This window comes from Manis pentadactyla, chromosome 11 (genome assembly GCF_030020395.1).
Source record: "Manis pentadactyla isolate mManPen7 chromosome 11, mManPen7.hap1, whole genome shotgun sequence".
NCBI classification, from domain to species: Eukaryota; Metazoa; Chordata; class Mammalia; order Pholidota; family Manidae; genus Manis; species Manis pentadactyla.
In genome coordinates this window covers 1,632,719-1,702,671 of record NC_080029.1, presented here as the reverse complement: position 1 = coordinate 1,702,671, position 69,953 = coordinate 1,632,719, and the positions used below count along the sequence as shown (strand labels likewise).

The 69,953-nt window shown below is 57.7% G+C and overlaps 1 long non-coding RNA gene across 2 annotated transcripts; it reads left to right on the top strand.

Moving 5' to 3' along the window:
* Nucleotides 1-20,330: 20,330 nt before the first annotated feature.
* LOC118910901 (uncharacterized) lies at nucleotides 20,331-53,924 on the top strand. 2 transcript variants are annotated; one of them, XR_005024233.2, is made up of 3 exons: nucleotides 20,331-20,416; nucleotides 20,928-21,110; nucleotides 53,781-53,924. It is a non-coding gene; the product is annotated as an uncharacterized LOC118910901 (long non-coding RNA). The 2 variants fall into 2 exon arrangements; XR_005024234.2 differs by having other exon boundaries at nucleotides 20,928-21,183.
* The last annotated feature ends 16,029 nt before the right edge of the window (nucleotides 53,925-69,953 follow it).

The following is a 69,953-nucleotide window of genomic DNA, read 5'->3' as shown; positions in this document are numbered from 1 at the left end:
CATGCCACCGTGTCGCCCAGGGCACTGAGTTGATAACAACATATTCCCCACATGTGTGCAGTGAGCCCACCAACCAGGGCTGGGTGAGAATCCCAGCCACAGGAACCCTCATTTCATCCACACTTATCAGGCTCGGAGGGCCAGGGAAATCCTTTTCTTCTTGCTCCTGGCAAGAGAGCGCCCTGGGGGGGGGGGGGGAGGACGCTGCCAGCCTGGCCTCTGCCCAGGTGAGCCGGCGTCTGCGTGGCTGTCTGAGCCAGGTCGTCCCCAGGTCCGCCCTGTGTCTCAGTCAAGAGCTGGGCAAGGCCACAGTGAGGAGGGAGGGGGCGCCACATCACGGTGATGGATCCGCGGGGATGCTGGGGTTGGGGGAGCACGCGTGTGTCCCCCTCCTAAGGGCCTAATGTGCCCCTTCCCACAGCAGGGCAATAGGGACACTGCACTGCACCTCGAATGCTGTAAGTTGGCCATGATCCTGGAGTGGGGTGCTGGCCTGGGCCCTTGCAGGGTGCTGGGGAGCCCGGGGTGCCCCACAGCAGCAAGGGCTGAGGGTGTTGCCTGGCAGGGACCGGGTACAAGTGGCTGGGGCTTGAGGCTTCTCTCTGCAGGCCACCAGGGAGGAAGGCCTGAGCCCCCTCCTAAGGGCCCCCCTCCCTGCAGGGGAGGGTGCGGGTGGTGCCCACTGAGTGTGGGGCTCTTAACAGGCTGGGGCAGCCGGGGCAGGCCTGGGGAGGCGTCAGCACCCACGTGGCCACCTGTGCTGGCTGGTCCCGGCTCACTGAGGAGTGTCTGCAGGATTAGCCTGGCACTGGAGCAGCTCTCGGCTCCCTGGGGCAGGGCCTTCCGTCCCGCCTTGTGTTGTTCTGCCTGGCTTCCCTCAGCCCTGAGGGCCTGTCTGATCCCAGCAGGTGCCCTGACTCCTGGGGGAATGGGACAGACCCTGTCCAGGGCTGTGGGAAGAAAGAAAGGGTCAGGACGCCTCTCGGGAGAGCCCGGCAAGTCCTGGACACCCTGGCCTTAGTGTCCACACTTGTTAAGATCACCATGGGGGTCAGGCTGAGGACACGCGACAGGCGCCTCCCCGGCTGGCCATGGTGTGGATGGCGCTGGGCTAGAAAACAGATTTTGGGATAGCCAAGCCTAAGAAACCACTTTGCTTTGGAAGGGAACCGTTTACATGAAAATCTCTCTAGAATGAAGCACGGACCCGCTGGTTTCTTAAGCAGGAGGCACAGAGCCTTGTTGGGGGCCCCTGTGGGGATCCTGGGATCCAGAAGACCTGGGTCTGCAAACTGGCCCGGCCTCAGCCCACCAAGGGAAAGGGCTGGGTAGGCTGGCACAGGCTGTGAGTGTTTGTGGATTGAACTGGATGAGCATGCAGGGCGCCCAGTGCCATCCTCGGGGCAATGCAGCTGGACCGTCAGAATGTCCTGGAAATGTGCCCTTTCCTTAGAGAGGGTGGGCGATCTCTTAGATGCCTCCAGCCTCACCTGCTCCTTCCTCTCCTGTCACTGTGCTCGCTGTGAATGGTTTTGGTCTCGCTGTCTGAAGCTCCACCGCAGTGCTGGGGGCACAGCCTGCAGCGCACAGGGAGACATTTCTATTCCTTCTTGAGAACTTAAGCATTACTGTTCTTTAAAGCAGACGTATAATTCAGTTCTCTGAGTTTTTTAATAAAGGGGATGACTACACATGTCACCACTAATTTTTGGACATTTACTATGCACGTTGTTTTAAGGTAAAAAGTGAAATGCTTCCATTAAAAAAAAAAAAAAACCAAACAAAAATTGTGCAAGCAGCAGAGCTGGAACTCAGATCCCTCAGATCCAGGTGTGCGGGACTGTGTCACACTGGGGTGGCCTGGGGAGGCGGTGCCTCCTCTCGTGGCCCTCCCTGAGCTGCCCTGGGGCTTTGGTGCTGGGGCCCCAGGGCTTAACCTCTGCAGGCCAGCACTGAGGGTGGCCCCCATTATCTCAGCCCTTCCCCGGGAAGATCAATACATAATTTGCATTACGCTGTCCCATCTCGCCTTTTATCAATATTTAATGACAGGCCACGGGGGCTATCCATGGCACGTCCTCCTACGGCCCCTTCTACTGTGACGGCGACAGGGATCTGGGCAGGTGCCCGAGCTCACGGCTCAGCCCCTGGACGGGTTTCTGGTGGCTGGTGATTGGCCGGGCAGGCGGGGGGCCTGGAGCTGGAGCGTGGTGATGAATTTTAACGAAGCCTCTGGCTGCTGTGCAATTAGGGGCCTGAGGATGTCTGGGTGGGCTCCAGATGGGAGGCAGGGCTGGGCGGGGAGGCTGGGCCATAGAGGGGAGAGGTGCGCTCACCAGGGAGAACGAGGCGGGGCTGGTGGGGGACGTGGCCGGAAGGAGCCCTGCGTTTGGTTCAGCAGCTGCCCAGATCCCGCTCACACCAGGGTCATGCACGGTGCAGGGGACACCGAGCAGGGACCACCCTGCTCCCCACCCCCCATAACAATAACACAGGTCACTTGCTGACCGCGCCCCATTCCCTTCGGAATCCAAGCTTCTCTGGGAGGGCGCATCCTGGCTGCAGCCACAAAGCCGCAGCGTTGAGCTGTGCTGGCCAGAGACCTGGGGCAGGGCTGTGGGTGAACGAGGCAGCAGGAGACAGTGCAGCCATGTGGGGGACCTGAAGACGGGCATGCGGGGCTGGGGGCAGCTTCCCACTGCATCCGCATAAATGGGGGGAAAGGGGAGTGGGCAGGGGGTGTCAATTTGCAGCTGCCAAGTGTCTCTGGGTCTAGATTCCGCGTCTATAAATAGCTCGACCTCTTGGCAGGCTGGTGGCAGGGAGTCCTGTGTCCAGGGACTGGAGCTGGCCGGGAGGAAGGCACTGCTGTGCTGATGGCTGCTTGTTGCTCTGAGATAGGGAGGCTCCGGCTGGGTGTCACTCCAGCTGCGGATCACAGCCCTTCAGGAAAGCAGTGGACAGTCCTGCTGACTCGGCCCCCAGTGGCGTGGCTCTGGGGTGCAGAGGACTGGGGTGGCCTGGGCCTGCTCTTCGGGAGGCTGGGCTGGAGCAGCTCCTGTGCCAGGCACATGCCCCCACAGGCGGGGCAGCCCCGGGGCCCGGGGGCCTTCTCTGGGCCAGCTGCCTGCACCTTTAAGGACAGAGGAGACACGGGGGAACTGCCCCGGGCTGGGACACAAAGTCCACTGCCAGCTCATTGGCCCAGGCTGGCGGGAGCCTTCTCATGGGGTGGGATGCTGCTGCTGCCCTTCGGTCCGTCCACTGCTGGGGCAGCCAACCAGGAAGGCAGGGCGGATGGTGTTCCTAGGGCAAGAAACCAGCTCTGCGCGGGTCCTCCGGAGGGAGAAGGGGAAACGGTGTCAGCAGGGGAGTCGGCCACAGATCCGAGAGCTGATGAGCAGGGCGCTCCCCTTGCTGGCCTCTGGACAGCAGCCAGGGGTCCTAGTGCTCTGTGCCTCGGTGTCCCATCTGTACCTGGGACCACGGCAGCTGCTCCTGGAGGTCTTGGGACAGTCGGGAACGCCTGGCAACCGGGCCCTGGAAGCGTCCCGCACCCCTCGGCCCCAGTACCCAGAGCCCCCTCTTTCGCCCTCTGCATGCAGCACACAGCCTCCCTGGGCGGGCACTGGTGGCTTGCTTGTGGGGAACGCAGTCTCGTGGGTGGGGTGTCCTTCCCCAAGGCCTCTCTGCCCCTCTGCTGAGCGGAGGTCATTCCCTGAGCACCTACTGTGCATTAGGCCCAAGCTGGGTGCCGGGTGCCTGAAACCGGCTGGGCTGGGGTTGGCTCATCCTGAACTCACCCAGCCAGGGGCCTGGATGGGGACCAAGGGGGACGGCAGCAGAGGCTTCCCCACGTGGGGCCTCATGGCTCGCTTCCAGGGAGGGAAAAGCAGGGGGGCTTCTCGGTGTGGGGGGTCCCTTGGTGCAGCATGGGGGGCCCCCGGTGCAGGGCAGGGGCACCTTGTGACACACCTACAGACAACAGCATGGTGGCCAGGGCCCCAGGCAGGTGGACACCGAGGGGCCAGATGCCAGCTAGGGAGGTGGGACCCCATCCTGCAGGTGGGAAGGGTGGCCTGGAGGCTCCAGAGTGAGGGTGGCCATTGCAGGTCTGGATGTGGAAAGAGCTCTCTGGGGCAGTGGTGGGCCTGGCACTCAAGAGGCCCTCTGCCCGCAAATTGTGGGTGCTTGGGTCTCGGCTCTGCTGGGAACCAGCCCCAGCAGGTGGTGAGGCTCCTTGGAGACCCCCACTGTGTCCACCTGCCACACGCTGCCGCCACCTGATTGGCTAGGAGGCAGGCTCCTGAGGGCCAGCTGGGTGGCCCTGAGCCTGGCTGCCTGCTATGCAGAGCCTCCTCCTAGTGTAGTGAAGTGGACTGTAGTGAAGTGGCCTCTCTGGCCCCGACAGAAAAGATAAAAATGATGAAATGTGTGTTTTCTGACACAGAAACCCAGACTCCCATGTTTCGGGTAATGGAAAAAGATTCTTCCCACTTTCCTCACGTGTAGTCACAGACCCACTCTCCCCCTCACCCCGGGGCCAGCTCCTGCCCGCACACGGCTCTGCCTGGGTGCAGCCCCCACACGAGGGCGGGGCATCTGCCGGGCGCTGGGGAGCTTTGGGCGCCCCATGCCTGAGACTGCTCGCCCGTGAGCCTGGCCCTGGAGTTCTGCGTCTGGAGCCCCCCCACCAAGGTTTGCTGAAGCGCACTGGCCCAGGAGAGGGGCGCGCAGGGTGTGGGATCCCCGCTGTGCCCCTGATGGTCGGAGGGAGTCCCAGGCTGGTTCACCAAAACAAATCCCCGTAACACTGCCTGGGGCACGTGCAGTGTGAGGCGAGCCCTCTCTCCAGGAGACACTGTGGGCAGGACTTGCCAGTTTCCGAGGTGTGAACACCCCACCACAGCCAATTTCAAGCTACCCAGCTTCCCAGCTGTTGAGCGGGGCCTCGGGAGGCCTGTGAGGATGGCGCTCATCCCGGGATTTGAAGGCTGGAACGTGGCATGCGAGTGGCATGCAGAGAGCCCCTGGCTGGCACACCGGACTCAGCATGGTTGGAGACCCGCAGGCGGAGCTGGCTGAGGCCGGCCCTTCTGTGGCATCTGGGGATGGGGTGCCCTGAGGGCCTGTCCCAAGCCAAGCCCTGCTTCTGCCCTAGAGCCATCTTGGACCCAAGTGGGAGGCCCTCAGCGGCTGGAGGAGCCTGGCGTCTTCTCCCCACTCCTCCCTGTGTCCCAGCTCCAACCCCCACCCCTGCTTCCTGGTTTGAGTCGCTGCTGTGCTTGGGGGCAGCTGTGCCTGGCTGTAAGCGGGGTGCAAGTCTCCTTGATCCCTGCTCCCCTGCCTTCTCTGGCCACCTCAGGCCTGGTGTCCGGGATTGTTGCCGTGGAGACCTGCTGACCTGGCGCGTGTGGGTGAGGGGGTGCCCGGCCCAATCAGCTCCTTGGTGATTTGCAGAGAATCCGGCAGGGGTTGGGGGGACCCTGACCAGCCTGACTGCCCTGGGGGCCTGGGGCCCTCCCTTCTATGGCTACCTCCCCTTCCCGGGAAGCCTGACGTCCTCAGGGTGGTCAGCCCTGGGCGCAGAGAGGCAATCAGGTGAAATTGAGGTTAACGTTTCCATTAGAGCCAGATGGATCTTCATTGACTGGAGGGAGCAGTCCAGGCGCAGAGGCAGGAGGGCGGTGGGCCTCCTGCAGCCGCCCCCGCCACGGGCCCGCCCCTGCCCACCCCCTGCTCTGAGGGCCCCAGGATGGGAGGCCACCTTCTGGGTGAGCTGCAGGTAAAGCAAAGACGCCCCGGGGGCCCTGCAGCGGCACCTGGCCTGACACTGTGGTGCGGAGGCCGGCCTCCCGTCGGGTCTGGTTTCAGCCCTGCTGCTGCGCGCATTCCCACTTCCTCCCCACGCCTCGAGCCTGCTAATGAGGCTTTGCTGCCTGATATCTGGGGAATGTGTCCACGAGATCTGTCGCTTCCCCTCCCCCTCGCAGGAAGCTTGAGGGGTCAGATTTGATTTGGTCCAGGCCGCGAGCGGAAACCTGCCGGAAGGGAGGCCTGGGCAGGGGGCTGTGGCCCGGAGGCCGGTTGCCAGCTGTGGACGGGCCAGACATTGCTGGCTAACCGGGCGTGTGGCCTGAGGTGGCCTGGGAACAGGTCCTTGGCTGGCACACGTAGCCCTCTGGACTGGCACGGCGGGCTTCTTAAGCCTGGGAGGCACGTCCTGTTTCAGACCCTCCTGGTCACAGCGGGACAAGTGACAGTCAGCCTTGGGCCTGGGGACACCAGGCTCTGTCCAGTGCCTCAGACGGTCCTGCCTGCACGGGTCAGCCCTGTGACCTGTCCAAGCCTGCCCTGCCCACACCTGTCCCTGGCCTGGAGGAGGAGGTGGGAGGAGGGGCTGAGGGGGGCAGCGGCCCCCCAGGTGGGCCTGGGGCCTGGGCCAGGGTCAGGGAGAACCAGTGGTCAGGAACCCTGGCCCCACATGCTGGTGGCAGAGGGCTGGGCGACTGCGGGCACATGCACCCTAGGCTATGGAAGGACCTGCCCCTGAAGGTCGTGAGTCCTTGGGGTGAGGCCGGAGAACCTTTACAGACGCCAACGGGGCCAGACCTCACTTACCCTCCACAAGTGCCACCTTGTAGGTGGGTCCACCTTCCTTTCCCAGGGGAAGGCACAGTGGCTCAGTGGCTCAAGGCCCCCACAAGGGCCTTGCTTAGGGTCAAAGGTCAAAGCTGGGTATGAAGTCAGCCCTGCTTGCCTGAGCTCAGAGACCATTTTGGTGGGTGGGAGTGGTGGGCACAGAAGCACCACTGTGGTGGCCAGTGTGGCCATTTAGTGACCCGGACCTGCCCTGCCAGGTGTGGGTTTACCTGGAGACACTGAGGATGCCAGCCAGGCAGGTGGGAGGAGCAGGTCTAGGCAGGCAGCTTGGGTCCAGGGGTCCTGCCCATCCCTTTCCCATGGGGACTGCTGGGTAAAACATGAAGGGTGCCTGAGCCCTGCAGAGTGGGGGACACCGTGGTGGCTCTGGGAAGCTGGAGGACTCTGAATGGCAGAGGGACCTTGTATGAAATCACCCTTCCTCAGACCCCCACCGATCCCCGCCTGGGGTTGAGGAGAAGGCACCAGGCTTGAGGGCAGGGTTGGCCTGACCTGCTATGCGACCAAGGGTGAGGTGTCCAAACTTCTTCAACAAAGTGGAGCTAAGAGGGGTGTTACCTGACCATTGCTGATGGATGGTAGCACCCTGGCTCCTGGTGCCCCTCTGCCCGCCATCACCTCGCTGTGCTTCCCCCTGGGACCAGGGCTCTGCGGCCCTCAGGCAGGCTTGCTTCAGATCCACCTCTCGCACCCACTCTGGGCAAGGGGTGTACACTCTCTGGAGCCTCCGTTTTCTCACGTGCAAATTGGGCTGATAATGCTCATGACACAGGGAGGCGGTGGGGATCAGACATGATGAAGCTCCGCGTGTCTCCTCCACGCACCTCAGATGACCACACGTGTCTTGAGTAATGCCGGGCGGTCTGTCTGCCTCTGGCTCCAGGACCCTGGCTTTGCAGAAATTGGGTTTGCAGAAATGGTGAGTAAGCCTCCTTGAGGATGCTTCCGGACCAGCCCAACCTGTTCCCAGTGCTACTGTGGACATTTCCCCACAGCTGCCGACTCTGCAGAGAATCCTTGTGATGTGGGGTGTCTCACCAGCTGCAAGGCATCCAGTTCACTTCCCATTTCATGAAGGCTGTGTCGCCCACCAGCTGAGGAAGAGGTTTTCCCCAGGAATGGGGGAGGGGCTGCTGTGCCTTTAAGACAACACAGGTTAAAATTAAGGATGCCAACATCTCCCTGGTGTGTGCCTGGCCTGCCTCAGCAAATACACAATAAATTACCATTTCCCAGGCTGCCTGCGCCTGGGCTTCCAGACGGCCATTGTCTTATTAACATTTATGTTTCATTTTGTATGGCTAATATTGTCTTAGAGAAATTAGGGAGAGCTTATTAGTGTTTGATTTAGTGGCAGGAACCCTGGTGAGCACGTTTTCAATTCCAATCTGGTTGTGCTGGGAACAGAAGGCTGGGGTCCCCCACTCCGTCAAGGGCCAGGGGACAGGGTACTCATGGACTCCTCAGGGCAGACCTAGGTAGGTCTCCCTGGCTGCTGGGGACAGTGGTCTGAGGAGCTGACCCCCTGGGGGACGTGGGGCAGGGCCTGGGGCAGACACATTCTTGCCGGACACACGGGCTGGTCCAGGGACTGCGGTCTCTGCTCCTTGCTGAGAACCAGGCCTTAGAAACAGCCTGCAGATCCACCAGCTGCCATCTTTCGCCTGGCATGTGTGCCTGTGTTATTAATGGGGCCAGGCCAGGAAGTGCAAAATTGGTTACAGCCCTCAGGGCCCTGGGGACTTGGGTGGGGTTGTGTCTACACTTCCCATGCGCTCTCCATGCACTAGGCACCCGGCACACAAACTGGGGTCCTTGGTCCCCGGGGACTCCCAGAATGCAGGAGCCAGGGTGGGTCCCGTGGGGCTGGTGATCATGCAGTTGTGTGGGGGAGAGGGTGTCTTCTTTAAGAAAGAAAATATAAAAAGAAAAATAACCACATTAGTTCCAGGGCCTTGGAGAGCTCATGTGAGTAAGGGGCCGGCATGAGCCCTCCTTAGGCGCTTGGCCGATTGCCCTGCATGGGGCTGTCATCCAGGCAGGGACCCTCCCCACCCCCAAGGAGGAGGACTCGAGCTGGCAGGACAGAATCAGTCACAGCGGCTGGGGCTAAAGGGTTTCCTGGACCAGACCTGGACATTGTGTTGGAATCTCAGGATGGTTGGACCCCTGGATTGGAAGGGTGGGAGGCAGCCAGCCTTCACAGGCCCCTGGGACCTGGGCCCAAAAGGCTGCAGGAAACTGTCGGCCTCTTGCCTCCACGCTGGGCCTCAGGTCTCTCATTGGTTTGCTCCACATCGTGGCAATCACATGGCTGGAGGCCCCTGAATTTTGCCCCTTACAACTGCCCTTGCAACAGCCATGGGGGTGGGGAGCTGGGAGAAGGACCTAGAAAGAAGTACAGGGCTGAGATCAATACCGGCTTCTTCTCTGACTAAGCCCAGGCTACTGTGGGAGTTCAGAGGAAGGTGTGCTTAGCTTATCTGTGCAAATAATGGGGAGTTTCATAGATGAGGGGACATCTGGACTGGGTCTTGCAGTGTCAATAGAAGTTCAGTAGGCAGAGCTGGAGAGTGAGGTAACTTGAGGGAGAGGCGTGGAGACCTTAAATGGCTTGAGAAGAACAAACTTCAAAAGGTCAGGGCATGGTCCCCAGGCCATGGGGATGGCAGGAAGGCCGGAGAGCCTGGGAGGAAGCCAGGCCCTGGACTGAGCAGCCCTGGACTGCGGGACACTCCCAAAGCCCTGGCCTGGCTTCCTACCTGCTGGTCACTGGCAGGTGCCCGGACCAGAGGTCCGGCCAGCTAATGGCAACTGCCACTGGTGCTTACTATGCGCTGGCCCTGTGCCAGGTGCCGTAGCTCCCCTGAACCCTCCGGCACCCTGGGGGCAGGTAATGTTTGCCCCTTTCCAGATTCAGATGCAGAGGCAGCCGGGGGGCTGCTCCTCACTCGAGGCACTCAGCTCAGCAGGCGGAGCCGCGACTTGAACCAGGCCTGTCTGGCTCTTGAGCCTGTGTGCTGGCCCGGATCCGCCCGTCACCGTGTCCTGAAGCCCGCTGGGGGCCACACTGCCTGGTTCTCATTGCACAGATTTGACCGTGAGGCCCACTGAGAAAGGCAGGGAGCAGTGTGGGCCATGTGGTGCTGAGGATGGCAATGAACACAGCCATGGGAGCAGGGCCACGGGAGCAGCAGCCACAGGGCCTCCCCCATGGGGCTTAGCCGTGGGGCTGGAGCCACAGGTGGAGCAGCTGGGGGGCTGTGGGGTCTGGGCAGGCAGCAGAGTGCTAGGGAGCTGGGCAGATGCCCCTCCTGGCTGCCCACCCCACGCCTGCTCTGTGCCTGGCCCTCTGACGCCCTGGCCTGCCTCCCACAGACCTCACGACAGTGGCCCCGTGGTTGGGGCTCTGGCTGCCCTTGCCCTCATCCTGGGCTAGAACTGGCACTGCCCTGGCCCTATGCTCTCTCCTGCCTGTTGGTGCCCCTGCCTGAGCTGGAATGTGCACACGGGCGCGGATGGCAGCCAGTGGCTCCTGCTGGACCCACATCCACATTTAGATTGAACTGTGCAGAGCGGCCCGTCCTGTCCTGTCACTTGGAGGGGGACCCAGGGTGCCCCTAGGGCATCAGGCCTCGCTGGGAGCAGCCTCCAGGGTGGGCCTCCCTGCCGCACGCTGCGGGGGGTCAGGGCCATCCCGTCTGGGGGGGCCATGTGCACGGGAGGCCCCCACCCTGCTGCTGAGAGCCCCACTCCCTTGCCCCGTCTTCTCCCTACACCCGACCTGCCAGCCCAGAGCAGCACCTAGTGGGGATAGTGCTGAGTTTCACGGGGGCGGCCAGCATGAATTCTGGGCTGCGCAGCTCCCGGGGGCCTGCTGTTCGCCGACCTCGCGGTGATGGAGTCGCACCACGGGCTGTGCCATGCTTATGGGGTTTGCCTGGCGTCCCGCCTGCTGCGGCGGCCCACCTGCCTAGGAGTGTCTGTGAGATGTCCCATGGGGCCGCCGTGGACTCTCCGTGCAGGTGGGCATCAATTCGCCTGGAGGCCCCCTTGCATAGGACACTTGCACTGGTTTGCAGGGACATCTCTGGGTGTGGTGGACAGGCTGCTCATGCGTCAGTGTGACATCTACAGTGGCACTGAATGTAGCATCTGCACGTGGACAATCACACTGGTAAGGCAGCGGTACCAGCTGCCATTTGTTGAGCAGTTAGTATATGCCGGGCCCGTTACGGACCTTTTGCATCATTCTCTCCTCGAGGGCTCACGCGGCCTGTGAGCGAGGGGTCTCTCCTGGGGGACCGAGGCTCCGGACGGTAACTGGTGCAGGGGGCCTGGCCTGGGGGCCCACTGCATCTTCCTCCGTCTCCTATGACAAAGGACAGTGGCGCTGAGTCTCTGGGCCCCGCCCTCCTCCCTTCCCGCCCCGGTACATCTGCAGTGACGGGGACCTTTGTTAGGGGCCTAATGCAGTTTTTGTTGCCAGCCCGGAGAGATCTGATCACGGTGATCCCACATCCGCTTGCCTCTGGTTATCCCCCAAGCCTGGCCTCCCCCAAGCCTGGCCGGCAACGGCAGAAGCAGATCATCAGCGCCGGTCTTGATGAATCGGACACAGGGCTGGAATGGAAGGGAAGTCCTGCGTTTATTATCGAGACAAAGCCGGCGGGCGGGCAGCGTATGTTGTTAGCAGCCCCTCACTGGCGGAGGTCCAGGGCCTCAGAGCAATCAGGGCTCTTCAGGAGCGCCCCCACCTACGTGGGGGGCAGGGACCCCGGTAGCCTGGCCGGCTCGGGGGAGGGAGACAAAGTATCAGCAGACGAAGGGGAGAAGAGATGATCGATGACGCCCATTGATTTGCATCTTTCCCCTCAATTTGATTCAGAGCAATATGGAGATGAGGCCTGGGGCGGGGGCAGCGCTGGCTGACAGAGGCTTCCGGGTCTTGTACCTTGTGGGGGGGGCAGGGAGGGGGCAGAGAGCTGCTGGCTTTGCCAGATGCCTGGTGAGTATCGATTGGTATTAGAAATGATAATGAGCCAATTCTGTGGGCCTGGGCGGCCTTAACCATTTCACAGCTTTCTGGGCTGTCCCGGGTGGGCACTGGGGGAGGCCCAGCCTCAGGTGCCCCTGCCTGGTTCCTCCCTCCCAGACCTGTGGCTGAAACTCCAGCCTGGGCTGGGCCACGTCCTGGGCCCATCGTAGTAGTCCTGGAGGTCTGGTGGAAGGGCGGGGGCACTGGCCCCGGGCTGGGGCCCCACAGGCCCGACTGAGCATCCCGTGGGCACCTGGCACTGTTTATCTCCCCAGCCACCTGTAGGCATGGGAGGATGACTCGGAGCGTTATTCGGGGGTCCCCACTGTTGAGGGGCTGGGCCTCTGCCTGCTTCTCTTCCCTAGCATGACGCGGCCTCTCACATCTGCCCATCGGTGATGGAGCGCTTACTTTGTGGGTCACCTGGACCTCCAGGGGCCTGCTTTCCTATCTGTAGAATGGGAGCCGTGGCAGACTGACACAATCAGAGAGTGGTGACAGGTGTTTTGGACGCCCCAGCTCCACGTCAGCTCTCCTGTAGGTCCAGCCCAAGTCCCGAGCTTGGCTCCGGCTCTGTGTCTGTCCACTTTGGTGGGCATTTAATGTGGAGAAGCCTGTTTGTCCATGGAGGGAGGAAAGGCCATTCGCCTTTATGAACGGCTGTGGGAATCAAATGCATCCATGCCTGGCCCAATGCCTAGCATGCAGTTGGCGCCTAATAAACAATGACTGTCATTACTGTCACCACCAGCATTGTCACTGTCGATATCACCTGCAGCACCAGTGTCACTGTGACCACCGCAGGGGCAGCCCTGCGAGGGAGGCAGGCGTGAGGGGCGTGAGGAGGATGGGGTGAGGGGCTGGGGCAGCGGGCCCTGGGCTGTGTGGAGTGGTGCCCCAGTGCCTGTGGCCCCCGCGGAGGCTCCGCACCGGAGCACAGGGCAGCAAGGACCATGCCCACCGGCAGGCCACTGCCCTCCCCTGTAGCAGGAGGAGAATGCATTTCCACGGGGAGGCAGGAGAAAGACGATGTCCAGCGCCGTCACCACCACCGTCAGTGTCCTTGCTGTGGCCACTGCCCTTGTTGTTGCCGTCATCACTGTTATCATCTTGGAAGGTGATCCCGTTGCAGGAAGGAGAGGGGAGAAATGGGGGCAACACGAATGAGATGCAGACAGAAGAAAGATAAGATTAAGAAATAATTGTTGGTCGGTAGAATGAGCGAGTGGGGGAACTTAGTGGTGTCAGCGGGGGGTGGCTGGCTGCAGGAGCAGTACACTTGTCTTTCTGCTTTCTTCTCAAGATTTTCTCATTGTTATTGGTTTTCAGTGGTTCAACTATGACGTGCTTAGATGTGTGTGTGTGTTCATACTGTTTGGGGTCTGTTCACATTTCAGATCTGTAATTGACATTTAATACTTTTGAAAAGTATTTGGCTATCACATATATTCAAATGTTTTTCCTGCCCTTTTTCATTCTCCTTCTATTCTTGATTCCTGTTATATATACCTTAGGCCACTGCAGACCATGAAATGTAGGTTTTACTATTATTCTGGTATGGTGAGGCCACCAGATCAGGAGAAGGCACCACTGAAGGGGCAGTTCGTTGTTCACAGTTCCCCAGAGAAGCAGGCGTGCCACGCCGTGCAGGGCTGCACAGGGAATCACCAGGATTGGTCAGGAGGCCGTGGACGAGAAGCTTCACTGTGGTCTCCGTGGGCAAGGCGGTGTCAGCAGGCCTGGGACTTGCTAGCACGAGTGACTCCAGTGGGCTCTGGGGCATGAGGAAGGGCCCTAGTTGATAGATGGCCTTGGGGACATTTGGGGCAGAGGAATAATGGCCCTGGGTGTGAGAGCTCAGAAAAAGTGGTGGTCAGGTATGGGCTTGGGTGGGTGGTGTGCACATGACAGGTGCACTTGGCCATTCACTCTCTAGGGGTGCCCTGGCCCGGGGGGAGGGCGCCTCCCAAGGGTCGGTGAGGCCCCAGACATCAAAGCATCTGAGGGAGGACACGTGCTTAACACAGATACTGTTCATGCTCTAAAAGTCTTCAATCTCTTTGTTCTTCAGATCACATCCTTCTATTGACCCACCTTCAAACTCACCGAGTCTTCTACAATTCTTCAATCTCCAGTGAAACTACCCAGGGATTAAAAAATTCTCAGATACATTTTTCAGTTCTGGAATTACCATCTTGTTTTTGTTTATAGTTTCCATTTCTCTACTGAGACTGCATAACTAATCACTTAATATTTTTATTTGAACCCTGGACATAGTTACATCTGTTCTTAGAGTAATTTTTCTGTCTTTCTGGTTGCCTAGCAATTTTTTATTACAAACTGGACAGTGTAAGTGATACACTGCAGAAACTCTAGATTCTGTTATCTTCGTCTGCAAGGTGTTGGTTTTGTCCTGGCAGGCGGTCTCGCAGGCTGGACTTGTGTAGTCTGGCTTCAGGGCTTCGTTAAGACAAGTCCTGGGAAGCCCTTGGGTTCCCCCAGCCTCTAAATTAGTCAAACAGCTCCCCGCCGCCTCCCTTGTGGCCCTGTGGGGTGTGGCGTCGGCTCTGGGGCTCGTGGAGGTGGGGTCTCCTGTGCTGTGGCCACCATGGTGTGTCAGCTGCTTGCTCAGGGGGCTGACCAAGCCCCTGCCCTTGGGCTGGTCTGGACTCTGCCATCTTCCAGCTCCACTCAGCCTCTAAGATCCCCATTTGGCGTCGGCCCTGGACAAGGGCGCTGTGTCCAACCTCTGCGTGCAAAGCCCAGCCTTTGGCCAAGAATGTTCTGGAAACCCTGCACTGACTTCTGGGCCCTTCTGTTTGAGTCCTGGCTCCCACGCTCCCGCCAGTAGGCAGCCCAAACTCTGGCCTCTGCCACTCAGATCAGCAGGCCTGCCATGTCCTACTTGGGCTCCACTGGCCCAAGCTGAGGGGTGGCAGGCGTGGAGCTCACCCCAGTCCCTGCTCCCAGCATCACTGTGTTGGGGGCTCAGCGGTCAGCTCCTGAGAACAACTGCCTCAGGTGTCTTGCTGCGTGTTACGGTGGTTATGGCATAAAGATAAGGGGTCTTTTCAGGAGAACTAGAGGGAGCAGTCATCCTGGTGGCCGCGGGCTCCAGGGTGGGTGACGAGCAGAGGGCCAGCGGGGGGAGGAGGACGAGTAAGATGGTGAGGGCGCAGTGCCCCCCACGTCCCGCTGGGGCAGGAGGTTAGCTGTCGGGGCCGCGGCCACCGGAGGGCGGGTGCAGAGGGCCCGGGCCAGCGCGGCAGGTGTGCCGGTGACAGCAGGGTCCAGCCTGCAGCCTGGGGGGACGCCGGTCATGGGAGCAGAGGGGTCAGGACACAGACGGACAGGCCATTGCGTGGATGCTGACCCTGCAGACTGGGTGGGTGCATTAATGACAGAAATTAATTTTCTCCTGATTTGGGAGGCTGAGAGTCCCAGAGTGGGGTGCCGGGGGGCTGACTCCCGAGGTGCCTTCCTCTGCGTGGCCGGCCCTCTCCTCCCTGTGTCCCTGCGTGGCCGTCCCTCTGTGTGGGTGTGTGTGTCTTCATATCTCCTTATAAAGACACAGCCACAGCGGATCAGGCCCCCCTGATGACTCCATTTTACCTCTTTGAAGAGCCTGTCGCAAGTACAGTCCCCTTCTGAGGTCCTGGGGTGAGGATTTCCACATGTGAGTCTGTGGGGACACAGTGTAGCCCACAGCAGTGAGTGACCCCAGTGCTAAAGCCCTCAGCAAGTGACGGGGGTGGCGGGGAGGGGGTCTGTGCCATGTTTTCCGTGGGGGCTGCAGTGTTTGGGGGACATGGGAGGAGACATGCCGGCAGCAGGGGACAGCGAGGACCGTCACCCCATAGCTGGGGGAGCAGTGCAGGGGAGAAGCGGCGGGCAACTGGGAGGGAAGCCAGGTCAGTGGGACACAGAGGTGCCCTGTCTGCAGATCGTGCTCCGGGAGGCTGCACACACACGGGCTGGCCTCTGAGCTGGTCCTTGCAGGCTGTGGGGGGAGGTGTGGCCAGTCACTGGTTGGGGCTTGGGCAGGCCGGGGGCGGCCCTCCGAGGGAGGCAGGCGTGAGGGGCGTGAGGAGGATGGGGTGAGGGGCTGGGGCGGCGGGCCCTGGGCTGTGTGGAGTGGTGCCCCAGTGCCTATGGCTCCCACGGAGGCTCCGCACCAGAGCTCAGGGCAGCAAGGACCATGCCCACCGGCAGGCCACTGCCCTCCCTGTAGCGGGAGGAGAATGCATTTCCACGGGGAGGCAGGAGAAAGACGATGCCCAGCACAGCCACTTTAGCAGTCAGCTCCTCTCCAGCCAAAGGCGATGCTCTTTAATGTTCAGATGAATTATTGATCAGCCAAGCACGTGCCTGACTATCGGCTGCGGCGGTTCCCGCTGTGGGCATGGGTGGAGTGAGAGGCAGGACCCCGGGGGTGCTGGTGACACCTAGTCACCTTCTCTCTGCCTGTGTGGGAGGGAAGCCCAGACACACTGTGAGGGCCTGACGAGTGGCTTGTTTCTGTGCTGTGGGTGGCAGGTTCCTGGGGGCCCCTGGCGCTACCCTCACACAGACTCTGACACTGGCTGGCCTGGGAGGTGCTTGATGGCCAGAGGCCGAGGCCCAACCCAGGCCTGTGGTGTTGGGTGACGGCCTCACATGGGCACCAGAGGCTGCGGCCGGCCAGCCCACTGGCCCAGGAACGCCTGTGAGTGCCGAGGCTGGCGCCTGGACTGTGAGAGGGGCTGGTGGTCTGTGCCTTGAGTCAAGCAGGATCAGCCAAATAGCAGAGCGGAGCACATTCTTCTCGGCTTTCCTATCTTATTTTATTATGAAGTATAACGTGCATGCAGAGGAGTACACGAGTCGTCGGTGCACGCGTCTCTGCAAGCACCATCCCAGACCTGAGATACCGAGTCGCTGGCCCCCCGCACCCCACTCCCCTCCCCCGCCCTCCAGCAGGCGCTGCTCCAGGTCGGCCTCGTCCCCACCTACGTCGGCAGCCCTCAGCAGGCTCGCTTAGCTGTCCCTGGTGGCGAGTTTTATATAAATGGAACGAAACACAATCATCCCTTTGTTTCTTGTTCTTTCCCCTGCTGCGCCGTCTGACACCCAGCCGGTCTTTGTAACACCGCATCTTCCAAAAGGGTGACGCGGAGTCTCCCGCTTGTCGGGTGTTCTTTGATTTCTAGCTGGAATCCAGTGGAGGTGCACGGCTCTGTGGTGGTCATCACACGAATACACCAGTCTATTCATTTTTCCTCTTGCTGATGAAAAATCGGGTTGCTTCCAAATCTGGCTGCCCTTTGCTGCTTGTGGAGATTCTCGAATGTGTCTGCTGGGGCCCACATTTCTAGAGAGAGGAACCACCGGGTTGCAGGCTAAGCCTGTCTCCAGCTCTCCTAGGCAATGCCAATCTGGGTTTAAAAGAATTAATGGAGTCTATTTTTTTGAGATGTTTTAGAAAGTTTACAGAAAAATTGAGCCAGAGGCACAGAGCCCCCTCCTAGACCTCCCTCCCCAGCGCTTCCCCATCAGGGTCAGCGTGCGCCGCTGCGGCGCGTTTGTTACAGCCGATGAACCAGTATCAGTACATTGTCACGAACCCAAATCCACAGTTTACATTAGCTCACTGTACATGCTATGGGTTTGGACAAATCTATCATGAATCCAGCACTGCAGTGTCGTCCACATTGTCTCATTGCCCTCAAAATGCCTGGTGCTCCACCTGATCTGCTCGGCAAAGCGGCTGTGCTGCGGCTTCTGGCAGCATCGCACATGGTGCCATCAGTTTATGACTTCTGCCCACTTGGTGGGTCTCAGTATTGCAGATTTATGGTGTGTTTTCTTGAGTTGCATTGAGGCTGGACACTGTTTATTTGTTCGTTTGCTGCATGGATTTTCTCCCCTGTCAAGTGCCCAGTGGGGTCGTTTGGCCGCTTGCAAACTTCTGGGTTGTCTCTCTTGTCCGTGCCGGTGGTCCTCATCCGTCCTCGATGGAGGCTCTGTGGGCCGTGTCTTCCCCGAGCACAGGTGCCTCGCTCTCCCTATAGGGACTTCCCAGGAACAGAATTTCTGAGGGTGAACATGGTCAAATTTATTAATCTTTCCTGTTGGCTGGAACTTTTAGCATCTTATTTAAAAATCCTCTCCCTGCTCAGGAGTGGTGATGCCATTATGCTAGGTCAGCTTCCAAAAGTTTGGTATCTTTTTGCCTCTTCCACGTGGGCCTATAAATCTGCTTGAAGTTGGTTTTGGGCACAGTGTGCATAGAGCTCCAAATTCATTTTTCCCCTACCTGGATAGCCAGTTGATAGAGCGTCAGTTATTGCAAGGATCCTGTTTCCCCTGGCCCTGGGGCCGACTTCGGTCGCAAAGGCAGTGGCCATCACCTCCCAGTCTGTGGATTCCCTGGACCATCCATGGGCCCATCTGTCTGTTGCAGCATCGACTTCCCAGGTCTCGATACTGTAGGATAGGTCTGGATATCTGCTAGACTCTCTTCTTCCTAAAGGGGGTCTGTGCTGTTCCTGGCTCTTTAAGATTCCATACACCTTTTAGAGTCAGCTTGTCAAGCTCCCCACAGACACAGAAACAAGCTCTGGGGGTTTGGTTAGAATTTTATAGAAGCAAAGCAATTTGGGAAGAACTGGCAACTTTGCAGCACTGTGTTTTCTGACACACGAGCATTGTTTATTTCCATTTGTGTGGTGTTCCTTAACACCTGGTCATACCCTTGTTAGTCTTCCTTTCTGAAACCTTGTACACCTTTTTTTAGCTGTCCAGCATTCTTTAAGTTGCACATCTACTTGCTTGTTGACGTGGGAATACAACTGGAGCGTGTGCCGTTCCCGTTAAGGTGGTGCGGTCTCAACGATGTCTTCAGGGCGGTTCTCTGGTTTACTCATTCTCTCTTCAGCTGTGTCAACCTGTCAAATATGTCCATCTGGTTCTAATTTTTGGTTGCTTTTCAGATTTAGACATTTTTCTTCTCTTTTTTTTTTTTGGTTGTGTGGATATTCTCTTTTGTGAATCTGCTCTGACACATTGCACCATTTGAGTCTCTTGCAGGTATCTTTTTATTGCTTTTTGCCTTTCAAATGCCACCATTTCATACCTTGCGCTTATGATTCCAGAACCCGGAGTGTCTGGGCATCTGTTGCTCTGTCTTGGTTTAGCTGCCTTCTGACCCCAGGGTTTGGCTGGTAGCATGTACGGCTGGGTTGATTGCTAGACAGTGCATTTGAAAAAGTGCTGGTGGGAATAATTTGTGTCCATGAAGGAAGTACCTTCCATCAGAGCTGGTTTTGGTTTGTTTTTTCCAGATTCCTGATGGGGTACTCCACCTGGAACTACTTTAGGCAAAGCTCAAGGCCTGAGATTTCCTGGGTCAGGACCACTAGGCCACTGTCACAAAGTGTGAGCTCACATGGGGCTAACTTGCTTCTGGTCTGCCCTGAGATGTCCCTTTGGGCTTAAAGAACTGGAGCACTGTCAGACCCTGCCTCTGACCAGCTCTGTGTTAGCTCTGTTGTCCCCAGTGCTGTGCTGGTAAATACTTAAATACTGGCTCTCCAGAAACCCAAGTCCTGATTTGTAGCATCTGCTGACTACTGTGGTATAAATACTCCCACCATGGCTGATTTCAGGCCACCAACATGTTGCACTGAATGCCCATGGGTACGGTCCACGCCCATGAGCCCTGGAGCCAGCCCCAGCCACCGCTGGCCTCCCTTGTCGGCTGCCTCCAGGGGGCCGATCAGCATGGCTGCCGAGCCCTTCAGAGCAAAGTGAATTTGACTCCTGGGCTTCTCGTGCCGGCTCCTGCCTGCTCGAGCCTGGGCTTGGGAATTCATTCCTCAGTATCTGATTTGCTCTTTTGTGCTTTAAAGAAGATTAAAACCATTTGTATCCAGCTTTTCTAATTGTGTTCCTGGTCACCTGGCCTGTGCTTACTGGAAGTGGGTATCTCCTGTTTTCCGAATAATGTATGGTCATTGTGGGGAAACAGAAATATGCAAGAAGGGAAAAGGTGCCCACAGTGTTCCCATCCAATGAGAAGGCTGTGGACATCGTGGGGAATTTTTCTCCAATCTTATTATATTTTGTGCATACCAGAGGCAGCCCAGGGCCTGTGCTGTGCATGGAGAGGGGCAGCCTTGTACAGCGCAGAGCAAGGCAAGTGGTGACCTCTGGCTCCTGGCCTTGGCCAAGGCTCTCAGCCTTCCTGAGCCTCCGTCCCCTCAGCCTCCAAGGGGACTGTCCCCTGCCTCCCTTGGGCTGCGGAGCTGAGCTGACTCATGGTCTGCAGTCTGGACACCGTAGCTGCTCGGGGAACGTTTGATGACCAGGATGCGGGGCTTCCCCTGAGCAAAGCAAAAGCAAACACGGCCGCTGCAAATGGCCACAGGGACAGGGCCATGCAACCCGGATCCTGAGAAGCAGGCCAGCTGTTGGAATCCTCGGTTTATGGGGAGCCTGAGGCTTATAAATGTCAAAGAATGCATTCTTGCTGGCCCAGGAATCGGAAAATGTGTCTCTGGGGGCAGCATTCCTTCCGTGGTGCCAGCTGCCTGGCTCATGTCTTTATCCTTGAGCCATAAATAGTCCTTGCCCCCGGCCCTGAATTCCTGCCCAGGCCAGAAATATGCTGTGGCCGCCAGCACTGTGGCTCCTCACGGTGCCGTGTCCCTTCTGCACTCCTAGGGGCTGTGTCAGGTAGGAGAGGGGCCCAGAAGGCATAAGGGAGGGTTTGGGTAGGGGCCCTGCAGCGGCAGACCCCCTGTGGATCTGGGGCTGCCTGGCTGGGGCTGGGGCTGTGCTCCGGGCTCCTGCCTCACGGGGCCTCTGTGCCGACAGGGAGCCTGTGACCCTCCCTGGGGGTGTGACCTGCGCCTCCCTCCTGCCCCAGGCGTGGAGGCCGGGTCAGATGCCCTGGTCCTCCTGTGCAGGACAGCTGCTCAGGCCCAGACGGCAGAGGCCACTGGGAACGCAGTCCCTGCCCGCAGGCGGTCCTTCCCCGGACTTGGCCTGGGACGGTTGTCTTCCTTGTCACCCAAGGCAAACAGGACAGAGTGGGAGGCCTGGGGTGCCGGGGGCAAGGGCGAGGGCCACCACCCTCTCCCAGCGCAGGCAGGCGGGGCTTCTCCTGGGCGGCATCCCCCCCATGCTGAAGGGGGTTCTGAAGGCTTCCAGCTATACCCGCTTGCCCTCCTAACTGCCCTTGCAGACAGAGCCAGAGGATGGAGAGGGCGCCCCTTCCGCCGTGAGACTGTGGCCGTGGCAACAAGAGCAGCTGAGCCGCCCAAGCTCCCGCCTGCGGGCCCAGCTGGCCCAGCCCGCAGGGCACCCCACCTGCTGTCCTGAAGCCTGCAGCAGCTGCCACCGTGGTGCCCAAGCTTGGGAAGAGGAGGTGAGGCCTCGAGGTGTAAGTACCCTGCCCATGGTTACGGGCCTTTGCCAAGGTCAGGGCAAGTGACGCCCAAGTGAGCGCCCTCCTGCATCCGTGGCCGGCGGGCACATAGCTTCGGGGACAGGCCTGAGCTCTTTCCCCTGGGCCCTGGCACGCTCATGTTTAATGTATAGCAGTGCAAGCGTGCTGAGGTCCAGGAGTTGGGTCTTGGGCTCCTGGTGGGCTCTCAGCCTGGAGCCCCTGTGGTCACATGTCACCAGAGCAACAGAATGTGCACAGGGCACAGAGCGACGCCTGGTTAGAGCCCCTTCCCTCCGTCTCAGCCTGGCTGTCGAGGGGTGAGGGCGGCACCCCCTCCCCACTGGCAGGACCACCTGCCCCACTGGATAAGGGTGGCCGGGGAGGAGGCTGATCATCAGCACATCACACTCACCAAACCTTTCAGGGGGATTCATGGTCCCGGGTGGGATGCGACAAGAGCTTTTCTAATGTGTCAACATGAAGTGTCCACACACATGGCAGGATCATGGCAGTGCGACCCAGAGGCCCTGCCTCTGCCATCCCAGGCTGACCTGGCCTGTCCTGGTGTCAGGACCCCAACCAGTGCCAAACCCACGTCCTAGTGCAGAGATAATGCTGGTCATAGGCCCGTGGGGACTCAGGGGCCACTGAATCCTGCAGAGAAAGCAGGCAGAAAAGTGAGCATGGGAGAAGGCATGATTTCTGTCCCCTCCATCAGGGGGGCCCAGGCAAAGGTTGCCTCCCCGGGCCTGCTCAGCATTCTGCAGTGTACGGGGGTCGTCAGGGCTGGGAGCCAGATGGGTCAGCCTCTCAGCTGGAGCCCTGAATCAGGAGACTGGCACCCTCCAGGCCCTGCCGGCCCTGCCAGTGCCCTGCTGGGTGTGGGGCTCCCAGGAGGGGACAGGTGTCTGAGGGTCCGTTCCCCGCTGGGACCTTGCAGGACGTGGCTTGTGAGTGGGGCCTCCTGGAACTGTGGGTGCAGGGGTGTGCCGCCTGGCACAGACTCAAGGCCTGTTGGAGGGGCCTCCTCATCAAGAGGGGCCCTCGCCATGGCTACTACCTGCTTCTCTCTCTGCAGAGATGGGACTGGGCCCTGGGGCTTCATGCTCCCCGGGGTCCCCAGCTCCACGTGCTGGGTTCTGTGCCTGCAATGGGCTGGGTGGCAGGGAGCTGTCTGGAGAGGCTGTGAGCAGCCTGGTGGATGACTGGCATGTTGAGGCTGTGGGCCGCGGGCCGGGCCCCATCAGGAAGCAGCTGCCACAGGCTTGGGGCTCCCAGGGGAAGGCGGCGGGGGGCCGCACTGGCCCGTGAAGTCTTCCAGAGGGAGAAACAGGCCCCAGGACATGGAGCTCAGGCCAGAGGACGGAATGGCTGGTGGGCAACCAACTCGGGATGGCCAGTTTGGAGGGGGCAGCGGCCTCGGTGTGGCTGGGGTTGACAGGCAGACAGGCCCCTCTGGGAGGCTGCCAGACGGGCACTGGCACTGCCCAGCACTCGCCCTCACGGCCTGCTGCCTCCTCCTGGCAGCCAGGGGTGGGCGGTGAACGGCCTGCAGGCCCTGCTCCGGCCCTGGAGGGGCAGCTTTTCCTGGGCTCCCAGCTGTGGCACTGGGACGCTTGGGAGCTGCTGCACAGCCCCCTAACAAGGGCTGGAAGAGAGGATAAATTGCAGCAGCCTGATTTGCACGTAATTTGCTCTTTTGTGGAAGTGCTGAGGCTCTTAAAAGCCGTGGTAAATGCCTTTAAGGGAATATGACAGCTCAAGCCGCGGAAAATCAATAGCCTCAGCTCCCTGTCAGGCTTGCATTAAGGGACCCTCTTTGCTGCGCTGGGCGATTTAATGTCATCCAAATCTGCTCAGAGGGTGGCCAGACCCAGCTCGGCTGTGGCCGTGGGCTGTCCACGGAGCAGGCCTGATGAAGAGGGCAGGGCGTTGTGGGGGGGCAGCAGGCCCCCTCCCAAGGCCTGAACCCAGCCTGGAGTGGAGGAGGCCTGGGGGCTCCCGCCCATCCACCCACGGCTGTGGGGCCCCAGGCACCCCTGGTCTCCCCAGCGCGAGGAGGAGACGGGTCCTGCGGCCCAGACACAGGGACCAGGACGGCCCGCTCACGGCAGGCATACGGGCTTGGCTCGCTGAGGACGGCTTCCCGTGGCCGTCTGGGCTTGGGGCTCGGGACAAGCCAGGTCCTCCCAGTGAGTGGCCTGTTTCCCTCTCTGGGTGGGTGCGTACCCCGGAGGGGAGCCAGGAACCTCTGGGGGTCAGCTGGTGGCCAGGGCCTCCAGAAGCCCGGGTGTCTGGCTCGAAGTCACCTGGCATTCAGGGAAGAATGGTGGGGCGTGACTGAGGGCTGCTGCGACAAAACGCCGCTGCCGGGCGGCCCAGACAGCAGAGTCACCGGCTCAGAACTCTGGAGTCTGGGGGACCGAGATCAACCCTGAGGCCCTCCCTGGCTGCCTTCGCTCCGCGTCCTCCCGCAGTGGCCCCTCTGTGCCTGTCTGTGTCCCCATCTCCTCTCCTTACCAGGGCCCAGCGACCTCCTGGTAACCTCTGAGCTCTGCAAAGCCCCCGTTGCCAAAGTGCGGTGACGTTCCAAGGTCCTGGGGCCCGGGATTTCAGTGTGTGAGCCGCGGGGCACAGCTCAGGCCGGAGCAGGCGGGGAGGCAGATACTCTCCCTTCAGGTGGGTGCGGCTGGCCCCGGGCGTGCCCTCTGCGGGCGTGCCCTCTGCGGGCTCTCCTCAGCCCCACCTCCGCCTCCGAGCCCAGGAGTCTCTGCCATGGCGCAAAGCTGCCTTACCAAGTGAGCCCCGGCTCCAGGGCCCCTCCGGCTCTGGCAGCCGGTGCCCCCTCCTCCTCAGGGCTTGGCACCTCGCCGTCGGCGTCGTCCCTCCATCGGCCGAGCCCTGCCACTTGCCAGGGCCCACGCGGCCTCCTTCTCTGACATGGTCTCATACAGCCCCCTGTACCCCATGAGAAAACCGGCCGCTGTGGGCAGAGTCCTGCCATGAAAACCCTTCCAGGGAGAGGGGTCCGCCCTGGGACCAGGCCTGGTGGGCTCAGAGCCTCAGGACCTCCCCAGCCCTCTTCCAGCTCAGGTAAGGCAGGGCCCTCCCAGCAGGCCCAAAGGCAAGGCTGTGGGTGGGGGCCACCCTGGACCCCTGCCAGGACCAGGTGAGCTCAGCCCCCAGGCTCACCGGCCAGACGGAGAAATGAGCAGAGCCGTTCATGACTTAAGCTGCCTTCCCATTACCCACCAAATAATGACCAGACTGAACTGTGATCTGAGTTTCATAATAGCAAATTAAATATACATAAAAGTATACTTTGATGATTTAACGTTTTAGAAGCAGAAATGAGCCAGCCGCTTATTCAGGAGCTGTTTAGGGGCATTTAGTCCCCGTGGGACCCACCCCTAGGGGAGCAGAAGCTGCTGGGAGGGTGAGGCAGCCCTTCTTCTGAGCTCAGAGGTCCTGTGTCCAGGGGGTAGGTGCCCTGGGGAACGGGGTGCTTCCTCTGGGTGGCAGAGAAGGTCCCACTTACCCCCCTGGGTCTGCTCGGGGGAGTGACGGGGATGGGGTGTCGGGGTGGGGGAGGTGGGCCACCCTCCTGCAGCACTGATGGGGCCTTGCTAGCACGGGCCACAGCCTCGGTGTCTCACAGGACCTGCAGACCAACCCTGGGTGGGGGTGCTCTTACCGCATGTCAGTCGGGAAGCCGACGCTCAGAGGTAGGACAGACCTGCCACCCTGGGAAACCAGCTGGACAGAGGTGGGGCCAGGATAGGACCCAGGTCTGGCCAGGCCCAAAGTTCACCTTCTTTCCTTGCTTGGGGCAGCCAGCTCCCACTTGAAGGTTGGAGGGAGGGTGTGGGGGGGCCTTTGGGAGGGCCTGTGGGTTTCAGGAGCGCTTGTCCAGGGGCCAGGTGAGCGAGGCCTGGGGGGCAGTAGGGCATGGGGCACCTGGAGCCTGTGATGGAGTGGGCTGAGGCCCGGAGCGGCTGGCCAGGGGCCTGGTGAGGGTGGAAGTGTGCAGTGGTGGTTCTGGGCTGGGCACGGTCCCCAGCTTGGGTAGCCGGAGTGGGGGCCCCAAGTTCTGGGTCCTGTGTGGTCCTCCGGTGGCTTGACTGATCCAGGGGGCAGGAGGACTGGGCTGAGCCTGAGGCCCTGGCTGGGGGGGTGGCTGAGGGCACTGGGCGAGGGCGCAGCCAAGGGAGGCCAGAGGCAGCTCTGGCAGGGCAGGCTGGGGTTCTGGGAGAGGGGACGTGAGCACTGGGGAAGGTGGGAGGGGAGAGAATGGGGAGGAAGGGGGGAGGACAAGGCGGAGGGGGAAGGAGGGAGGGGGGGTGGGCAGAAGTCCCTGCCAACAGGGCAAGAAGGGTGCTGCTCCCGGCGGAGGGTCAGCCCGGGTGTCCCGAGCTCCCTCCGGTCTTTCCTCGGTAAGGCAGCCTGCGCGTCCGTCCGCCCCCCACAGCCCGTCCATCCATCCATCTCTCACCCACCTGTCTGTCCACCCACCCACCTGTCCATCCCTTCCTTCACTGTTTGCTGAACATCTCTGTGCAGATGCCCCTCGGTCTCTGATGAGGGGGGCTGTGGCTGGGGAGCCCCTCCTTAGACCAGCTGCCTGCGGTGTTGCTGGGCTCAGGCCTGCAGACACCCATCACGACGGTGGCGGGCGGCCAGTGGGGGCTCTCTCACGCCCACTTGGGGCTGCCCCAGCCCGCAGAGAGGGCCTCTGTCTGCAGGCACTCCCAGCTGCGCCCTGCTGCGGCCCCGGCTCCTTTCTCCCCTGCCTGTCTCTCAGTTCCCATTAATGTCCCCGCCCCCATAGACACCTTAAAGTGGGGCCCAATCATCACATCCCACGTAGGCTTGGCTCAATTTGCCCTCAATTTGCAGGCAGCCCTTTGCCGGGCCCTTTGTCAGGCCTGACTGCCCATCAGAGGCTGCGGCCCGCCTGGTGCTGGGAGGGGGACTGGCTAGCACGCTGTTTGGCGTCCTCTGATTAAGCCCCTGCTGACGAGTGCAGCTCTGTGTGGGGGCTCAGCTGGTGGGTAGGCAGGCGGTGGGCAGAAGCAGGGGCCTCCACTCTGTGCACCTGCCTGGCCCCGAGCTGCCTGTTGGGGTCACAGCCCCTGGGGGCCTCAGGATGCCAGCTCTCAGGGAGCCGCCTTGGCCCAGGAGCACCTTTCAGGGCAAACCGGCTTGCTGTGGGCCGCAAGGCCCTCTCAGCCCCCATGGTGGGTGGCACGGAGCCCATCACACGAGAGCTGCTGCCGGGCCCCATGCTGGGCGCCTGGGTCCTGGGTGTGGCTCGTTCCTGAGCAGCCGGGCCCACGGTTTCTTGGCAGAGAAGGAAGGCTGGCAGGGCTCAGCAAACTGGTAGGGGGCCTGGTAGGGACAGACCTTGATGGGTAGGGCACCCGGTGCCCCAGCCTTCGCAGCCGGCCCTTCTCCTTCCCCTGACCACGGGCAGCCACGCCTGGAGCTGGGGATGGGGGGGCCGCATCCAGTGGCGGGGCAGAGCCTCCACCCGGGTCCTGTCTGATGCTGGTGCTGCAGCCAGGCGGGGCCCAGAGACGGGGCCTGGGGTCTGTGGCCCCTGCGCGGGGGCCAGCCCTGCTGGCCCCGCTCTTCCGGATGGCCCCATGCCGCCGGAGCTTCCAGAGGGTCAGGAGATGCCAGAGATCTGGGCTTTGATCTCAAATCTGTCTGTGAGTGTCGACAATGCGTTCGATGTTTTAAACTCAGTGCGGTGGGGCAGGATACATGAGGAGACACTCCAGGGTGAGCAGTGGTCACCTGGCCCTGGAAAGGGGTCAGCAAGTAAGCATAAAGGACCGCACTGAGACAGAAGGGCGTCGGCGTCCTGGTGTGAGCCCCACCGTGCGGCTGTGAGTGTGGGTGTGTGTACCTGCGGGTGTGATGTGTGTGGAGGTCCTCATGTCACTCTTGCCTTACCCCATCTGACGCTGTGCTGGGCTCAGGGGACCTGCAGTTGTCAGAGGTGCCCTGTCCATGGAGTGGCTGTGTTCAGGGGGTGCAAACAGGTGCCTCTGAGGTCACCAGGATGGGCCGGGTAGGGCAGGTGGCTCTGAGGAGAGGGTCTTCAGCACTGTTGGGGTCACTGAACCCTGGAGGGGGCTCCTGATGCAGGCTGCACGTAGGCAATTTCAGACTTAATCCCAACAGCCCGGGACCGCAGGAGCTGTGCTCATCAGCTGTGAGGAGCAGGCAGCAGCCCCCTGTGTGCCTGTGCATCGCACTGTGGGCTTAGAGGGGCTGGCCCCTTGGGATTCCAGGGCAGCGCCTCTGAAGGGGCTGGGCACATGCCGTCTCTTCCTACAGGATGTGCTCGGATGCCTGGGTTTGCTGGTGTGTGTGTATGAGTGAGACAGACGCCGTTGGCAGCCTTGTAAGCCCCACTGGCCACTGGCCACTGGCCGCCCCAGGTCCCTGCAACTTCAACTTGACTCTAGGAAGAGGGGAGACTGACAGGAGGGGTGGGAGAGGGCCAGGAGGGTCAGAACTGAGGGGCTCCAGGGGGCCGAAATCCACCCTCGGCCATGCAGGTGGGAAATTGAGGCAGGCCAGAGGCCAGGAGATGGACGGGGAGGGGAGTGATGAGGGCCAGGCTGAGCAGAGGGCGGGGCTGCGCCTGGTGGGCATCTTTTCACAGAGACCTAAACCCCACCAAAGCCGGCGTGGAGGAGAGGCGCCTAGACCGGCCCCTCCCCTGGCCCCTGGCCCCACCCCCGTGTAGCGCTCACTGGCCGCTAAAATATGGGTGCTCAGGATGCTATTAGCCGGGGCAGCTGCAGTTTCCCACTCAATCTGCTAAATTTATGCTTCTGGGAAGACGCGCTCCTTTAGCCAGAGCCGAGTGACGTCCATGGAAGCTGTGGGACGCCTGCTTCCCTGGTGTCCGCACGTCAGAGGCTGAGTGCCGCCTTCTCACCCCCCCACCCCACCGACAGCTCCGAGCCGGTGTGCCTGGCGGCGCTGCAACGTGGGGTGCCCGTGAGCCAGCTAGGCCAGAGAGCACCCGGCCTGGAGGGAGGGCACCGGCGCCTCCAGCCTTTAAAAAAAGTGTGGTAAAGTACACCTCACATCCTGCCTATCACTCTAGCCAGTGTCAGCGTGCAGTCCAGTGACGTGAAATACGTGCACAGCATGTCACAGCTCCCGCCATCGACTCTGTCCCCTCTGATCAACCCTCCCTCTCTCCCTCCCCAAGCCCCTGGTGACCTTTATGCTACTTCCTGTCTCTGAATTTGACGACCCCGGGAACCTCACAGGAGCGGAGTCATGCAGTACGTGTCCCTTTGTGTCCGGCTTACTTCACTCAGCACGCTGTCCTCTAGGTCCGTCTGTGAGGGAGCCCGTGTCAGAACTCCGCCTCTCACTAGGCTGAGCATCTTCCATTGCATGGACACACCGGTTTGCTCATCCGTTCATCTGTCCGTGGACGCCTGGGAGGCTTCCCCCTTTTGGCTATTGGGAATAATGCTGCTGTGAACACAGGTGTGCAAAGTTCCTGCTTTGCATTCTTGTGAGCACATGCCTAGGAGGGGCATGCTGACGTACATGGTAACTCTTTGTTTGCCCTGTTGAGGCATTGCCAAATGGTTTTCCTCGGTGGCTACACCACTTGGCATTCCTGACGGTGGTACATGGGAGTTCCCGCTTCTCCACATCCCTGCCGACGCTCACTTTCTGTTTTTCTGATAGAAGCTACCGTAGTGGGTGTGAGTGGGATCTCATTCTGGTTTTGATTGCATTTCCCTGGTGATCAGCAATGTTGGGATCTTCCTACGTGCTGTGGACCATCTGTAGACCAACATGGAGAAATGTCTGTTCAGGTCTTTGCCCATTTTTGATTCAGGACTTCTAACCTTATTGAGGTCTTTCTTCCTAAGCCATAAAGTGCAGGAACACTGCCAGGCTGGGGGGCACCGGCCTGGGCTCAAGGTGCAGGGGCCGTGCTGAAGCCCGGGGTCAGGGCTCTGGGAGGCTGAGGGCGTTAGGACGGGGGTGATCTCTTAGGAGGACAGGTATGAGGGATGGCAGAGCCCTCTGACCACAGGGTCATGGGTGGCCCCGGGTGCTGAGGGTGTCCAGGGCCAGCGGGGAAAGAGCATGGCATCAAGGACTCTGGTCGCAGGGCTCAGTGGGGAGCTCTGGGCAAAGGCGCCCTGGGACTCTCCCTCCTCCCTCGGCCTAGAGCTATGCTCTGCCAACTGTTCACTTGGGAACGGCTCCTACGCACCCTGGCTGTGCCAGTACCTGGGCCACCCACCGGGGGCCAGGCCAACTGGGCTCCTGACCCCATGGGCCCAGTCTTAGGTTGTGCTACCCAATTTGATGGGCACTGGCCACCAGTAACTACTACAATTAAAGTGAAATGCAATGCAATAAAATTAGACTTCTGCTTCTAGCCAAGATGGAATACCATGGACTGGATTTGTCTTCCCTCCTGAATTAAGCAAGAAATGGGCAAAAGTACGTGAAAAATCCAGTATCAAGACACGGGGCATCAGGCAGTGCAGTATGGTCAGAGGCTGGGGACCAGTGAGGAGGGCCCCCACCCCAGCTCCTGGCAGAGAGCATTTCCAGTCTGTGCAGCAGGAGACAGAGAAGCAGGCAGAGCCTGGAGACTCACTGGGAAACAGAGGGAGTTGGGGAGGGAGGTCAGGAGGTGACACTGTGAGGCCGGTGAACCGGAGAGCAGAAGGCTGCTCACGGGAGCCCCGGGCCCGCAGAGGTTCCCTTGCAGGGCTCAGATGGCTCGGGTGAGGGCTGATCAGCACGTGTGAGTGACAGCTACCCGAGGCAGGGGGGCACCACTGGAAAGGATCAGGAAGAATATGGCCCAGTGCCCAGGGACAGCATCTGTGCCCGGCAGTCGGTCTGGAAGCCCCTAGGACCCCTGGGCTTTGGGCAGGGCCTTCCTTCAGCATGAGGGACAACAAGCCCTAGACTGAGCACTGCTCCCATTCTGCCTGAAAGAATCTTGAAAGCAATACTGACGTGATCAGACTATTTCCAAGTGACTTAACTACATCACAGAAACAGCTCAAGAATCCAGCACCCAATAGGATAAAATTCATGATGTTTTCAACCCAATAAAAAATTCACAAGCATGCAAAGAAGCAGGAAAATACAACCCATAATGAGGAGATAAATCACCGAAACCAACCCAGAACTGGCACAGATGTTAGGATTAGCAGAAAAAAGCATTAAAATGTTTATTACAACTGGATTCCACATGTTCAAAAAGTTAAGCAGAGGCATGGAAAATGGAAAGAAAAACAGATCCAAATTAAACTTCTAGAGATGAAAACTGCAACGTCTAAGATGAAAAACAGCAGATATGATTAATGGTGTATTAGACATTGTGGAAGAAATGATTAGCAAACCAAAGACAGCAATAGAAATGACCCAAATGAAACATAGAAAGAAAATATTTATTCAAAAGTGAACAGAGTGTCAGTAAGCTTTGCAAAACCTTTGAGTGGCCTAATATGTTGAACTGGAGTATCTGAAAGAGAGGAGAAAGACAGGAGGAGACAGAAAAAGCACTAGAAGAAATAATGGCCAAATATTTTCCATGTATGATGAAAACTATAAACACAGATACAAGAAGCTCAAGGAAGGCTAAGAACAAGAAATATGGAAAAAAAAAAAACTCAACACCAAAGCACATCTTAATCAAATTGTTTAAAACCAGTGATAAAGACAAAATCTTAAAAGCTTCCAGAAAAGTAAAAGAAAAGATTCATGTCATGGAACCAAAGTCTGGAAGACAGTAGACTTCTTGTTGAAAATGCCAGCCGGAAGGTGAAGCAGTGTGTTTAAAGTCCTGAAAGAAAAAAACAAACAATGAATCTAGAATTCTATACCCAGTAAAAATATCTTTCAAAAACCAAGGCAAAATGAAGACTTTGACATACCTACAAAAGCTGAAAAAACTCAGCAGAAGACTCTGCACTACAAGAAATGCTAAAGGTTGTCCTTCAGGCAGCAGGAGGACATACTGATGCACATACAGGAATGGGAAGAGCTGGTACTTTTTTGGTAAATGAGTAAGGTTTATTTATTTTGTACCAACTTATTTTTGCCAGTTACAAATATTTACAGATAATTGTTTAAGCAAAAATGATAATAATGTTGTATGGAGTTTACAACATACATGAAAGTAGAATGCATGAACCGACAGCACAGTCTTTGAGGTGAAGTGGAAATATCCTATTGCAATGTGACCATATTTTACACGAGGTAGTGTAATGTCACCTGAAGGTTGATGGTGAAATGTTAAAGATGTGTGTACTATAAACCTTAAAATAATCAACAGATTAGTAAACAAAGAGCCATAGCTAATAAGCCAACAAAAAGATAAAATAGAATTGTAAAAATGTATTTAATTAATCCAAAAGGAGGCAGAAAAAGAGGAAAAAGAGAAAAATGGATCGGATAAATAGAAAGCAAATAACAAGGTAATAGACTGAACCCTACCAATAATACATTAAATGTAAATGGTCTAAAGATCCCCAAAAAGAGACAGATGGACAAATTGGATAGAAAAGCAAGGTCCAGCTATGTGCCATCCATAAGAAACACATTTTGAATATAAAGATACAGATAAGCTAAAAGAAAAAGAATTAGAAAAGATATACTATGCTAATAGTAATCAAAAGAGCTTCGCAGTGGCTATATTAACACCAGACAAAATAGATTTCAGAGCACAGAATATTATGAGGGATAAAGAAAATTGTTTCATGATGATAAAGGGGTCAGTTCATGAAGAGGACATAACAACACTAAATGTTCATGCACCTAATAGCAGCTTCCAAATACATGAAACAAAAACTAATAGAACTATAGGAGAATTAGACAAACCCACAAATAGAGACAGAATTTCAACACCCTTCTTCCACAACAAGTTGACAGAAGATGAGTGAGGCTAGAGATGACCATTGATGTCACACTGACAACACTCTTCACCTAACACCAGCACAGTCCTTCTTTTTAAAAATGCATGGAACTTTTACTACCATAAACCATATTCTGGGCCTTAAAACAAGTCCAAAAATATAAAAGGGCCCAAGCTGTAAAAAGCATGTTATTTGACTACAATGGAATTAAATTAGAAATGGAAGATTTCTGGTAGATCCCATGAATTTGGAAATGAAATAACACATTTCTTAATAACCCATGGGTCAAAGAAGAAATCAAAAGGGAGATTATAAAGTATTTTGAACTGAATCAAAATGCAAACAGCAAATCCCACAGAAAATGTGTGGATTTAGGCAAACCACTGCTGATAGGGACATTCGTAGCATCCCAAATGCTTACAGTAGAAGAGAAGAAAAATTTCAAATCATCGACCTCAGCATCCACCTTAAGAAAATAGAAAAAGGAGAGCAAATGAGAACCAAAGGAAGGAGAAAGGCAGTAATAAAGATCAGAGTGAAAATCAATGAAATTGTAAACAGAAAAATGATAGAGGAAATCAATGAAACCAAAAGCTGGTTCTTTGAGGCGATCAATACAAACAATAAACCTTTAGCTCAGCTGGTAGAGGGAAAAAGAGAGACACATTGCCAACATCAGGCATGAAAGAAGCGGCATCAGAAACTTAATATTATCCTGTTAATATTAACAGGATAAGGGAATATTGTGAACGACTTTATACCAGTAAATTCAACTACTTCAATTAAATGGACAAATTCCTTAAGGACACAAATTACCCATGAATGTGAAGGATGAACAGGTAGCCTGAGTGCCTCGTAGCTATTAAAGAAATCGCATTTGTAGTTAAAAACCTTCCTGCAATGAAAAGCCTGGGCCTGCTTGGCTTTACTGATGAATTTTACCAAATGCTTAAGGAAGAAAACAGCGCCACTAACGAATAATGATACGTGGATAGTAAATGAACACATGAAAAGATAGGGAGACACCACTGCCCCCGTTAGGAGGGTGATGCTGAAGACGGACCTCACCAAGTTTGGGAGAATTTGAGGGGGCTGAACTCTCAGATCTTCTGGAGGGGATGTAAAACCACGCAACCACTTTGGAGAACAGTCTGGCAATTTCTCAGACCATTAACCACACACCTGCTACGTGGTCGAGCCGCTCCATGTGTCCATGTAATTGTGCATGAGTGTGAGTAGCAGCTTTAGTTATAACAGCCCCAAACTGGGAACAATCCGAATGTCCACCCCCTCAGTGGGTGAATAAGCTCGGTATGTCCAAACAGGGGACTCCACTCAGCAAGGAAAAGCAATGAACTTTTGGAAGGCGCATCACGGACGAATGCCAATATACCACGTGAAAGAAGGAAGGCAGAAAACAAAATGTAATTTATGCTCCCATCAAGAATTTATATAGAATCCTAGAAAAGGCACAACGGTCCATAATGGCAGAGACTGGATGTTGCTGGGGACGGGGATGGGGACGGGCGGATGAGAGCGGGTGACGAGGGGCATGAGGACGTTCGTTGCGTGTCAGGTGTGTTCATTATCTGTACCCAACCTGGATGGTCATACGTATGCTGTGTATACAAGTTAAAACCCATCAAATTGTTTACTGTAAACACGGATAGCTTAGTCTGTATCAGTTATTCCTTCAAAAAACTTTTACATAAAATAAAGTTTTAAAAATCTGCTTGCACAGTTGTAATAGCCACATGCCGAGGGTGCACGGCCACTGTGGCTGGTGGCATCCAGATTGGGCAGTGTAGATAAAGAACATTTTTACCCTTGTGGAGACATGTCCCAGACAGTCCCTTGGAAGGGAGGCTGCCCACGATGGGACGCCCAAGGCATCGTGGTCCGGCAGGGAGGCGGGAGGGGCCTCGGGGGGTGCCGGCAAGGATCCCAGGCCCTGGGCCACCCTTGGTGGAGAGACCCCATACCCGGTGGTGATGACGCCAGCCCCATGGCAGTGAGGGGGCCGTTCAGGGGTGGCTGGGGCAGAGGCGGAGAGGAGGTGGTGTTGCCAGAGTGGGGCACAGATGCTGCCCTTAGAGGCCAGGCCTCACTCTGGTCAGGCAAGGAGGTGATCCAGGGACCCTCCTCCATCCAGGGGACCCTGCCCCTGAGGAGGAGAGGCTGAGCCCCGGCTGGGACTCTGGGTGCCTGCCATCCTGCACTCCACCACCATCTCCCTCCGGGGTGGGCCCAGCTCGGGGGGGGTCCAAGGTCTGCGCAGGGCGGTGATGGTCATGGTTTAACCACTGGACCTTGATGTGGGGACAGTGGGGCGGAGCAGTCAGCCCGCAGGTGGAGGCACAGCTGTGATGGGGGTGGGGTGGGCCTGTGGGGAGCCTGACCCGCAGGCTGAGGGGCCAGAGCAGGGCTAGCTGGGCTGAGTGGCACAGCCCAGAGTGTGGGCGGCCGAGGTGAGGCGCGTGGGGCTGACGGTGTCCCCTCTGGGGCTGGCCTGGCCTTTGAATGTCCTCCATGTGGAAGAACTGACGGCCCTATCCCTGCTTTGTCCCTTCCGTCCCTTGGGAGCAATTGGACAAACCCATGAAAACCGAATGCCTCTGATTGCAGAGGACAGGCCGTGGCCCAGGGACACATTGGGACTTGCAAGGCCCAGTTGATAAAAACGTACTAAGTTCCAGCACAATATATATTTTATGAGAGGTATGGCGTGGCTGTGTGTAGCTATGCTCACAACTAATTAACTTTCACGCCGTTCATTAAGCTCCATTATTTACGAGGCTGGGTGCCGCACACCCAGGCGAGGTCCTGGAAGGGGAGGCCCACCTGGGGCTGGCGCGGGGCGGCCCTGGAGCAAGGCCCGCGCTGCCAGCTCCCCGCGCTGGCCAGGGCTTGCCCCCCTCGGGCCCCGCGGGGCTGCGCGGCGTCTCACGGTGGGGCAGCTGCGGTTTTCCTAGGCTCATTCCTCTTGTGATTGGAAATAATTGTATTTGCAGTTTGTGCAGAAATTCTGCAACATATCGATTTTTCAATTACTCAGGGAAGAAAACGAGAATGAGAAGGAGAGGGTGCTCGTTCCACGAATGGCTCTGAGCCGGGCCCACTGCCGCAGGTGACCCCAGGTTGCTGGCCGGGCAGCGGCCTCAGCAGGGGCCCTGGGAGCCCGTGACCCGGAGACATCACCCCAGGGCCTCGGAGCCACAAGCGCCCTTTGCCCGGCTGGGGAAACTGTGTGGGGAAGGGCTCTGCCCCAGCCTCAGTGCACCTCCTACCCTGGAGTCTCTGGCTGAAGGGCCGCCTCCCAGGAGAACACCCCTGTGCTCCCCAAACACCCCCGGAGGCCCTTGTTCAGGGCTGGGCCCGGGCTCTGTCTTTACGCAAATGTCTGAGGTCAGGACAGGTGAGACCCCTCCCAGAGGGCCCCTCGGAGCCCTCTGGGAGGTGAGCAGCTCGGGTAAGGACAAGGGGGCTGGGGACGCTCTGCCAGCTCGTGCCCAGCCTCGCCTACCCCCAAGGTCCAGCCCTCGCTGGCCACCATCGTGGGCCTCTCTCTGTGCCCCCCCTGGAGCATTTCAGCCTTGGCCAGGGTGACCCCTCCTCTGGGTCCTCCCAGGGCCGTCTGTCCTGTCTGCTCCCTCCTAATTTTGGAGTCTTGTTTCTGGCCTGGCAGGCACAGGGCTGGGGGATGGGTGAGGTCATGGCAGATTGAGGAGGGTCAGGACAGAGGGTGTAGGGGACCTGCCAAGTGGGGGTGTGGCTGGGGACCCGGCAGCCCTGGCCAAGAGGGTGAGGGAAGATGGGCTTGCCAGCAAGCCTTGGGTGTGCTGGGCCGGGCAAGGGTGCCGGGTCAGGAGACCAGCATTACAGCTAGAGGGGGCTGCAGGGGCCTGTCACCCGCTCTGCTACTCCTGTCCTGGAGTCCGGGTCCCTGAGCCTGTCCTGGCCCAGGGCCGAGATGAGGCAACCTGGGAATTGGCAGCACTGGGAGGGTTCCAGGGTCTCTGGCTGGCCAGGAGGCTGGGCAGAGTAGCCTGGAGGGCTTCCTGGAGAGGGAGGTGCCCCAGGCAGACTTGGAGCAGGGGATAGGGTGGGACCAGCGTTCCTGGCTGCTGCAGAGAGTGCAAGGGTGAGATTCGGTAGCACCTACCTGTGTGGTGAGGGGGAGGTGCGGTGCTGGCAAGCTGTTTGCAAAACTAACGCCCTGTGGGAAGCTCCCACACAGTCCATACAGGATTTAACTGAAAAATCAAACGCTTATTTTCTCTGAAGGTGCCCTGCTCATTTCCGAGCCCACATAAAGCTTTGCGGGCAATCACATTCCCTGGTGTTTTCTTCTTTAAAGAAGGGGAAACCACACAAAACAGAACACACAGCACGGCTGCCAGCTGGCCTCTGTCACAAGGAACCTCCTGGTGTCCCTGGGGTGGAGGCGACACTCCCTGGGCTTGGAGTGCCCTTGGAGCTGACAGGCAGACACGGCCCTGGAGGTGAGAACAGGGTCTTCTGGGACCTGGTGAGCTCGCCCTGGTGTCTGACACCTGGATTCCAGGTGTCCTGGGGGCAGAGTGGGGCCAGGGCCTGGCTCCCTCTGCTCATGGGTGGGGTGTGAGATCTGATGGGCCTCCAAGGCCCAGCTGGGGTCTGCCTGGTGGCTGTCAGCACCGTGGGACCCCCACTGTTCAGCCCCCCGAGGGCTGGCCATGCTGGGCCCCTGACACTCAGTCCAGCCCCGGGTGTGGGTGCTGTGGCCCTCCTACGGCTGGCTGGGGACACGGTGTCACCCTGCGCATGTTTTCGGAGCCCAGGTGGGCTGTCTGGTGGGGGAGCCCAGCATGACTTGCCTCATCCACAGGGAGGGCCCCGGCTTTGTGCCACAAGCACTGGGCAGTGGGAGTCCTGGGGGAGGCTTCTCTGGCCATGGGGAGAGCCCACAGGCTTGGGTCCTGTTTCCTGGCAAGGCCCCCACTTCGGAGTGCCCCATTTCTTGTTTCTGTTTGAGTTCAGCCTCAGCCCAGATGGATCCTGGGGATGGCAGTGAGGGTGAAATGTCTGGCTTGTGTGGTGGGGGCCTGGCAGCTGCAGGGGTTCAGGGAAGGGCCCTGGCCTGGCCACCCCAGAGAGAATGGGACACACAGGTGGCACTGGGGCTGGGGCCCTGAGGGACTTTGCCTCCATCTGGGAAGGGCAGGGGCCCAGCGAGACCCTGTCCTCAGTCAGGGCCACTCTTCTCTGGGCCAAAACCCTGACCTGGGGCACGGTGACCCCACACACACGTGTGCAGGTGGCCAGGGCCAGGTGTTTCCTTGTGACAGTGGGCGCACCCACCTGCCCTGGAGCCTGCCCTGATGGGCCTGGGGAAGGTCCAGGGGGCAGGCGTCAGCTGTGACAGGCCTGCTGTCCCTGCGGATGGCTTCAGGCTCCTGGCCGCCTTGGTGTATATAGCCCGTTCTTGGAGCAGCAGGGATGGATGAGGCTAGGAGGCTGGCCTTGTCTCTCTAGGAGGCAGGCACCCTCCCAGGCCCCACCCAGGCATGCCCTTATGCCAGGCAAGGCCTCTGCCCGGCGAGCCCCATTCCTCTTCTCCTATGCCCCTCACGGAAGGCACAGCCGAGGGGCTGAGGCTGCCGGGTCGGCCGCGTTTGCAGACCCAGCAGCCTCCTCTGACCAGCGGGGCCGGCGCTCTGACCTCCTGGCACACCCCGCTAACCTTCACCCTCCTCTGGGGCTTTCCAGCCAAGGCAAGAAGGGTGGGCTCCGGTCTTCCGATTCAGCCCCTTCCTCTCCCTCTCAGGGGATGTCCGCCAGTCCCTGGGGGCAGAGGGGCAGTTGAAGCTTCCTTGGGATGGGCCGGGTGGTCGGTGGGGAGCAAAGGACAGTCCTTCGTAAAGGGCAGGCTGGGGGCTGGGTCCATCCCCTGACCCAGAGCAGAAGGGGTGGTTCCCAGTGGGCTGCCCTGGATATGTGGGCCAAGGGCAGGCCAGGTGGGGTATGGGGGTGAGGGGGTGGGCAGCATGGAGGCGGAGGGGGCACTTCCAACTTGCCCTGTGACTACCACCATCCCTAGACCCTGCCTCTCTACACCTCTTTGGTAGAGAGGGTAAACTGAGACCCAGAGGAGCAGTGGTCCAGAGAGGGAAGGGACATGCCCAAGGTCACCCAGCAGGTGGGATGTAGCCACCCCCCCACCCCACCTGCGTCTCCTCCCTGTGGGAGGGAAGTGACTGAGGGCTGAGGTCGGGGTCCAGGGCCGGACAGACACTTAACACGTGCCCCAGGCCACTGTTCACCCGCGTGGCCATGCGTGTCAGCCAGCTTGTAAATCATGGAGCAGGTAAAGCATTTAATTTCCTCTCGCTCGCTTCCATGTTCTTGCTGCCTCGTAAATCATCGCCATTTATGACTCTCTCTTCGGCACTTTTGCGATGGCTGATAATGGCTGAGTAAGTGGCAGAGAGGATGAATTCTGCAGCAGATTTTAAACAAACGCACACATTGGAGCTGTAAATAACTTTAAGCAGAGTCGGGGTGGGCGCTGCCTCACAGGTCACCCGGGAAAGGCTGGCTGCCCGGGGTTCTGGGCACCCTCTGCCTGCCCCGGGGGTGGGCAGGGTCCAGGGTGGGGAGGAGGGCTTGCTCCAGGGAGTTCTCTAGTCATGAGGAGCTGAGACCCACCGAGGCTAGCGTGCACGAGTGTGTGTGCAGCCTGTGAATGTGCACGTGGTTGCATGTGTGTGAGCACATGCATGTTCAGGACACATCCCTGCAGGCTCCCGGCCTCTCTGAGAGGCACAGCCAAGGGCAGCCATTGCACTTGTGTCTTGGCGCCCGTCTGTGGGACGGTCGGCTGCACAGAGCCTCAGAGCACCAACCTCCCTAGTTACAGGATCCCTTGTTCAATGGCTGAAAGGGGCAGGTTGGGAGCCCAGCCTGCTCCCTTGCCCAACCCTTGCACCCCCAGGGGCACCCCTATGCTGCCCTTAGCCTGGAACCCTACCTGCTGCCAAATGTCCCTTCAAGCTCTAATGTCTGGGCTCCTGAGGGCCCAGCTGGGGAGGCCAGACCGGCCTTGATGGGCAGATCCTATAGAAAACCCCGGGGGCCAGAAGCAGGGGCCCATGAGGGCATGGGGGCGGGTGGGAGGACTGCAGAGCCCCTGGGTCAGGCTTCTGGTTTGGGGGACAGGGTGGGAGCCACTCTCTGTACTGGTCAGGGGGCTGACAGCTTCTTGCCATTTCCCAGGGTCCCTTCTCCACCAGGACCATTCTCTCTGCAAACAACAAAGAACGAGGGGGGCCTCGGACACATCCGCACACAACACTTACATGTGCATGCACACGCACATGCACACACACACACATGCGTACACGCTTTCCAAACAGAAAGTACCTTGAATGTTAACCGTCGCTTTGTTTGAAGTCTGCCAGATCCTCAAACACGGTCCTGGACTGTGCCCACCAGGGGCTGGGTGACCCCATGCCCACCACTGTGTATTTTCTGCTAAAACTTGCTTTGCCGACAGTGGGCTGGAGCGCCTCCTCATAAAGCCATAAACATAATTGATATTCTCAGCATTTGGAGAAAAAAATATGAGTATTAAAGATATACAGTATACCTCATAAAATTCTCCCATATTTCTTCTTTATGGTAGGTCCTAAAATTGGCAAAATAAATTCCCTAAGACCCATTACACTTAAGACAGACCGTGTTTTGGAGCCTCTCACTGCTGTGCTGCCTCAGTCCCCGCATGGCCGGGGGCTGTTTTCCCAGAAACCTGGTTAAAAGGGCGGTGATTGCCGTGTTCGTCTCGGGCCGTGGCCGATGCCAGGAGGTCTAAGCTCAGCGCTGGGGGAGCTCTTGTCTTCCTCCAAGAACATGAAGTGCCCGTGACTCCCCGCGCTGACCCTCCGTGGCTGAGCCACGTCTGTCATTCCCTGGGGACTGTCTCCCGGTGGGTCTGAGCGCCTGCTTCTGTCCCTTCTGTCCCCAGAGCCCTGCACTACCTTCTCCTGGGTGGGTGAGGGGCCTTCCTGCCTCAGTTTCTTGGCCAGGCCCTGTAGGTTTGATTCAGAGGGAGAGTCACAGCCTGTGATGCATATGTACGTTTTTCTTTTTTACTGTATTTTTCCTTCCTGAGACTCCAAAGAGCAGGGGACACATTTTAAAAGTAACTTTTAAAACCAGCTTCAGTGCAGTATAATTTACATGCAATAAAATTCATGCCTTTAAAAGAAGTAAACGCTTTGTTTTAGAACACTTGCAGATTTGCAGAAGAACTGGGAAGGTATTAGAGTTCTCTAGTGCCCCAAGCCGGTCCCCCTCTTCTAACCGCCTCACGGTGGGCGACGTGTTTGATGCGGTTAATGAACCAGTACGGAGGTGTCACGGTGACTGAAGGGCCTACGCGACTGGCCTGTTTTCAGCTCCTGCCCCAGGACCACGTCCAGGGCCCCCGTGACATTTAGTGACCATGACTCCTCAGGTCCTCTGCGCTCTAACAGTGTCTTGAACTTACCTTGTTTTTGGTGACCTTGACAGTTTTGAGGACGGCTGGTCAGAACATTTTGTAGAATGTTCCCCCATCAGGATTTGTCTGACATTTTTCTCGCAATTATTCTGGGGTAGGGATGGCCACAGACATACATGCCACCTCCATCGCATCAAACAAATCTGACAAGTCTATGTTCCAGTGGCGCAATCGATTAGCGCGCAGTACTTATACAAATCTGACGTGTCTGTGGGTGTTGATCTGGCCGCCTGGCTGAGGTGTGCCGTCACATTTCCACCGGAAAGCGGCTCGTTCCCCTGTCCACACTGTCCTCTGCGATGGAGTCGCTGCCCATCCCACGCCTACGGGGTCAGGTGTTACGCATCTGCATTAATTACTAGGGATTCTTCGGTAGGGGAGATTTGTTACTCCTCCGTTATTTATTTACTCAATCATTCATTTTATCAGTATGGACCCTGGGTACTCATTTGATACTTTGGGTTAAAATCCAGTATTACTGTTTATGTTGTTGCTTAAATTGTTCCTGTGCAGGTCGCCGGGAGCCCTCCCCGCGCACCCCTATGTCCTGGATGTGCGCCTCGATCCCACTTTCTGATGCTGCAAGACGCTCTGGCCCCTCCTGCACCTTCAGTGCCCAGCCCTAGGGTCATCTGTTCCCCCAGGGGCCCTGGCTCCTTTCACTGGAAAAGTATTAGAATTTACTAGAAACCGAGATCTGGGGGTGGGGCGCGCGTGCTGCCGGGCCCTTTGCTTCTGGGCCTCCCTGCGACAGAGCACACGCACCACCGCAGGCGGGCACACACACCTGCTGGCATTTCCTTGGGCGAGGAACCGGGTCACGGGGTCGTGGACGCCGAGCGGGAGGCCCGGGGAGCGGGCTGCTCAGTCTGGGTCTGAGCACCCGGGAACTGGTGGTTTGAGTCCCTTCTGAGGGCGGGGGAGGAGATGGCCGGCTCCTCAGCGAGGTGCGGACGGGGCGAGTTCCCTCGCCTTCTGTGCAGGTCAGACGCTCAGTGGGCTGGACGAGGCGCACCCACCGCGGGGAGGGCGGCCTGCTTCGCGGAGCCACCGCCCTGGACGCGGATCTCACCTGGAAGCACCCGGCAGCCGCCCCCACGAGCAATGCTCCTTCCGGGCCCCCGGTGGCCGGCAGGCTGACCCCACGGCCACCGCGCCTCTGCGCCTACGCCAGGCCGCACCCGCGCTCCTGCCCAGGTCCCCGCCCCAGCCCGCACGGGGCACTCCAGGCAAGCTTCCCCTCCAACAGCAGGCCCCGGCCCCGCCACCACCGTCCACCGAGCTCTTTGTGATGGGCAGCGTCCGCGCACCGCAGCGTCGCGTGGCTCCCTGTCCCTGCGCGGGGGCGACTCCCCGCCCGGGCACACGGCGTGTCGCGCGGGTGCCCCCGCCCTGCAGACCCTGGTTTCTGAAGCCGCTAGGGCGGCACCTATCCTCTCGCCTCCGCTGAGGTCGTTCCGTGCATTGCTGCAGCGGTTCCGGTTCCCTCGTCCCGGGCTGGACCTCTTCCTGGGAACCCCCAACCTCCTAAATGATTTTTTTAAAATTGGCGTATATTAAGGTTATCAAGGTCCACACCTCTGCTGGAAGGTTGACTGGGTTGTGACAAATGCTTCGTGTCGTGTACCCACCACTTTGGTGTCATACAGAACAGGTTCAGTGCCCTAAAACCCCCTGTGCTCTGCCTACCCGACCTGCCCCCACGCCAGCCCCACACTGGCAACCGCAGCCTGTTTACTGTCTCTGCAGTTTCGCTATTTCCAGAATGGTGCGCAGGGGGACTCACCCAACAGGCAGCCTTTTCAGACTGGCTTCTGTCGCTTAGCCATATGCATTTAGAGTTCATCTAAGCCTTTTTGTGGCTTGATCACTCAAAATTAATTAATTTGTGTCACTGAATATTATTCCGTTGTATGGATATACCAGGACTTGTTTTATCTGCTCGCCTGCTGAAGAACATCTTGGCTGCCTCCAGTTCAGGCAGTTATAAATAAAGCCGCTCTAAGTATTTACATACAGGTTTCTGTGTGGACATAAGTTTTCAGATCAGTTGGGTAAATACCTAGGAACTCAACTGCGGATCATATGGTGGGTCTTCTGTTGAGCTTTGTAAGGAACTGCCAGGCTGCCTTCCAAAGTGGCTGCACTGTTTTGCATTCCCACCAACAATGAGTGAAAACTCCTGTTGCTCTACATTCTCAGTAGCAATTAGTATTGTTGATTTTTTTGAATCTGGCCATTCTAACAGGCGGATAGTGGTATTTCCTCGTGTGATCTGCCGTTCCCTAATGGTAAATGACATGGAGTACCTTTCCATATACAAATATCACCATTTGTTGATATTTCTTAGTGAAGTGTTTGTTCAGACCTTTCCCCCATTTTTAAATTGGATTGTTTATTTTCTAATTGTTAATTTTTAAGAGTTTTTTTGTAGGTTCTGGACACAAGTCCTTTATCCAATGTGTGTTCTGCAAAGGTTTTCTCCCAGTTTGTGGCTTTTCATTCTCTTAATGGTGTCTTTTGCAGGGTTGGTGTTTTTAATTTTAAAAAGTCTAACATTGGTTTTTTTTCTTTTATAGACTGTGCTTTTGGTTGTTTAACAGAAAAACTCATCATCAAACTGAAGGTCGCATAGGGTCTGTGTTTTCTTCTAGAAGTCTTATAGTTTTGAGGCTTACTTTAGGCCTAAGATCCATTTGATGAGGTCATTTTGGTGAAAAGTGTCTTTAGTCTGTGACTAGATTCATTTAAAAACATTTGTATATGGATGTCCAACTGTTCCACACAATCTGTTGCCAAGATCGTGCTGCCTCTGTTGGACTGCCCTCCCCCTTTGTCAAAGCTCAGCTGACAGTATTCGTGTGGCTCTACTACTGGGCCCTCTGTTCTGTTCCATCGATCTATGTATCTGTTCTTTTACCAACATCATGCTGTCTGATTGCTTCAGCCTTATAGTAAATTTTGAAATTGGGTAATGTGAGTCCCCTATAAAATTGTTTACTGGGATTCTGATTGGATTGCATTAACTTTATAGATCACATTTGAAAGAACTGATATCGTAACGATATTGAGTCTTCCTATCCATGGACATAAAATATCTCTACATTTATTTAGATCTTTTTTGACATATTTCATCAGAATATTGTAGTTTTCAACATATAGATCCTATATATACTTTGCTAGATTTATACCTAAGTATTTCATTTTTGGGGGTTCTGTTGTAACTGATATTGTTTTCTTAATTTCAGATTTCAAGTGTTCATTGCTGATATACAGAGAAGCATTTGACTTTTATATATTAACCTTGTATCTTGTGACCTTGGCTATACTTGCTCTTGCTCATTAGTTCCAGGAGATAGATGATAGATAGAAAAATGGATGGATGGATAGATAGACTTATACATACATTGATTTTTGAATATAGAAATATACCTGGAATAAATCCCACTTGGGCATAGTGTATAATTACTTTTATATATTGTTGCATTTGATTTTATAATATTTTGTTGATGAGTTTTGCATCTGTATTCCTGAGAGTTACTGGTTTTTAGTTTTCTTTTCCTTTAGTGGCTTTATCTGTTTTGGGATTAGGGTAATGCTGGTCTTACAGAATGAATTTGGAATTATTTCCTCTGCTTCTTTCTCCCATGACAGATTGTAGAGAACTGGTATCTTTTATTCCCTACAAGTTTGGTAGAGTTCACCAGTGAAGCCATCTGCGCCTAGTCCTTTCTTGTTTTGTGGGTTATTACTTTATCATTTCACTTTCTTTAACAGATATAATCCTATTCAGGTTATCTATGTTTCCTTGTGGGAGTAGCACTTTGTATTATTCAAGGAATTGGTCTGTTTCACCTTATATGCTCGAACATGTGGATGGAGAGCTATTTATAGTGTTCCTTTATGATCCCTTAGTGTCCATGGGATCTGTGGTGAAGTCCCCACTTTCATTGCTGATGTTGATAATTCATCTCTCTTTTTTCTTGGTTAGCCTGGCTGGAGATGTATGAATGTTATTGATCTTTCCAAAGAACCAGCTTTTGTTTTTGTTGATTTTCTCCATTGCTTTCTTGTTTTCAATTTAATTAATATCTGCTTGAATTTTTATTATTTCTTTTCTTCTCTTTGCTTTGGTCTTAAATTGCTTTTCTATTTCTAGTTTCCTAAGATGAAAGCTTAGATTATTTATTTTAGATCTTGCTTCTTTTCTAACATATACATTTAATACTATAAATTTCCCTCTGAACACTGCCTTTGCTACATCCCACAAGTTTGATAATTGTCATTTTCACTTCCATTTAGTCCAAAATATCTTTAAATGTCCCCTAGGACTTCTTGGGCCCAGTTGTTATTTAGAAGTGTGTTGTTTGACTTCCAGATATCTGATGATTTTCTAGCTCTTTTATTCTGTTATTGATTTCGAGTTTAATTCCATCATATTCTGAGAACATATTCTGAGATTTCTATTATTTCAAATTTTTTACAATGTGTCTTATGGCCCAGAATGTGCCCTGTCTTGGTGAATGCGAGAAGAATGTGTATTCTGCTATTGTTGGACAGAGTACTTTAAAGGTGTCAATTGATCATTGATAAAAGAAACGATTTCCTTACTGGTTTTCCGCCTGCTTGATCTATCAGTTACTGAGGACGGGTGTTGAAATCTCAACTGTAATTGGGGGTTTGTCTGATTCCATTGCCGTTCTGTTGGCTTCTCCCTCACCTCCATCAGCTCTGTTGTTTAGGAGGCACGTCAGGATCTCATGAGCTTAAGGCCACAGCAGCTACGGGGAAGCTCGGTGAAGTCGCCCAGCCCCTGTGGCTTCCCAATCGCCAGGAAGTCCTATTCTTGGCTGTCGGCCAGTGACTGTTTACAAGACTGTGCAAAACGGTGGCAGCTAGGAGTCTGCCAGTGGACTTAGTTTCTTTTCCCCAATAACCCACCCTCACTCCAGTCTCACAGGGACTTGTCTAGCGTCAGGCTTGGCCAGGTGACTTGCCCTGGCTGATGGAGTGAGTGGAGACAGAAACTTTAAGAGCTAGCCTTCTCTGCCGTGAGAACGAACAGTCCTGCTAAGAGAGATCCCTCCAGCCTGAATCCTGATGCGTGGAAAATGCCCAAACCAACCCGCAGTCAACACTAGCCTGAGTGAGAAACTTCTGTTGCAAACTGTTCCGACTTGGAGATCGCTGCCACCACAGCGCAGCCTGCTGCGAGCTGACGGACAGAGAGAATGGCACCTTGAGCTCAGGCTCCGCCACGCACAGACCTCAGATCTGTGGCATTGATCGGCCTTGGGGTGGGGGTGGGGGGAGCAAGGGGTCTGTGATTTGAGCAGTGGTGAAATATTTGGCAAAACTGTCCCCTGTGATGTCTTGGAAGGCAGAAAATACAGAAGGTTGTGGATTTAGGTAGAGAGGTTTGGGAAACAAAATGCTACTGGTGTGTCTTGATTGGATATGAGATTAGGTTCCACAGGAAAGAGAAGACTTCAGAGAGAAACTGGTTTGCAAAAGTGTTGAAGGAAGCAATTATTTCTTATCTCTGACCAATAAAAGATAAAACTAGAAATGTTTCACTACCCAGAGGCCAAGACACAGGCTGGTGGCAAGGACAAGATCAAGAGGTGGCCACCAGGCCTTTTGTTATGACCTCTGCATAGACTATGGTGGCAGTCCAGGACATCTTTTTATAGGCAAAGCTTTTCAAGAAGAGAGATTGAAGGCTCTGCTCTTCTGACGAAGCCTACAAAGTTCAAGATAGTTGTCAGTACATCCAGAGAGTGAGGTGTATCTCCAGAAAAGCCATGGGCTTGGAGATGGGCACAGAAACAGCCTGGAATCAAACAGTCACAAAGCCAGTGCTGAGGGCTTGGGCAGTCAGCTTCAACTAACAGGGACTGGGAAGGTGTCAGACTGGAGACTGCCTCTGGGTGTCATTAGCATGGATCCCACAAGGAATAAGGCCTGTGCAGCAGACCACAGCTGGCCTACCACCTACACAACACATGGGCAAGAAATAAAGTTCCGTGGTGTCAGGCTCTGAGATTCTGGGGATACTTGTTACCACAGCATCATCTAGCATCAGCTGACTGGTACAGACCCTGCCCTCACTTTTCTCTTAGAGGCCATCACTGACCTCTAAGTGGGCAGGTGCGGAGGGCTCCTCTCTTCTCCTCCTGCCTCCTCTCGGGTTGGTCATGCTGCTGTGGCCTTGCAAGTATGTCTGTACCTCTCTCTGCTGAATCTGCATTTAACATATTTTTAACAAGGGGAGAAATTGTTTAAAGAAGAGCAAGGACCAGAGAAGACCCTTGCTGGGTGAACACCCTCTTGGTGTCCCGGGAGGCCTGCACAGCATGGGTGATGTGAGCGGCCCTCCTGGGATCCCAGGTGTTCTTGGCACCCACATTCTTTCTGCTTTAATGAACTACTCTAAGTCTTCAGTTAGAGGTTTTGTGCATTTGTGCATTGAATATGCATCTTTTAAAATACTTTACAAATTTGAGGGCTTCTCACATATTATTCCAGTCCTCCAGCTATCAGAGCAATTGGCATATCATATAGATTAAGGAAAAATTACTTTGGGAGGAGAAGGAAGTGGAAGATCAAACGCTTATCTGTACAAATAAATTCAGTGCAATCCACAATTAAGCAGCATTTGACATTTAAAAAATATTTGATCCATGTTTTGGCTTCCAGAGCTGCTTAAGGGAGCTGTGATGTGCAAATTACATTCAAATCAGGGTTAAATATAGTTCTCAGAGAAAAATTGTATGATTTAAATTGCCTAATTATTTTGGGGAAAAATCTGTTCTCCAATAATTAAGAGAATGAGAATGTTTGGTGTTTTGGGGACAGAGACAGAGAGACAGAGATAGACAGACAGACAGATTAGATATAGCTATTTCTCACCTTGGAGGCCTGGGGGAATTGTGTCTACACAGGCCTTGGGGTTGGGATGGGGACACCCAGGTGGGAGGCCCAGGCAGGGGAGGGGTCTTCCAGACCTGGCTACAGCCCAACCTTCTGGTCGGTGGCCAGGCAGCCATGAGCGCTTAGGAACCAAAGTTGGCAGCGTGGGTGCCAAACCAGGGGGACGGCAGCCGTGCCAGGCAGAGAGCAGGCGCCAGATCTGCCTGGCAGGGCCGGCCAGCATATGGGAGCACCCAGGCTGTGGCCAGATGCCTTGGGAGGGGGACTTGGCAGTGCTGAGTGCCAGCAATCTGTTAATTAGGTGATATTTCTTAAAAGTCACACAGAGGGAGGGGCGTAGATGGCAGTGTGCCTTCAGGAAAACTCAAATCATGGCAGTCCCCCTTCCAGGCCAAAGGAATGAGGGGGTGGGGGACGCTGGTCAGAGCTCAGCAGGCCCAGCTGAGGCAGCCTCCGAGCCCGCCTGGGCAGGGGGTATGAGGCCTGGGCCCCTGCAGAGGGGCTCTGAGGCCCTGAGTCCTTGCCATGAAGTCGAGGATACTCGCACCAGCTCGTCCACTGAGGGTGACCACAGGCAGGGCTGTTAGGAGTCCATCTGGAGCCAGAACCCTGGCCCTGGCACTGCTGTGTGGCTGAACAGTGACTGAACATCTCTGAGCCTTGGTCTCCACGGCAAATGGTGGGTGGGCATGGACGCAGGGTGTGGGCTGTGGGGGATCACTTTAACGGGGTGCTGCTTCTCTGGCAGGTCACCACGTGTCTGGCACACAGCAGACGCCCTCTCCATCACCCCAAAAATCTCTACTGAGACCTGACTGAGACGCTAGGCACCCTCTGAGACGCTAGGCACCCTCAAAGCATGGAGCAGAGGTCCCTGCTTCCCTGGTGCAGGCTCAGATGGTGACAAAGAGTGGGATTGTGCAGGGAGGGGCCCCGGAGGAGCCCCGGGGGGGCGCAGGGAGGGCCTGGGGGTCTGCGAAGGGCCCGGGGCTAAGGAGCACCCAAGGGTGGGGAAAGGCGTTCCGGGCAGAGGGTGGGGAGCAGGACTGCTGTATTCAGGGAATGGCACTGGGAGGCTGCAGCCAGCCTGCTGTGGGGGCCACGTGAGGACCCTGGAAGCTCTGCGGAGAACAGGGGCCCATGGAGGGCTGAGCTGCCACCTGTGCCATCTGACCTGACGGAATGGGGCTGGGGTGGAGGCGGGCGGCAGGGCCGGTGGAGGGTGGGAGCGGTGGAGGGGCAAGCAGGTGTATGTGTGGATTGGCATGTGCGTGTGGGTGTGCCTACTGAGCTGATTTCCTGACTGCAGTGGGTGAGCAGTGCATGCTGCCCCTACCCCATCGCTGGGGGCTGGAGTGACCCCCTAAGAGATTGCATGTGGAGGTGGGGCCTGCAGGGCAGGGCGTGCACCATGGCGCTCTGCACCCCATGAGCTGTGGGGTCCCTTATCAGAACGATGGGCTGGGCACGCACTGGACACACCCACTGGTGGCAGGCACTGGGCCTCCGGCCGTCGGGCGGCAGCGGGCGCAGGAGGCCTTGAAGCCCTGGAAGGTGGCTCCGGCCCAGCCGGCCCCCTGAAACCTGGCTGAGAGCTGGCCCCCACCGGCCTAGCCCCAGGACGGGCACAGGCTACTGGCTTCAGCCTGCACGGGCTCTCCCACGGCACCAGCCCATGTGCAGGCTGACCAGGCCAAACTGTGTGGGTGCGCAGCGGGTCCCAGGCCTGGCTGTGAACATACTCAGTTTGAATTCGGTGCCCTTCCAGGAAGTCCTGAGCCACCTTTTTGTCAGGCCTGAAGCCTGGCTGCAGCCATGCATGCATGCCTCCCAGTTCCTGGGAAAAAGCTCTGGAGGTGACCTTGGCCTCCAGCTCCTCCCAGGCACCCTCGTCATTCACAGGAGAGAAAGCAGGTGGCGGGGAGGGGCAGGCGGGGCGCCACGCGGGCAGCTGGCATTGGGTCACATGGTTAGGTCAGAGCACGCCGTGAGCCACTGGTCTTATAAACTTCCAATGGTAATTGAATCCGGGCAGGTGTCCTTGACAGGGGTCGTTAAACGCAACAGCAAGAGGGGGCTTGGGTTTATGGCTCCCTGTCCCCAGCTTCTCTCGGGAAAGGCAAGGCTGAGCATCTGCTGAGGCTGCACGGGGGCAGGGGGATGGACGCAGTGACCTCCACACAGGGAGGCCTTGAGGGCAGTCGGCGGGCTCCAGGAGGGCATTGGCCGCTGCTGGCATGGGGATGCCATGCTGACTTGGAGCCCGTGCCCACCTCTGATGCCCCAGGCTGGCAAGGGAGGAGGGGACCACGGCACAGACCTTCTGGGTGCTATGATAGCGTGGGGCAGCGCTGAGCCTGCAGTGGACAGCAGGGGCCTCTGTGGGCAGCGGGGCTGGACCTGAGGCTGGAGGGTTGGGACGTCTGCTGCCCACCGGGCAGAGGGTGACATGGGGTGGGGCAGGTAGGAACTCAGGCTGCCCCAGGCAGGACTGGGGGGTCCTTGGGAAAGCCTGCCATGCCTGCCTCAAGAGCTTCCCGGCAGAGCTGGTGAGGGGTGTGGGGGCGGCCACTGGGCACGCCTGGCTGGGACCGGGGGTCAGGGTTGGTGAATTATTCAGAGTTGCCAAAGGTGTTGAGTTGGAAGCCAACTAAAAAGCTCTCTGCAGTGCCGCACTGTGACGGATCATAACCCCAACCGCACTTGCTCCACACAGCGTCCTCAGGTGCAGAACGCCCCATAGCAGGCTGCCGACGCCCGTTGTCTGAGGGCGGCCTGCCCAGGGGTGGCCTGCCCAGGGGCACCCTTCTGTGGTGCTCCCCAGGGCTGGTCGCCAGCTTGGACGTCCCGCCCGGCTGCGGGTGCGGCAGGGATGCAGCTGTGTGGCTCCTAACGAGAGGGGCAAGGGCCACACAGGCTGTGCTGTCAGGTGTTCTGGCTCCTGGGCCTCGTGCGGAGTGACAGCGAGTGGTGGTGTGGAAAGTCAGGTGACTTTGCTGGCCAAAGAGACAGGTTGGCAACCTCAGCTGTTGCTGTAGCCGTTGCTTATCTGCAGGTCTGGGAAACTTCTAGTGCCAAAGCCCCCAGCAATCAGAGTCGCCCACCACATGGGGTGGGGGATGGCGTCGGGCCTACAGAGGAAGGGAGGGAACCGAGAGGAGTAACATGGTGGGAGGCCTGGCCGTGGTTCTGGTGACATCGCCATGTACCTACTGTGTACGACTTTGTGCCAGGCACCAAGGCTTCGGTGTAAGAGGCACCCCATCCCAGCCTGGGGAGACCTGTGGAAAAGGGGTACTTTGCGTCGGCCAGCCTGGCTCAGCTTCAGCCAGAGCTCCAGGTATGGCATCTCTCCTCCCTGGCCTGAGTCAGGCCGGTGTCCTGGCCATGGGTGTCCCCAGCTTGCACCCTTTGTGAGGGTCCCATCAGGTCTAGGGATCTCCAGGACAATCACTTCAGCACCGTGATCATGAGGCTGTGTCCCCTGGGGCCAGCTGTGGGCCTGCGTCCTGCTCCTGTCTCCGCTGGCTGGGCCTCCAGTCTTCCTGGGCCTTGGCTTCCTCATCTGAAGAATGGGGTTGCAACGGTGGCCTCGATGGGCCATTGGGAGGGTGCAGTGAGCTTGTCACACGGCACAGAGCACGGGCTCCCAGCGGACCGCAGTCCCCTGAGCTCCATGTCCTGGAGGCCACACGCAGTGCTCCGTCACCTCAGCCCCGTCAAAGGGCAGGACTTGGGTGGTTGGGGGAGGGTGGGCCCCAGGGTCACTGATGGTGGAGCCGCAGGACCTGGAGTCACCCAGTCACCCCTCTGCTCCGACAGATCTGGCCCAGAGGCCCATCGGTGCTCACCTGAAGCCTCCGGCCTGGCCAGTGCCCCGTCTACCACAGGAGACTGGGAGGGTGCACACAGGCTGTGGACAGCTCTCCAAGTACAGGGCGGGGATTTGCTGTCTCCTGGGCGTGCCTGAGAAGCCCCAGGCCTGGCATAGCAGCGGGAGGCGAGGCGGTGCCCCTCCTTCCCAGGTAGGTCAGCTGCTGGCGTGGCTCCTGCTCTGTGTGTGCAGGGCAGGGCCATTCATCATGAGGCTGGAGAACCCCGTGCGCAGCCCCTCCCTCAAGGCCACGGGCAGGGCTGCGGCCACGGCTGGTGTCTGGTGCCTCCTTAGGCCCCACAGTCTGGCCACAAGGGCGGCAGGCTGAGCGAAGGAGCCCAGGATGTCCTGTGCAGGACCCAGGAGCGCCTGCTGTCTGGGAGGAAGGCAGACTGGCAGCCGCTCCTGCTGACTGGAGCCTGCAAGCTGTAATTTGATACCATCTCAGCACAAACAAGGCCTGATTTCTGCAGACTAGATGGCTGCTGTCAGTGCAGCAGGGCACGGGCCATTAGGCACGCACAGGGTCTTTGTCTCCTGGCTGGGAGGTGTGGGTTGATTCTTCAGTCCTCATTTGACCAAATTGTCCAGACACAATGGGGGCGGCTGCAGAAAAGGGGGGAGGTATGCAGGGACCACATCTGGAAAAACCGCTCTCCCCCACGCGGTCCTGACCCCAGCTTGCCCAGCACAGAGGCCACTTGGACAGCAGGCTGGGAGGCGAGATCCGTGCCTGTCCTGACGGGACAGTGGGGCCGTGAGGAAGGCTGCTGTCCCTGGGGATTGTGGGACACCATGCACCAGTGGGTCCCGGCAGGCGAGAGGGCCCGGAGGGGTCTGCGGAGGGCACAGGAGAGCTGTGCGCTGGTGTCTCGGCACCTGGCACGCAGGAGCAGAGTCTTGCTGGTGGCACGTTCCCACGGGTCTTCCTGGTGGGGGGGTCACTGTGTTTTGTGTGGTGACGTGGGGCCCCAGGTCTTTCAGGCATCTCACCCTGGGGGCCTCATTTCTGCCAGTGAGGGGAAGGGGGAGCACTGGGGGTCCCAGGTTCAGCCACCCCTCAGTGCAAGGAGCAGGGGGGGTGGACAGGCCACAAAGCCAGAGCGCCGGGCAGCCTGGGCAGCCTGGGCATCCTCTGATGCCCAGGGCTGATGGAGGGAAGAGGAACACGAGAAAGTCTGCAGTGTGAGGCCACAGAAAAGCAAAGCCACGTACCCACAAACACATGCGTGCAAGTGCATAGAGAATGTTCTGGAATGCTACAGTCACCCTGGGGAGGCCACTTGGACTGAAAGGGGGACAAGGGCAGCGTCTCTGCCTGTTTGGTTTGGATTTTCAAGATACATATCTACTCACAGATGACTTGCATAATTAAAAAAAAAACCGGAACAGATTCCTTGGGAGGTTGGGGTAAGGAACTGTGAGACAGAAACAAGCCGTGTTGGGGGTGTTCGCCCAGCTGCCCCTCGGGTCCTCTCTTGGGCTCCCGGGCAGGGCAGGGCCCCACGCCCCCATGCCCAGGCTGGCTTCCCTGTCTGGGGCCCACATGCAGCAGGAGGTGGGCAGGGCCCTCGGGGATGCGTGGATGGGTGAGCCCCCTGGCCTGGGGTCACATTGGATACCCCAGTGTGAGGCACTGACAGTGTGGGCTCTGGGCCTTGGGGCGAGGTTCTGGAACCCCCAAAGGGGCCTTGGGAGTGAAGGTGTCTTCTGGACAAGAAGTCCAGGGCAGCTCGGTGACTTTTATAAAATTTGAAAAATCCAAAATAAGCACAAGGAAAAATAGTCAGGCTATTACCATATCCCCTGAGATGCCCATGAACAGGTTGGTGTCCAAGGTTTTGGGGTATTTTCTGCGAATGAGTTCATATTATTAATTCTTATGAATTGTTATGAATTTAGAATGTGCTACATACACTGCATTTTAAATCTTCAAGATCTTTTATATAAATACATGCCAAAAATAATGTCTAATGCTTGTCTAGGGTTCTCTTATTTGGATCACCACCAGGGGTGACCTCCTGTTCCTGGGGGGACATTTGAGGCACTGCCAAGTCTCCCCAGCTCAGACGGTGTCCCCTGTCACCACCCTGAGCGGCATCTCCCCATCACAGCACTCAGCCGCCCCCTCCTTTCTGCTGCCTCTCCTAGACACATTTCTGCCTCAGGACCTTTGCCTGTCCCAGGAGCTTGGACGGGACTGTTCCCTCCCCCCCACAGTATTCCTGTAATTGCTCTGCCACTTTGCTGGGGTCTCTGCTCAGTCGCCCCCTTGTCAGAGAGTCTCCCTGACCCCCAGCCTGCCTCGAGGCACCCTGTCCTGCCCACAGGTCAGTTTCCATTCCCTGACCCCCATTTCCCCTCTTTTTCAGCATTTTGTGTCATCTGGACGTGCATTTCCTCCGCTTCCTTGCTGACTCTCTCCCCTGCGGAAAGCGAGTCCCCCAGGGTCTGACCTCCTCAGCGCTGTCCACTCTGCACCCAGCACAGAGGGTGGCACTCTGGAAAGGCTCACTAAGGGGTGCATAGGTCTTCCTCGATCCCTTGTCTACTTGCCCCCAAATCTATCCTCGGAAGCAGCCCCGGAGAGCCGGGTGGCACACACACGTGCGCCCGGGGAAGGCAGCCCCGCGCTTGCCACCCCAGCCGCCGGCCTGCGGGCAAGGACCCTCGTGGGGCTGCGCGGCCGCTCCCCATGTTTCGTGGACGTTTGTCCTCCTTTGGTGAATTGCCACTTTCACCTTTTTGCCCATTTTTCTGCCCAGATGCCCCCTTTCCTCCCTGATTCCTGAGTTCTCAGGACGGCGTGCGCTCCCCTTTGCGGCGGGAGTGTTACAGGCCCCAGGGACCCAGGAGGAGGTGGTCCTGGCGGGGGGCGGCCCACGGCCCGCCCCCTGCAGGGCTCCGTGCGCCCAGGGGCATCGCACCGCTTTTCGGAGAACGCCACCTCTCTCCTGCAGGGCGCCCGGGGGCCTGTGCCTTCCTAACGGGGGTTCCTTTAGCCTTTTATTTGCCGATACTTGGTGTTTGCCCAGAGCCTTCACACAGCGCCCCAGCTCGCTTTGTCATCCACCCAACGGGGCAGGAAAGGCCCCTGCTTCCAGCCGCCCCCACAGGGTGTCCTCCCGCCTGGCCGGCGCCCCCAGGCCTCGCCGCAGGGCCCCTCGGGCGGTGACAGACGCCCACCACCCGAAGGTGCGGAACCTCCCACGGTGCTGCCGCCCCCCTGGCCGGAGAGCCCCCCGCCGCCGGGAGGGCCTCGCCCCAAGCCGTGGTGGCCGGGAAAGGTCAGTCACAGGCACAGCGCCTAGCGAGCCCCCTGCGTGGGGCCGCCTCCCCAGACGCCCATTCCGAGTGTCAAGTATGAGTAAGTGTTAAAACCCCAACAACCCACCGGTCCCCCCGTGGGCGGGGCCTCGGGCAGGATCCTCCGGGACGGGCGGGAGGGGCCCAGCGGGAAGGAAGGAAGGGCGTGGAGGGGTGGGGGGTGGTGGACGGGGGGTGGGGGAGGGGGTGGCCCTGGCCCTGCTTCGAGGCAGGTTGCACCCGAGCTGCCCCCCCTGTCCTCCAGCGCCCAGAGGCCGCCCTGCTTCCAGAGGCTTCTCTTTAGGGGGAGGCTCTGAGCTTCCGGGCGGGGCTCATACCAAGGGGCTAGCGGCCAGCACCCCCTGCTTTATGCAGAGCCTTCTTGATGAGCCCACAAAGGCGCTCATTTCCGGCTGCCCCAGCAGAGAGGGCCTGTCTGGCGTCCCTAACCTCCCACCAGGGGCCGGGGTCCGCCGCGGTCACGCCCCTCCCCGGGGTCCCGACGGGAGCCCCCAGCTGGGGAATGTCCCGGCCAGGGTGCCAGGCTGTCCCTCTGACCCGATGACCCGGCTAGCCTGCTGCCCACGCAGGGGTGAGCTCTGGGCTCTCCGCATCTCAGACGAGGGTGGTGTTGGCTGGCTGCCCTGTTCTGGACCCACCCCGAGCAGATCCGTGTGCTCATGCATTTAAATCCCCCGCAGACGACGAGGGACTGGGCAGTCACACCCCTGGCTTCCGCGGACGCTCTCTGGGTGGAGGGGTCTGTGCTGGGGCCTGTCGGGGGGCTGCTCCCCGGCCCTGCTCCAGCCCACGAACAGCATGAGACACGCTTGCTCATGCGCTTTCACTGTGATTTGCCATCTTTCTGAAAACGGGGCTTTGTTCTACCCAGCATCTGTGGTTTTTGGTGGTTTCTGAAGCATTTAATAAATATCTGGCTTCCTGTTAAAACTGTCCAGTGTTCTTTTTAGGTTTTCTTATGGAAAGAGAATGGATATTTTTACCCCAACTCCTGGGAGCCCACAGACCAGGGTGGGCAGCGTGGGTGTCGCCCCCTGGCTGGCTGCCTGGGGCAGGCGTGAAGACCCCGGCCCGGAGCTCGGAGGGGCCAGGCCTGAGTCCCGGAGGCTGCAGCTTTTTCTCCTCAATAAATGACCTGGTGCATTATTTTGATTCTTTGAACAGAAAGTGGGCTGGGCTGGGCTGGGCCCCCACACATCGGCCCCAGTGTGAAGGTCATGCTCTGCAGAAACCCCAGCCAGTCAGGGAGGTGAGCGCAGGGAGCAGCCCGGGGGGCCGAGGCAGGTGGCTCGGGAGTGCTTTGTTCCCCGGGCCAGCTCCTCCGAGGCACGGGGCCCAGTGGCCAGGTCCTGGAAGCACAGGACTCAGTTTGAATCTTGAGCTTCTGTTTCCTTGTCTCTAAACTGTTCACAAAATACCCCAGCATTGCCAGGATTCAGTGCTGGGGCTTAGTAAAGGCCAGCAACGCTGTCGGAGAGCGCCAGCTGGTGCTACCTGTCTGGGTGAGTCCTGACAGGAAAAGCCGTTCCTGCTAACAGCCTGCAACCCAGGCCCTGGGGGTGGCTGGTGAAGGTCCTGGCCCTGGCCCCACCAGGCCCGGGGGTCTCAGCCCTCTCTTCCTACAAAGCGTCCTTCCAAATCACGGGCCTTTGATGCACTGTGAGCCCCGGGGCAGGGTGTGGCCTGGGGCAGGTGTCCCAGGAGGCACAGCTCTGGGTCCAGGCTTCGCAGCCGCAGCTGGTAATGACAGGCTGTGAATGTCCCCTAAGAGAAGCTGCCTCTTGCCTCAGTCAGCACCTAAGGCTGCAGGACGCCCTGGTGGGTCTGGGGGCACCGGCTGTGTCTCCAGCTGGTTCGGGCATTTGGGGGTCCTGGAACGCTGCAGAGTGGTCCCTGGCTGGGCTTTGTCCAGCACCCAACCTTTCAGCAGGGGCTTGACCCTGGGGCTGTGGGGAGGAAGCCTGCAGCTTCCTGGGAGTGTTAGAGAAAAACCATCTGACTGGGTGGCTGGGACGCTGGGGGGCACTGGCCAATGGTCAGGGAGGATTAAGCAGAAGGAGAGGCCTTGATATGTCTGATTTTAGTGTCAACTTGCCTGGGCCACAGGGCACCCAGAGATTTGGCCAAGTATTGCTTAGGGGTGTCTGTGAGGGTGTTTTTGGGTGAGATTCGCATTTGAATTGGTGGACCCCAGAAAGCAGGCTGGCCTCCCCAACATGGTGGGCCTTGTCCAGTCAGTCGAAGGCTTGCCTAGAACAAAGAGGCGACCCTCCCTGGGGTAAGCAGGAATTCTCACTGCCTGATGGCCCTTGGCCTGGGACGTTGGCTTTTTCCTGGCCAGGTCTCCAGCTCCCTGATGGAGGCTGTGGGACTTCTCGGCCTCCGTGTGAGCCGATCCTGCCCCATAGATCTCACTGTGTATGCACACGCCCTTAGCCGATTGACTCTGTTTCTCTGGGAACTCTGACTGATGCACGTGTCAGTGGGAAGCAGACCGTGGGCTTCTACTTGGAGCTAAAGACAGCTGTAATGGAGAGAGAGGGTCTGGGGTGGGGATGACCCACTCCAACCCCCAGTGGGGCTCCATTCCCGAGCCAGACCCCGAAAGTGGGGCCCACTGGTGAGTGGGAGACATGTGGCCGCACGGGGCCAGGGTCGGACAGGACGATACGCTGGTCATCCGAGCAAGCTTCCTGGGAGAGGCTGTCCCCAGAGCCGTGGGCCATGATGAGGTGGAGGAGGGCCGCTTGGGGACTGTGCTGGCATGTGCTGATCCCCGCTCCGGCTCGGGAGAATGGAACAGGCTGCTTTGGGAGGGCGGGAGGGAGCCCCATGTCGAGAGCAGGTGGGCATGTGGTCACGGGCACGGGCCCCTTTCCAGACCCCTGTGGGCACTGATCATTTCTGGAGCCCGGAACTGGGCAGAGCCGGGCTCAGCAGGGGAACGCTGCAGGCACGAATAGGCAGGTGGGCGCAGTGAAGACTGCCCCCTCAGGGCCGATGCCTTCCTGGTTTGCGGGGCACACCTGCCTGTCCTCCGGCAGCTCCGGGGACTGTGGGCTGGCAAGAGGCTGTCCTGGCTCATGAGGTAAATCTCACCATTTACAGCTATTGACAGGCTGCGTGCGGCATCGACCCCTGGGCGGCGCGTGCTCGCAGCCAGGCTGTCACAGTCGGCATGACGAATTGGCAGATCACCGACCATGCTCCCCGACAAGCGATTGTTTCCTTGAAAATGAGAAATAACGATCAGGCCCAGAAGCAGATTATTAAGACAGACTTCCAGCGACTTTGTGGGTCGTCCTGGCTATTCCAATAATCAGGGTCTTCTAAAGAGACATGAGTTCCCGGTGGAGGGGCGGGAGCTGGGCCCTTCCTGCTCCTGCTCACGTCCTGGACACGTGGCCCAGGTGGACTGGGCGGGGGCCCGCTGTGGTGGCTCTAAGGGAGCACCCGCCGGACCTCCGGGCAGGCTTGGAGAAATGGGGGCACCTGCGTGGGAGGCCCCTGGAGGGGTGGTCATTCCCAGAGTGGGTGCCATTTGCCTATGGCCTCCCTGGGACCCGGGGCCCAGTGTCTTCGGGCCTCACTCCTCTTCCAGGATGGAAAGAGACTCAAGTAAGTGGAGACAGATCCTCCACCCCAGGCTGCAGACAGCAGTGGATAGGGGTGGGAGCCTGGCTGCCTCCCAGGAAGGATGCACAGGGCAGGGGTGCTAGCAGGGAGAGAGCAGAACCAACCACTGAATACAGGGAGGAGCAGGGAGAGGCCCCCAGGACCCGGCTGGCTCCGTCCTTTCCTCCCGCTGCACCCCACGTGCCCTGGGCCCATCGGGGGGTTGAGCCCACACACAGGGTCTCAGGCTCCAGGTGCTGCCAGCAGGACTTGAGGCTGGAGAATCTGCCTGCCATTTCAAGGACCCCAAAGGCCGGAGAGGGGTCTGCAGGGGCGACCCTGGGCATTCATTCCTCGGCGGCTCCTGGGCTGGCGCAGGAGCTCAGCGGGTCTCAGGTGGGCCCTGCTCTCGGCGAGCTCGCTCTCGGGGGCTGAGACAGCCAGCGAAGGGTTAAGGCACCAAGCCGCTCTGCAGGGCCTGCTAAGAAAATGATGTTCTGCTGCTTGATGTCATTTTAATTCCATTTCAAGGGCATTTAATCTCATTTGCCCGATGACGGATGCCTGGCTGTGGATGAAGTAACCTGCCACCCCTCCTCCAAGCTGAAGCAGGACCCTCTTAATGGAGACATAGCGTCACTGCGACCTGCTGCACCTCGTGGGCAGCTGTGGGGTGCATGAGGCAGCGAGGGCCTGACCCTAGGCTTGGCATCCACTCTGTCCTCAGATCTTTCCAGAAGCCGCCCTGTGCTTTGTCCTCCGCCTCACACAGTTTTCTCAGGTCCAGGACAAAGGCCCAGGACGACGCTTTGAGGCAGGCTCAGGGCCTGGACGACAGCACGTGTTCATGTTGGGGGGTGGGCAGTGCGGCCCTTTGGGGCTCTGAAGCCTGGGTGGGGGCAGTGGTGTGGCCGTGCCTAAGCTGGGGGCAGAGGCTGCTTTGTCTGGGGGCCTGTCCCTCCCTGGGATTGTGAGTTTCCCTGCATCCATCCGCCTGGAGGTCTAGGGGCAGCAGGTGAGGCCACAGCCCCAAGAGGCCCCAGGTGCAGGGAGAGGAGCGGCCTTAGGGCACATGGCCTCCGGTTACCTTCCCCTCCACAGACACATGGTCTTACTCCTGCTGGTAACCCCAGGCATTCCAGAAACCTCTGCTGATCACTCTAACTGCGCACTCTGGTCTGGGCTTAGCAGATCTCTGGGCACCTCTGGGTGGGGCTGGTCCAGGCTTGGGGGTGGTGGGATCCAGGGATTCCAGAGAAGAGCTGCCTTGAAAAGTGGGGGGCTGCAGGGTGGGGGTGGCCGGCCTCCGCCCATGGTCTGGCAGAGGCCACGGCCCCAGCACCCAGCAGCAGCAGGCCTGAGGTTTAGTATGGGCTCAGGACACCTGTTCCCTGCCTGAATGAGCCTCTCAATGCTGGGATGCCAGGGGACAGCATAGACATTTGGTCTGGGAGTGGGGAACAGTGTGGCCTACAGGCTGGAGATGCTGAGACATCCAGTTATATCCAGAATGAGAGATCTTAACATTTCAGGTCCTATGAGCATGGCCACTGTGGCCGGCATTGCGGTTGAGCACCCGTGGTGCCTGGCGAGCCCCGTTCCCATCATGACTCGCCTTGCTCCCCACCCCCACCACCCGTGGCCATCAGCTCAGGGACGTGAGCCTGACCCAGCCAGGCAGGCTTGCCTGGGAAAGGGACACCAGCGGGCTCTCCCACGGCTGTGGGCTGTGTGGGGACAAGGGAGCTCATGCTTCGTGGCTGCTGACAGGTAATGTCCACTCACAGTGGCCCCTGCTTGAGACCGAAGTGGACACTGAGTGTGTTTGTCTGCCAACCCACCCTTCCTTCCATCCATCCATCCCCCCACCGCCCACCGTCCAGCCATTCATCCATCCACCATTTATTCGGATCCTGCTGTTTTCCTGGCCTCAGACTTACTGACAGTCAGTGTTCATAGCATCCTGAGCTGTGACAGAGGGTAGCTGGGGTGGGCGCGGGGCAGTCTGTGGCAGCTCAGAGGATTCCCCTGGCTCCAGCCAGCTCACACACTATTTCTTACAAATAAAGCCACTCATGTCATTAAACCTGATACAACGTCAATCCCTTGTAAGACCCTTCAGGAGAGTAAGATTTACACACTAAACAACAACCTTTCACCAGACTCCTAATTTGGGTCTGGAAAATGTAATTTGTGCAGCTTCAGGAATTTCTTAGATCCTTGGAGGTCTGACGACAAGAGCTGTGTCCCCAGAGGCAATAGAAACAGGCTGTGGGAACTCCACGCCGAGAGCGATTTTAATAGACTGTGAATCAGCACAGGTGCCGTGGTCACGGGGTCCAGGATGCCAAATAGCAAAGTACAAAGCTCAGAGAGCGCCGGGTTGCCTTCCTGCTCTGCTCGCCTTTCAGCTGTGTGACCTTGGACAAGCGATTCAACCTCTCTGGGCCTCAGCTCTCTCCTTGGCAAAGTGCAGGTGCTGATGCCCTCTTGTAGGTGGTGGGCCCAGCAAGTGCTTGTATGAGGTGGGTGTTAAAGGGCCTCGCCTGCCTGCCTGTTCTGGGGCCGCTCCTCAGGTGTCCCAGGAGGGGCCTGGGCACCTCACCCGCCTCGGCTTGATCCGTTAAGGCAGCAATTCCAGCCTGGCCTCCACCCGCCGGTGGGAGGGGGGCCGGCAGGGTCACCGGGGGACTTCGGCGGGAGCCGGCTCTCCCTTATTGGATTATCTCATTTGCAAACAATAAATGTCAGCAGCAGGAGGCCTTGTCAGACTCCCCTTCCAGGATGCAAATGTAGCCTTTATCTGCCTCTGCCCTTTATTAAAACAACCACAGAGCCACGGCGGATAAACAAGACAATTAAATGTAAATGATGTCATCTCCCTTCTCTGTGAGCATTAATGAGGCGCCCAGCCCTCACCAGCCAGCGAGGCGGGAGCCGGAAGATGCTGAATCCGATTAAAACACAACCAAAGGCGACGCTGACCTTTAGCTTTTAACGACTGACCCAGCGCCCGGGGGCTGGTGTGGCCTCTGGGACAAGCTCACTCTGATTTTACAGCGATTACATTTAAATAGTGAATATTTACTGTCTCTCTGCAATGAGCCACCTTCCGTGCTGAATGGGACATGAAAAGTACAAGGTGCTCCGTGGACGTGGTCCCCCGCGTCCCTCACCCAGCACTGGCTTGTCTGTAGGGGGTGAACACACAGAGTGGGCGCCGGGCGCTGGCTGCACAGATTCCACACAAGCAGGGGAGGGCGTTGAGGGCCATGGGCAGGAGCCAAGAAATCGTGGGGTTCCCAGGAGGGAGGAGGCGGCAGCACGTCCAAACTCCACTGGGGGCAGGTCCCACCCCGGCCCCGCTCCATGCCTCCCACCCGCGGATCTGTCCTGTGCCACTGTCACGATCACTGGCACTGGCAATAACCTCCTGGGTCGGGCACTTCCTGGGGCTTTTAAAGGCCCTTAGCACATCATACCCTTGCCCTTCCACAGCCATGATGAGGCAGGTGGTTGGATTCCACCTTACAGGTAGGGTAGGTGCACCAAGGGCATCAGATGTGCCCCAGGCTGCACGCGGGGCAAGGAGCCGAGGCCTGACCCTGCTCCATGGGTGCCAAGGAGCCTGACGCCGCAGTGACCTGGGCGCCGAGACCAGTGAGCCCTCCTCTCCAGGCACGTCCCGTTGGGCAGAGCAAGGCCCTGCTGGGGTTTGCCTGTTCTGGTGCCCAGCGCTGTGGGTCTCGGTGGGTGTTAGCATGGAGTAAATTCTCTCTGCACAGCTGACCCTAAGCGAGCGTCTGAGGGTTCCACACCCTTAACTTGATGCAGATGGTGTCATAACATTCAAAGGGCTGGTTTTTACTGTGCTGTGGCCCTGGTGCAGGCATCTCGCACGGGTGTGCGTGTGGATGTGTGTCGTGCACGCGTGTGCTTGCACAGGTGTTCATGCTGTGCACGTAGGCATGTGTGCGCAGGACTGCCCGTGGACACTGCCTGCCTTTGTGTGCGAGCGTGTACACACCATGGCCCCAGGTGGGTTGAGTGGGTCTCCTCCGCCTCCAGGCCATCCCTCAAATGCTCAGCAGGAGTCCTGGGGCTTCCAGCAGCTGGAATAGGTCACTGCATGGTGTGTCCACTCTGGCTTTCATCAGGCAACCTGGGAGACCAGAGCAGGCAGGTGACAGCAGGTCCCCCATAGATGTGACCTGCAAGTGTGCTTGAACTGGACGGGGTGTAGGGAAGGCCAACTCCAGTCGGAATCCTCGTCCCTGCAGGGCGGGTCCTCTGCCCAGTAGGAGCTGTGCTCTGAGGCTACTCCCTGGTGGGGTTACTGGGAGCTCAGTGGGCAGGGGAGCTGCCCTGCAGCACACCTGGGTGGCAGGTGAGGGAGAAGGAAGCCCAGGGGGGCCACTCAACTTGCCCAGGGTCACCTGGCAGGAAGCCAGGAGCCCGGGAGCTGGTTTGGGTGGTTTTACATCAACTGTACCAGGAAGATGAAAGAGTGCTGGAGAAGGGCCTCCAAAACCCTGGGCAGAACCCTGGGCTGGGTGAGGCCTATTTCGGCACCCAGGGTCTCTATGAGATGCTGAGCTGGGCAAAGGAAGCAGGCAGAGGCTCCTGGCAGGACTGGACTCTCCCCTCTCCACCTCCCTCTTTTCCAGGACTGATCCAGGTTGAAAGCTGGCGCCCTGGGAGCTGGGCCAGCCCAGCGTCAGGCTGAAGGAAAGTTCTGGTTAACAGCACAGACCCTGGACTGAGCACCTGGGCTCAGGCCCCGGCTCTGCCTTGTGCCCGCTGCATGACCTCAGGCACATCACTTAACCTCTCTGAGCTTCTGTTTGCTCATCTGCAAGATGGGGGAGATGACACCCCTGTCTCATGAGCTTGGTCTAAGGGTTATACGTGCAGAAACACCAGGACAGGGCCTAGCCAGCACACAGCAAGTGTTCATATGATTATTACATGATTGCAGACAAATGGGCCAGAATCTAAATAGCTCTGACATTAAGTATGCAGTCAGTTAAGCCCTCCCAGGGCTCCAGAAGCACTCAGGCAGCACCAGGGGGAGGCAGTTACAGGTACCGTCAGGTGTGGCTGACGAGGGCGCTGCGCTGGGGTTTCTGGAGCCCCCCGGGCCCCCAGGAGCGCTTCTCCTGACCTTCCCCTCCCGCAGCCCGCACCGGGGCACCGTAGTCATTGCTCTGGCCAGACCGTGACCCTCCAGCAGGCTGTGCCCCATCCGTCCCTGCCTTGCTAGCCAGCTGGCCATCCCGAGCCAGGCCCAAGAGGCCAGGAAAGCAGGAGGTGGAGGCTGAGCTGCCCTCGGGCAGAGGCTGGTGGACGTCAACTGGGGTGTCTGGGCAAGACCTGGGCTGGCCGAGAGCCCTGTGGGGTGGGGGGCCACCAGCAGGGCTCTCCAGACCCAGGACCAGGAGCAGATCTCGGCCCCTAGCATCCTTGGGCTCTCCACCTCCCCCAGGCCCTGGAACGCTCGCCCTCCTTCAGGCGATTTTAAGAATTTGTAAGAATGCAGTTGAACATCAGACTCCTGGCTGCTGCCCCAGCCGGCAGCCCAGCCTAGGACAGGGGGCCTTGGAGGGGATTCCTCATTGCTCCGTCGGGGGGTGCAGACAGCACAACCTTGCTCTGAGCCGTGGGAAGGGCAGACAGCACCCCGTCCACATGCCTGGAGGCCTACACCTGGTGGCACGGTAGGAGTGCAGGAGCCAGCGCAGCCCACCCTGCTGGGGACTCATGGCCTTTGCCTGCTCCGGCCAGCTGGACGCTTCACCAGGGTGGTGGTTCCTACTGCAGGCTCAGTGACCATGCCCACCGCCCCACGCAGGGACGGACAGGCAGCTGCATCCCCCGCCGTTCGTGTGCGGCTGTCCAAGACCTGTTCCCACCAGTGGAAAGGAGCTTCTGACTGGTCTGGCTGCCCAGGGAGGCTGGTGAGGCCGGGCCAGCCCACGGAGAGCCCACCATCTCCTGTCTCTTGTCTGTCCCCTTTCTATAAAAGGTGGGCATGTGGCTTGGTGCCTCAGAAGGAAGTACCACCTCTCGCCACCAGGGCTGGGCTCTCCACTGCATTAGGGCCAGTTCGGACCACCTGGCAGGGTTTCCTACACAGTGGTGCTCTGGCCAGGGCAGATGCCAGTGGCCAGGGCAGCTGACCCCTGGCAGGCAGGTGTGGGCCATCTGTGGGTGCTCCTGTAAGAGAGGCTGTGTGTCCCCCCACAGAGATGACGTGGTGGTCCAGAACTGTCTGGGCCAGTGCCCCGGAGGCTGGGCTCCCCAGAAGTGGATCCTGGGACAGGCCAGTAGGGAGAGGGGAGGTGGGCCAGGCAGGGGGAGGCTGGGCAAAGGAGCAGCCCCCAGGAGATCCAGGCAGCATGAGGGCATCGAGGGGAAACGGAGGTCAGCATCAGACCCCCGAGCAGGGGAGTCAATGGGCAGGAGGCCGAGTTGCTGAGATTGAGACCCATGTCCTCCAGGGGCTCTGGGGGCCTGGGGCAGCCCCCACCAAGGTGCTGGCTGGCAGGAGAGCTCATACGGTAAAGGAAAATGGGAAAGGACCTGAGGTGGGGAGGGTGAGGCATGGTAGTGGGGGTGGGGGGACCCCAACATGCAAGTAGAAGTTGTCAGACAGGGGCAGGGCTGTGGGGTCTGGGATGGAGTTGGCCTGGGGGCTCCCCAGCTGGGGTCCCTGGGGATGCGAATGCCCTCGGTGGCCCTCAATTTGTCCATCTCTGAAATGTGGCCATGACCAGGACTCCCTGGGGTGTGGCACGGTGCCAGGACTGGGTGAGAGGTTGGGGACTGCAGGCTGACAACCTCAGAGGATGCTCAGCAGGCCACAGGGCACCGGACACCTGCAGGAGGCAGGCGGGGCCCGAGGGAACGGGAGGTCCAGGCTGGAAGCCCACCCAGCAGCCTGAGCAGGGCAGGACGCGGTGAGGCGCTGCCTTCTCCCTGGCTGGGGGACCCGCACTGGGTGGTCCCCCTGGCCAGGCACCTCGTTTTTCCATTTCAGCCCCTCCCTGGCTGGCTGGCGCACTGCCGCCTCCTCCGACCTTCCGCAGGCTATCAGGGCTGCGCCTGTTTGTCCAGCTGCGGCAGAGGAAACAGCCCAGTGCAGAGACAGACGGGAGCAGCCATTAGTCATGGGTGGAAACTGGAAATTACCCGAACACTGCAGATCGATCTGGGGAGAAAGCCAGGCATGGTGACCGGGTTGGGTGGACCACGGGCAATCCTGGTGACCGCTGGCATGCCTGGGCACAGGGCTGACAAGTGTGGCCATGGGCGTGCGGCAGCTTTCACCCCACCCCAGCCTGACCTTTCTGGAGCCTCCCATCAGCCCCCCCTACAGCCCCGGGGCCACATGTGTCCTGGTGGGAAACGGGGTGGGGGCCAGGCCAGGCGTGGCCCTCGGGTGGGGAGAGGCAGGAATGACCTGAGCTTACCTGGGCGTCTCTGAAGGTGGACACTTGCCAGGGGTCTTGATGGGTGAGCAGGACTTGAGCAGTTGGGGGATCCCTTTGGGGGTGGTGCTGTCCTGAGCAGAGCCCAAAAGCAGGGCCAGGGGCTGACAGGTGGGGGCTCAGGGCAGGTCTTAGGTGAGTCCTGTGATGGCAGGTTGCTCTTTCATGGACATGGCCCACCAACCGACATTTGACATCAGGGAAGACCCCTGCCAGCCCTGGGTCCTACTGGTCACTGCCCTCAGTGCCCTCCTGCCTTGGCCTGCTGCCATGACCTGCCTGCCAGCTGGTCCTTCGTGCCACCTGGCATGGGGACACCGTCACATAGCAAGGAGGACCCCATGGTCGTGCAGGCCACACCTCCAACCACATGGCAGCCCACACGGCTCAGGAACAGACACTTGCTCCTGTCGGAGAGGGGACGGAGCTCGGGGCCCAACCGCAAGGCCCTCGAGGCAGCCAGCAGCTCAGAGCACTCTGGCGGCCACCCACCCAGGCAGGGCTGCAGAGCCAATGGGCCACCACCTGCCAAACTACAGGGAGGGACCCCAGTGTCGGAGCCCTGCTGGCCAGCCCCTGGCCCACCACAGCCAGCAGGCCCGGCCCAGGAGCTGTGTCACAGGGCCGGCCAGCAAAGGATGCGGGGCCCTAGTCTGAGGGCCATTCTGAGAGGCAGAAACTGTCATTACCAACTAGTGACTCTGTAGATTAGCCAGGATTAGCCGTAAAGACAGATGCTCCGAGTATTAGAAAAACACTGCCAAATGACCGGGTTGTTCTCATAAGGGGAGAGGCAATCTGCTAGCTGTCAAGCAGCATTCTGCCACCTGCTTGCTGGGTACAGGGAGGGCCTGAGGACCCAGGGGACCCCCAGAACCCTCCGGGTCCCCAACATCTGGAGGCACCCACTGTGGCCACGAGAGCATGGGGCTTCCCCGAAGCCTACACATCCCTGCTTCCATGCCCCACCAGGTGGGTCTCCTCTGCCCTGCCCGGGGCTGTGGCCTTCCCGGCCCCCACACTCATGCCTGCAGCTGCCTTGCCTGGGAGCTCGGGCCCTGTGTACCTTCTAGCCCAGGGGCGCTGCTCACCCCGTGCCTCCCCAGGAAGCTCTCTCGCCTTTGGGGGGCCGCAGCCTCAGCCATGGGCTGCAGGGACCGGTGGGTTGGGGTGAGTCCCACCACAGCACCCGTGGAGGTGAGAATCGAGTCTGTCTTCTCCCTGACCTCCACCCCACATCGCCGGGGCTGCCCAGACCCACAGGGAAATGCAGTCATGGGTAAGAAGGCACCTCATCCTGGGGCTCCTGTGCTTCATGTCGAGGTTGCCCCAGCAGCCCCCGCCCCAAGGAAGCAGTCAGGGGGTGCCTGAGGGACCTCCTGCCTGTGCTCAACAGCCTGGGGACAGGAAGCTCATGGCGTCCCTAGACAGTGCTGGCCATCGTCTTGGCTGCTGTGGGCCTATCCTGTGGAGAACTGACCCCAAGCACAAGAGGGACAAAAGCTTCCCCAGGGGAGGGCTTGAACCAGGGTTTGCACAGGGACAGAGGCAGGCAGGTGCCTCACCTGCAGTGGGAGGGCTGGTTCCCCCCGCCTTGGCACCAGGCCCAGGGAGCTCTGTGCTGGGGCCTTGGGTAGCATCTGGGCCAGGCTTGGTGCCCAGGCTGTGGGGGCAGCTGTGGGGTGTGGCAGTAGTGGGGCTTTCCATTCTTACTGCCCGTCCATTCATGTGACGCATCTCGGCAGGTACCTCTGGGCCCAACAGCCCTGCGTGATTCATGGAAGGGGGAGTGTGCAGGGAGAGGCAGGAGGAGACCTGGGTGACCCCAGGTGGGCCCAAGGACTCTCCTTACTAAGAGCAGTGGCCTGCCTCCTCCTCTTTTCCCCTCTTTCCTACTCTGGCCCTCTTTGGGGTAACTAGTGGCCTGAAACCCATCTTCTTCAGCAATGCTCAGTAGGGTGTGGGCTGGGCAGGGACCTCTGCACAGAAGCAGAGAAACAGACAGGCAGGGAAGGCCCCCAGGGAAGCGGCTTTGGGCCTGAGACAGGGAGGGAAGAGCACTCCAGACAGGGGAAGAGCAGGTGTAAAGATCCTGGGGCGGGAGGGAGGGGGATGACCTCCAAGGGCTGAAGGACGCTGGATCGGCCGCAGGCAGAGGAGCTGTGGGACAGTAAGGAGGCTCCAAGGCAAAGGGCACTGCACACCTAAATGATCCACCACTCATTAAGGGGTTCTTTAGGGAAATAGAGATCACAGTGGGCTAAGTGAAAATGAAGCATGATGGATCAGAAGTTGTGGGACAAAGCGAAAGCAGTACTGAAGGAATTCATAGCACGAAATGCATACATTAGAGGAGTCCATCTGCACCCCACACAGAAGGGTGGGCAGAAAGTGACTTCCAGACACAGCTGCACCTGTGGCTGCCCTCACCTCACCCCCACCACACTGACGCTGGCCCAGAAGCTACCACATGGCCAAGAGCTCCAATGAAACACAGAGCTTGTTCTTTGAAAAGATCAGTAAAATGGACAACACTTTAGTGAGAGCGACAAGGAAAAAAGAGGCAAGACACAACCCACCGATGTCAGAAACAAAACAGGGACGTCACTTCAGACCCTGCGAACCCCAAAAGGATAATAAAGGAATGGCATGGACAACTCTATATACATGAACCTGACAACTTCATAAAACAGGCCACTTCCTCAGGAAATACAAGCTACCACAACTCATCCAGTATGAAATAGATCATTTGCATAGCCATTTAACTATTACAGAAATAGAATTCATAATTAAAGAACTCACACACACACAAACAAATCTCTAAGACCAGATGGTTTCAATGTAGTATTCTAACAAATATTTAAATAATTAACATCCATTCTGCAAAATCTCTTCTAGAAAACAGAAGAGGAAGGAGGACTTTCCAACTCATGTTACAAAGCTAGTATTACCCTGATACTAAAGCCAAAGACAGTAAAAACAAATATCCCTTATACAGACATAAAAGCCTTAACAAAATATTAGCAAATAAAAGTCAGCAAAATATTAAAAGAATTATACACTATGACCAAATGGGGTTTATTCTAGGGATGCAAGGCTGATTTAATATTTGAAAATCAATCAATGTGATCCTGTATTAATTAAAAGAAAAATCACATGATGATATCAATTTATGAAGAAAAATAGGTTGGCAAAACAATACCAATTCATGACATACTCTTAGCACTCTGGGAATAGAGGGGACTTCCTCAACTTGATACAGAGCATTTACAGAAAAACTACAGCTAATATTATACTTCGTGTTATAACTAAGTACATAATTAAGACAAAATTCTTTCCCTCAAGATCAGGAACAAGTCAAGGATGTCCACTCTCACCACTCTATTCAATGTAGTGCTGGAAGTTCTAGCCAGTGCAATAAGACAAGAAAAGGAAATAAAAGGCATACAGATCTGAAAGGAAGGAATAAGACTATCCCTACTTGCAGGTGGCATTATTTTCTACACAGGCAGCCCCAATGAATCTACAAAAACTCATAGAACTGATATAAGAATCCAGCAAGGCTGCAGTATGCAATGTAAACATACAGAAATCAATTATATTTCTATATCCTAGCAATGAACATGTGGACACTGAAATTAAAAATACACTACCACTTACAATCATTCAAAAAATGAAATGCTTAGGTACAAATCTAATAAAACATATACAAGACGTGTATTCTGAGTACTACATAATGCTGATGAAAGAAATTAAGAAAGAGCTAAATAAGTAGAGAGAATACCTGTGTTTGTGGATTGGAAGGTTTGACATCTAAAGATGTCAGTTCTCCCCAAATTGATATACAGGTCTAATGATATTCCTGTCAAAATCCCAGCAGGTTTTGTATATAGATAACTATAAAATCCACATGAAAATACAAGGAACTGGAATAGCTGAAATATTTTTGAAGAAGAGGAATAAAGAAATTAGTGTACTTGATTTCGAGATTCATTTGACAGCCACATCAGTGAAGACTGTGTGACATTGACAGGGGATAGACACAGATCAGTGCGACAGAACAGAGGGCACAGAAATAGACCCGCAGCAATGTGCTAGCTGATTTTTGACAGG